This window comes from Scleropages formosus, chromosome 9 (genome assembly GCF_900964775.1).
Source record: "Scleropages formosus chromosome 9, fSclFor1.1, whole genome shotgun sequence".
Lineage (NCBI taxonomy): Eukaryota > Metazoa > Chordata > Actinopteri > Osteoglossiformes > Osteoglossidae > Scleropages > Scleropages formosus.
Window position 1 is genome coordinate 2004893 of NC_041814.1, and position 71505 is coordinate 2076397.

Genomic DNA, 71505 nt, shown 5'->3' on the forward strand with positions numbered 1-71505 from the left:
GGAGCTACTGCCTTTGGACCTAAAGGCTGCAGGTTCAAGCCTCACCTCTAGCTGTAGTACCCTTGAGCAAGGTACTTACTCTCAATTACTCTGGTAAAATTACCCAGCTGTATAAATGGATAAGAAATTATAACATCAACACTATAAATTGCTTTGGAGGAAAGTGTCAGCTATGTGAAATCCTCTATTCTTGTGCCGGTGGGGTCTCAGGGCTGCATTAAAGGGGAAAAAACAGACAGTTTTAATGCCTTAAATAGTATTTAGTAACAGTGGCTCCTAAAACACCGGCGCTGCTCAAACTGCTGGTTGGTTTTTTACCGTCATTTTTACACTGCGAGTTTTAATTCGGCCGATAGATACAGCGCTGGATATAGAAGTTATTCTGGTGCTTACGTCACATCTGTGCATTGTGCTCCGCCGCGTCGCCGACTATAGTTGTGTCCATTTGCAATATCTTTGGACATTACTACCATCGGTTATTCAGCCAATGAGAAAATGCAAAGCGTCTTACAATTATTCTGCTATTTAAACAGCGTGGTGTTTTCAGTGGTAAAAATCAGTTTAAGTGCTTCGGTCAAGGGGGTGAGAATGAGAGGGGGATTAAAACTGGCAAAGCACATGGCACAAGGCGAGAGCCCTAATCACTGCGCCCGCTGCCCTATTTCCCTGGAGCAATTAATGTGAAGTACCGTGGGGACCCAGAGCACTACATTGACTGGACTCAACCACTAAGCTATTAGTTCTCTTGCTAAGCTCACTAAGTCACTAAGCTTTGGGGAAAGAAATGTGGGTATGAAGCAGAAATAGGAGACAATGTTCAGCTACAACTGGAAATATCCCACTGCTCAGGTTCTGTCCATCGGGCACTTCTGTTGGCGGGCTTTATAACTCATCTGAATTGTTTAAGCGTGAGCATGGCTGGCATAACAAGGGTTAATTCTGTAGGGGACTTCCTCCGGAGGAAGCTAATGCTGGGATTCTCCTTATTTTACTCAAAAATGGCTTGTCTTCTTCCTTTGTCCAGTACATAATAGATACCCTGGTAAGTAAGTGGCCGCTAGTGTAGTGATTTGAGGTGCTGTCTTTAGATCCGAAGGTCGCTGGGTTGATTCCCATCTCCAGCTGCAGGAACCTTGAGCAAGGTACTTACCCTAAAATTGCTGATCTGTACAGATGGTCTAAAGACATGCTGTTCGGGTTCCCCCATAGTGTGTGAGTGACAGAGAGAGTGTGTTCCACTGATGTATGGATGAGTGACCCAGTGTAAGTAGTGTATCTAGCAGTGTAAGTCTTTGGGTGCTCTTGTTTCCTTCCACACTCCAAAGACATGCTGTTCTGTTTCCCCCATAGTGTGTGAGTGACAGAGAGAGTGTATGTGTTCCACTGATGTATGGATGAGTGACCCATTGTAAGTAGTGTATCTAGCAGTGTAAGTCTTCGGGTGCTCTGGTTTCCTCCCACAGTCCAAAGACATGCTGTTCAGGTTCCCCCCATAGTGTGTGAGTGACAGAGAGAGTGGGTTCCACATCTCAAGTCTTACATATCATCAGCTATCAAACTCTTGCGAGATTGTTTAGGACAATAATATTTGCGCATTTAGCAGACACTTTTCACCAAAGCAGCTTACAATTATTTATCCATTTATACGGCTGGGCAATTTTACCGGAGCGAGCTAAGGTAAATACCCTGCTCAAGGGTACTACAGCTGGAGGTTGAATTCAAAGCAGTAACCTTTTGCCCCGAAGGCAACAACCGTCGCCGCCAACCTATTTGCTGCCCCGATAAACCTGAAACTACTATTTGAAAAAAGCCAGTGAATGACGACGGAAACAAACGCGAGTGGAATTTTGAATCACTCGCATTAAAAAATTATGTGGTTTAACACTCCCGCCTCCCCCCCCCGCTCGAGATCCGGCAAGGCCCTTACGTGACAGGTTCGAGGATCCCCCATGTGAATCAAGTGCAGTCTGCGGAGTCAGTTTACAGTAATTTCAGCTGGCCTGTAAAAGGCCGTCGTGAGCCACCGATGAACTCATGTGAACTGACATCCCGCACTGTATCTCCTCTCTGTAATCCGGGAGACGTGAAATAACAACGGAGCGTTTTAAAACAACGCAGTCCTGAAGCAAATGCGACACATCTATTTATGTGTCCGGTACCTATGAAAGAGGGATCAAACTAAACACTATTAATTTAATTTTTAAGAAAAAGAACGCATGATTGTAGAACTGGTTCGTTCATGTGGACGAGTGGCTCTCAGAGGCGATGTGCCGATGATTTTCGGCCTTTTTCAATCACCGCTAGGCCGGTCCAATGCGGAGCGAACACACACACACGCCAAGGGCAAGTCAGAGTCACCAGTTCCCCCGACGCACCTGTCTTTGAACTGTGGGAGGAAACCAGAGCAGCCGGAGGGAACCTATAGAGATAAAAGGAGGACGAGCGAACTCAACGCAGAGCGAACCGGATTCCAAGCCAAGCGCGAAGAGCCCAGGTGCCGTGAGAGGGCCCTGTGGCTGCACCGCAGTGCCACCCTGTTTTTGGGAAAATCTCGCCATCTACTGGCTGCCAGTTCACAGTCACACACGCCGATCGCAAGGATCGTCACAATTAGCCCGTGTCTCCGACAATATGACACAGGTGTCGCGGACGACACATTTCGTTCTGCGGGTCTAGTCTCTCGCGCACCGCATTCTGTGCGCCTTTTCGGAAAGGAACGCCTACAGACGGGCAGCTCTTCGCTCCGCCACGGCTCTGCAGCATCAAGGGGGTCCAGAGAGAGTTTTTTTCGACATGTCTAAGGTGTCATTTCCTGCATGGGCGGAGTAAAAACCCTACTTCCCCAGCAGCGCTCATGGACTGACCACAAAGCCCATCATGACTGCCATAGATGTTTTTCTCCTGGCCTTCTTCCTACCTTCGCTTGGGGCATCCGGTAAGGACTGCTGTCGCCGCTGGTACCCGCCAATCAGTTTCTGCGCCGTTACTCTTTGGTTTACTCACATTGCGCGATTTCTGCGACCGTTTATTTCAGTCTGAGGTTGGAGATATATATGAATTAATACTTACGTGTACATGTATTCAGCAGATGCTTTTCTCCAAAGTGACGAACATCTCATAGAAAATACAATCTGTTCATTTCATTAGCAGGAAGAGACACTCAGATGCAGACGTGTGATTCTTCACTGCAGTTACTTCCTTTCTTTCCACCATATGAACCGATGTTCATCGCACGAGTAGCTGCATAAAATTCATCAACGATTCCTGATCACCTTGCTAGTCGTTTTTTTTAAAATATATATAAACATTTATGTTACATTACAAAAGTAGCTGCATAAAGGGTTATTCAGGTATGATCTTACAGTTATACAGCATGAACATTTACACCTTATGTGGACTGAAGAGATGATGGGCAGAGTGAGTCAGGAAGAGGTGAGTCTTCAGACTCTTTTTAAATGTGGATGGAGATTCAGCAGTTCTGAGTGAGAGGGGGAGGTCGTTCCACCACAGCGGAGCAAGAACCGAGAACCTCCGCGCTTTACCTTTCATGCGTGGGACCACCAGGTGGGCACATGTGGAAGAAGCAGCACAGGAGCACGGTGGCATAGCAAGCGGCGCTGCTGCCTCAGAGCATCTGGGTGGTGCAAGAGGACATGGGTTTGATCCCTGCTCAGTCTTTGTGGAGTTTGCGTGTTCTCCCTGTGTCTGAATGGGTTTCCTCAGGGTGCTCTGGTTTCCTCCCACACTCCAAAGACACGCTGTTCAGGTTCCCCCATAGTGTGTGAGTGACAGGGAGAGAGTGTGTGTGTTCCACTGATGTATGGATGAGTGGTCCAGTGTAAGTAGTGTATCTAGCAGTGTAAGTCACCATGGTGAATAAGGTGTGTGGGCTGATAACACTACATAGAGTTCATTGGAAGCTGCTTTGGAGAAAAACTTCTGCTAAATAAATAAATGTAAGAACGAAGCAGTCTAGTTGGGGTGTAGTGGAATATTTACACCCCTTAGAGCAAGGCACGCAACATTTCAGCTGCTGGAAATCTGCCAAAGTTCTTTTTCAGCATCAGGAGCTGTAGCACGAATTATAAAAGTAGACCGGCGCTGCCGTGAAGTCTGCTGGCGAATCCAGCCGTGGTTCATGTGATGGGTACAGGAATGCAGAAAAACGCACACACTGACCGCACTGAAATGTCACGTTCAAATGAAGCCGTGGCTTCGTACGGAAACGAATTCATCCCTAGCAGCGAGTCGACGTAGGCATGTTCTGCCGCGTGATGTGAATGCAAAAGGCTGAAAGCCCTGCGTCCTCCAGAGCGACTGGACTCGGGGATCGTCAATGGCAGGGCGGCGAGGCCACATTCCAGACCCTACATGGCCTCCGTGCAGCAAGACGACAACCACATCTGCGGGGGCTTCCTCGTGTCCGAGTCCTTCGTGATGACGGCGGCACACTGCTCCACGTGGTAGGAGTGTGTGTGTGTGTGTGTGTGTGTGTGCGTGTGTGCGTATGAGGACAGGGCAACAAATAGAGGGACCCAACGAGGATTCATTGGACTCCCTGCTGAATTAATATGTACAGCCCCATCGAAGGTGCGAGCTCAGGCTCGAACCGGAGCGTCTTGTGGGGGAGAACGAAACGAAGCGTTCATCGGGTTCCCGGTGTTTGCGCTTTTAATATCCGGAAAAAAAAGCAAAGTTAAAGTAACATTATGGGGAGATTTTGGCGACGCTTCGCCGGAGAGCGATCTGATTCACGGTGAAGTTAACGGCCGTTGATGAGTGAATAAATTCTGCTTTCTGTTCCGCAGGGGAAAGAATCTAACTGTCCTGCTCGGGACTCAAGACCTTCGGAAGAAGCAGGGATCTGTCAGGATTCGAGTGAAGTTTTACCACTTCTACCCTGGTTATGACGATGTATTGTTACGTAATGACATTTTGCTATTACAGGTATGAAAGGCAAATGCATGTTTCTCCTGTGCTGTATATATGAGTCATAATGGTTCAGAGCGGTACGGCTGTGATAACGGAGCAGAAACGTTGGTTCGGGAATCTAAAAGCTGCACTTTTGGTCCAGCTGGAGGAACCAGCTCGGGGCGGCACAATCCAGAAGATTGCTCTACCCAAGAAAGACAGGGATGTCAAGCCAAAGACCCTTTGCAGCGTTGCCGGATGGGGCAAAACCAAAGACCGTGGACCGGTGCAACAGCACCTCATGGAGGCTAACGTGACCGCCGTGGACCGGAAAGTGTGCAAAACGGCATGGGGGGCGCGTGTTACGGCAAACATGCTGTGCGCCGGGGGAAGCGTGGACCGGAAAGGATTTTGTAAGGTAAGCGCGCTAAAGAAACGAGCTCACCTTGGAGGCACGCGACATAAGGGCGCTGAAAGCGAGAAAAAAAAAAGACTTTTCTATTTTCGTCTCCGAAAAACCAGTTGCTCCAGCTGTGATTCCCTTTGCGGTTTAATTTTGGCCTTTGCTCATCACCCCTTTTTCTGCAGGGAGATTCGGGAGGTCCGCTGGTGTGTAAGAACGCAGCGGAAGGAATCGTGTCCTTCTTCGAGAAAGGAGAGTGCGGCTCACCGACGAAACCCAACGTCTACACTCAGGTGTCCAGATACTTGCCGTGGATCAAGAGCATCATGAAAAGTATCTGATCACGATGCCGGGATTCCAGCTCCGACCAAGTTTCTTTGCCCAATGTAACGATGATGAGCTTTCACAGTAAACAGCATTTCTGTAGATGTGGAGAACTTGTGTCGACTCATTCTTTTTCTGTTAAAGTGACTCAGACTCTGGTCTGCGGTCTGGAAACCAAACGTTATGGATGCTGGACAAGCGTCAATTTGGTCACGACAAGCTGCGCTTTGAAGTGGCACACGGCGTGATGCGGTGCTGAGATCTAGCAGAGGTACAAACTGCTGCAGGAAGATGATGCATCTCACACTGAACCAGAGCGATCTGATCTCGAAGAGGGTCGCGGCATGAATATAATCAGCCGTGTGGCGTAGCAAAGATTTCAGGCTCACGATGGCAACCAAGTGCTAGACGGCAATCTCAGTCTGCTTTAGCGGCACTGCTAATCTAGGGTGACGCTGAAATTATACCATATTAATGAGTTACCTGCCTTTTACCATCTGAGATACTCAAAAAGAAGGTAAGGTGCAAGGCTGGAGAGGGAGGGGACACACCCAGGACAGGACACCAGTCTGACACAAGGCACCCCAAGGGGGACTCGAACCCTAGACCCCATTGCCAGAAGGCCCTGGCCAAACCCACTGCGTCACCAAGCTCCCCTCACGTAGAAAACAAATCTTTGCAAAACATTTCAAAGAAAACAGAGCTTTGAAACAAAACACTTTTCAGGAGATGACCTGAACTCCCTTTGACACTTAGATGGGTGTCATGGTGGGTTAGTGAGTAACACTTCTGTCTCACAGGGCCTGGATGGTGCAAGAGGATGGGGGTTCAATCCCTGCTCAGTCTGGGTGGTATTTGCATGTTCTCCCTGTGTGGGTGTGCTCTGGTTTCCTCCCACACTCCAGAGACATGCTGTTCAGGTTCCCCCATAGTGTGTGAGTGACAAGAGACAGAGCGTGTTTCACTGATGTATGGATGAGTGACTCAGTGTAAGTAGTGTATCTAGCAGTGTAAATCACCGCGGTGAATAAGGTGTGTGGCCTGATAACAATACATAGAGTTCATTGGAAGTCGCTTTGGAGAGAAGTGTCCTCTAAATAAATGTAAATGCTCAAGTTGGGGATTTCATGCATGTTGATGATTTTATTGCAGGTCAAAGCATGATTTACACTTACCTGACACTTCTCTCCAAAGCAGCTTACAATTATTTATACAGCTGGGTAATTTTACTGGAGCAATTTGAGGATAAATACCTCCTCCATGGTAATACAGCTGGAGGTGAGACTCAAACCTTTGACTTTGCATTTAAAGGGAACAGCTCTAACCACTATGCCATCAGCTGTTCTGCCATTGCAGAAATAATCTCATTTGTCCACTAGTGGTTTATGAACAACCAAGTTACTGCACCGTAGCCAGAAAACAAGAGATTACACTGCACTCAGAGTTTACTTACGAGGCTACGCCTTAAGAATGTCTCGGCGATCATTTGTGATCTCTGTGCAAAAGTCGAGACACACACACCCACAAGTGCAGAGATGCCGCTGCACGCTGCGCTGCGCACCGAGTTCGCACCGTGACCACAGCCTATAGGACGGTGTCTCGGGGGACGCTCCTGCAACCTCCGTACGGGGTTTGCATCAACAAGCTGTGGCTTTACACTTTACCACGGAAAAGGTGTTGCACCCAACATTCGTATTTACCTTGAACTGATTCTGTGCACATCCACCTGCACAGAATCGGGGAAAAGTGGATGAGTAAGTCAAGCGAAGAAGCAACTCGGCGTCATCATTTCTTGGTCGTCACATGTTCGTCCGGGCGGCAAACACGCTTAACGCATCATCTGATGCTATTTGTAATTAGTCGCCCACTGGGACCCCCTCCCTCTGCCATCGGTGATATTTCCGCTAACTGTATTACTCAGGTCTACCCACAAGCAGTGACCGAAGGCTCCGAAGCCTCAAGCAGAACACTAACCTGCGGCATCCTGTGGTCTAACAGTTCTCGAAACTTTTCTGCTCCGTCACCGATGAGAAGCGTCACCTCCGTTTAAAAGAAAATCAGCAGCCGCCTTTTGTCCGTGAGAATAGTCCTTCTCCTCTCGCTGACCGCGAGGACCCCGAGACGAACCGCACGACAGCCACGCGTGAGTGATGGGTTACAAGGAATGAAGGAAGCGACGTAGGTGGGCACGCAACCGGACGAGCTCTATAAGAGCGCGCCCGCCCGGCAGCCCTCGCTCAGAACATCGGGCTCGTCCTCCCGACACCATGCCGAAGCTCCCCGTGATCCTCCTCTTAGCTCTTGTGCCTTTTCTGGCACATGCCGGTAAGCGCCTAAGAGCCGACGTCACGCAGACGCGAAAGATACACGACATTGCAGTAAGGCTGAGCATGTGTTCACCGGGGGCCTGGGATCAGGGTGGCGCAATCTATTTATATTGGTGGGAAGCAGGTGCTGATCATCTATACATATATGGATATGTGCATAAATATTTTTTTCTCATTTGTTTCCAGCTTCCTTCGGCGGAGAGATTGTCCACGGGAAAAAGGCGGCGAAGAATTTCCTGCGGTTCATGGCCTCTGTGCAGCGGGAAGGGAAACACGTATGCGGAGGGTTTCTCATATCCCCAAAATTTGTGCTCACCGCCGCGCACTGCGACAAGGGGTACGTACATTGCTGCTCCCGTCATCGCCGAGCGCTCAGCGCGCCTTACGCAATGTGCTGCGCTCGGGTGTGAAATATATGCTTTGCTCGACAGCTCATCTACTCATCTGCTGAGACTAAACCGCAGTACTGACAGTTTTTCTCACGGTTTGCGCAACATTTAAAGAGCATCTACTCAGAATAGCACAAAGAATGTACTATATGCTAGAATAAAAACCTTTAGAAATACATTTTTGTTCAATAACCGATTACTAACATGATACACTGTCTGGTTTCTACTCCGTTTGTGCAGAGGTAACATGACTGTAGTTCTTGGCACTCATAACTTAAAGATGGAGAGGAATATTCAAATATTTAGGGTGGTACGAAAATATAGACACCCGAAATATGAAGACGTGCTCTCTGGAAATGATATTATGCTTCTACAGGTATGTAACACATTTTTTTAATTTCTTAAAAATGCAGTTCAGCACTAAGTTACACACCTCCCTCACTGGGGCACCTGCACGTGGGATTGACTTCATCATAATTTTCTTTCTGTGTCCATCCGAAGCTTTCCAAGCCGGTTCCGTTAAGCAAGACGGTAAAGAAAGTGAATATTCCGGTGAAAGACAAAGCCGTTAAAGCAGACAGCGCGTGTGTTGTGGCCGGATGGGGCAAAAACGAAACGAGAGGGCGGAAAGTGGCAGACCTGCTCTTCGCAACGGTGAAGACCATCGGCTCGAAAGAATGTCAGAGGGCGTGGGACGCCGTCAAGGTGAAACTTCCGGCCGATACGATCTGTGCCGGAGGATACGAGTCAAACAAAGGGGCCTGCCAGGTTCGTGAACGAATCCGCCTCGTCGACATACAATCGCTTGGGTCCACGTTGTAGCAGACGGTACAAATGCTTTCCGCTATATTCCAGTTGTCAACCGCGGTCGTGTTTCGTGCGCTTTTGTAACAGGAGCTGCGCTACTCTGCAATAGCAGAATGACCCTTACGATGAGTCGCACGCGTCCCGTCCTCCCCGACGGCATCCTTTACGCTCTCCGCAAAAAGTAGCGTTTAGATGCGATTCCGAGTTGGAGTTAAAAACCTTGTAATGTGGTTCACATCAGTTTGGTGACTCTCTACCTTTCAGGGGGACTCGGGGGGCCCGCTGGTGTGCAGCGGTCTGGCGGTGGGTATTGTCTCATTCAACCTCCTCGGAAACTGCGACTACCCAAATGTGCCCAACGTTTACACCCAGATCTCCAAGTTCCTGCCCTGGATAAAGAAGACCACAAAGAGCACTTTTTAGCTGTACCATTTGTATTCATTCTTCCCCGTGACCCCATATGGGACAAGCGGTTCTGAAAATGTGTGTGTGTGTGTGTGTGTGTGTTTACATGCATACACCGAAAAGTTTTGGAGCGGTCGAATTTTTCATTTGCCAATTTTTTCCATTTGCTTTTCACTGAAAGTCTTGTGCAGAATGAAATTAAACGAATGCTTTTGATAAACGATTACGTTGAAGCTTTTTTGCGGCGTTTGGCTATTTGCTTTCATTCACACGTAATCTCACCAGACAATTTATTAGGTACACCTTCCAGCATACGCAGGCAGCTTGCCCCCCCCACAGCGAGTCAGCTAACTGTGGCACAGAATGTAAAATAACCACACAGAATCAAAGAGACCAGCTGCTATTAAACTAAAGGTTAGAATAGGAGGGACATATGGTCTCAGTGACTGTGCCATAAACTGTTGCTGTCAGCCACATGGATCCTGGAATTTTCCAGTACTATAATGTCAAGAGCAGGGGGGCGCGGTGGTGCGGTGGGTTGGACCGGGTCCTGCTCTCCGGTGGGTCTGGGGTTCGAGTCCCGCTTGGGGTGCCTTGCGGCGGACTGGCGTCCCGTCCTGGGTGTGTCCCCTCCCCCTCTGGCCTTATGCCCTGTGTTGCCGGGTTAGGCTCCGTGACCCCGTATGGGACAAGTGGTTCAGAAAGTGTGTGTGTGTAATGTCAAGAGTTTACAGGGTATGGTGAGGTGGATGACAATACTCCTTCCAAGCTGAAAGACAGGCTATGTGTTCAGGCTCAGTACAACAGTGGAAGGCAGAAGAGGATCTGGGAATATGCAACTCATGAAACCTTGATGTGGATGGGCTACAGCAGCAGAAGACCACATGGGGTTCCACTTTTGTCAGTTTAGAGTAAGATGGGATGAGATACAGCAAACAGTAAATATATGGATCAGTTCTACATGGCATCAATGGTACTGGAAAATTGTGGTGCAATAGTGTGGATGTTGCTTTCTTGCCAAACATTAGGCACCGTGACACCCATTGGCTGATGTCTGAACACCACACCTCCTGTAAATACCACGTAAATTTGATACATATGTAAAACTTCTTTTATTTAAACCAATGCTAGATACACTACCTGCAGCCAGTCGCTCAACTATACACCAGAGCAGCACACACACACACAAACACAAAGGTCAATTCAGAGTGACCAATTCCCTTAAAACGCATGTTTATGGACTGATCGAAGCCAAGTCCTCTCACACCATCTAGGCAGTATAAGACAACGGTGCTCCTCGCTACGCCACAGTGCTGATTATTAACACACAAAACCAAAATTTAAAAGTAGCTGCCCCGGCGAACCATAATTAATATGAATATGAATTGTCAACATGCACACAACAGGTTTCAAAATTAATAGTAATACGTGAGTCATCGTTAGACACAGCTTTAAGAGGCTTAACAATTGGCGCCTCGGTCGTTTAAAAATGACCAAACATATTGTCCATATTTTAATTATCATATTTCATACAGGTACATCAGAAAGAGAAATGTGCAGATAATTATGCAGAAAAATCATACGAACACATCAGAAATACTTCCTGTGTTTTTCATCCTTTTGATGTGGCCAACTTTTGTTGCCAACAAAAAGGAAAAGGAAACTCACGGTACGCCACATGAACGACGTTAAGAGCAGAATCAGAGAGCAGTTTGCTTGTTGCGTGTGGAATTTGAACGTCCTCCACATGATTGCAAAAAAAAAAAAAAATATGTTATACAGGTTACTGGTTTCATGATGGTTGAAACACCGTCGCACCGCTGCTGGACGTGCAGATAGCAGAACTTGTGCCTTAACAGTGCTGTGAACAGCCCAGGTTTCAAGGCGTTGTGTTTTTCTGTATATTTTACACAGAATTTGGAAACAGGGCTGGAATCAGAGAAACAGTGATTTTCCCTGTTGTGTGTTGCAGAAAACGACTTTGAACACAAAAAGATGTTTGTCTTTTACAGTTTTGCGATGCAGGCAACATCACGAAATAGGCTGTAAATACAACAAAATACCTTGCCTTAGATTCTACATCCAAATCAATCGACCGAGATACTGTCAAAAAAAAAAAATCAGCTCACGAGTTCATATGTTGCAGTAATCGTATGCACCCAGTCTTGTGGAGAGTCAATGTCACTTTCCATATTTTCTCACCACCAACAACTGCTTCGCCCTTGGAAGATGAGAAAATAACGGTGAGAGAGACGGCAAAACTTTTCAAGGGCGGGTCGTCTATTTTTGGGTTTGCATTTTGGCGAAATGACTTGCAAAAAAGAAGAAAAGATCAACGAACAAAAGAAGGCATAGAAAAGGAAACGAGGGAGTTCATTGCATTACAGATCGTCGGCGTGCAGGCGTCAAGTCACGGGGAATATTTGACAACCATGAGGGGAACGTGGCCGCAATCAGAGAGGACAAAAACATGACCCAAAACTGTTGGGGAGAAACTTTGCCTTCCAGAAACATCTCCACACAACGCATCACTTTCCCTGGGCAGCCGTGACATTACCATCACCCTTTGCACGTAAACACAGAGCCCTGATAAAAGGGGGTTGAAAAACCTGTTTATCACAACAAGCTCACACACAGGCAGATGTGTGAGATGTGGTTAAAAACCTCACATCCACTTGTTGCTCTTCAAGCAATAGCAGGAAGTGGAAAGTGCTGCAATGTCGTCCTTTCAAGATACAAAGCCCACCGCACCATCGGAAAGCAGCCTCGACATTTATTACGTGTCATTCCGAGAATCTAAATGCCTCTGACCACTTTATACACGATTAAAACATGTGACACAACAAAACACACGAGAAACTGTGACTATAATTACACTTACTAACATGATGAACAAACGGAGACCATAACTATACTTACAACTAGCCAGTGAGGTCCCATATTTACATATCAAGAGAATGCAGGATCACCATAATATGCTCGGTAATATACTTGTATTCATAAAAATTAAACATGCAAAGTATATATAAGCATAGAATGCTCATTATTAAAAAAAAAAAGTCTTAATTGGTTTAAAACTTGTCTGATGTTCATGTAAAAATTGACGTAGTCCTTTAAATCACAGCATGTTCACTCTGAATGGTTTCGTAGTATTTGTAATCATAAGGTCACAAAAAAGACTCATTGATCACCCATCACTCACAAGGACTCACCAGTGCAGTACAAAACATGTCCAAAATGGACCTGCAATTAGGCAAAGTAAAAACTTGAAGACGCTGATCAAGAGTGTCAGAAGTAATTCATATTCAGGGCCCCTCTTCAGACTTGATCCCCAACCCTAAAAAGTTTGTGTTAAATTTAACATATAAATTTAAATTAAAACTAATAAAAACATTTTAAATTAACCTATTTATTTTATTTGGATTAAAACAACATTTTTTGGTGGTAATTTTGTGTATTAATACATCCGTGTTCATTTGTAGACGTGGTCCCGGAGAGCTGGGTTTGTTGCCAGCATTGACAAGTCCCACTGTCACATGTGGACGGAGCTCTTTCGGAACAACAGCTCATCCCCGGAGTCCATCGCTGAGGACAAAGCCGAAGAATCACCCTGTCACACAGCTGTGTGCACTGCTCCAAACGGTCACTAGCTGGTAATGAACTGGTGAGCAGTGAATGTGGCTGAACCCATAAAGAGAGGTACATACCGGCTAAGGATCCCAGGAATGGACACGACACTTAAAACAAACCAAAAGAAACGACTAGGAAAACTGGAAAACGGTGTTTATAACTAGTAGGACGTGTCCTGGTTAGCACTCTTCTCCTTTACTCCCCTTTGAGCAGGGTACTTACAATTGCTACAGTAAAACACTGTGCTGCATGGGTAAACAATTGCATGCTGCTTTGTACACAAAACTAACAAGTTAAATTGTCTTGGACAAAGGTGACACCAAAACAATGAATAATTTTTTAAGTTTTAACCATTTTCAAACTGTTAGATTGTACTAAACACAGAGTAATGCCGTTACGAGACATTTATTGTGATTCGGCCCAAGAATCTATAAGTAGGAATCAATACTCGATAATTTATGGGACAATGTTAAGATCGCATTTGAGTCTTTTTTAACGACCTAATATTAGGATAATTTTAAGACAAACTTTCATCTGAACGCACACCTTAAAACTTGCAACATAGGTGTCGTCAAAAAGAGCTGGTTATTTGCTCTGCTTGTCACCAGTGGCACCTAGACGTAACCCTAACCCTAATTTCTACAACGAAAAATCAGCGGGCCTGTTGTGTGCTCAATCAAGACAGACACCTGCCTTTAGACCCAAAGGTTGCAGGTTCAAATCCCCCCTACAGCTGCAGCACCCTTGAGCAAGATACTTACCATGAGTTGTTCCTGGAAATTTACCCAGCTACATAAAAGGGTAAATTATGAGTCTGTACAAAAGTTTCTGTATATTACTTCAGTCAATCTAATGTACATCCTGTTGATGTGATGCACTTTCTCTGTTGTTCTCTGAGATGTACGTCGCTTTGGAGAAAAGTGTTATATGAACACATGCAAATTATTGATGGAGTTCTGTATTTCCCCTTTTGCTTTTATTATTTATATTATTCATCATTTATTTCTTGTATAATCTGTATGGGACTGTTGTATTTGTCATATGTGCGACATGACAAATGGAAATGCGAGCAAAACCCAAACGCACATCTGAAGTAGAAGCATGCACACGTGTTGTGTAAACGAAAGATAGTGCCGGAAAAAATACGGTACATCGCCCAAATTCAGGGCGATGCCGCAATTTTGCAAAACGAAATTCAAAAGAAACACCACCTAATGGGCAGAACAAACACGCATCAGAATTGGAAGTGTTGTGTAATTAAAGATTGTTAGAATTTACATTTGTCTTTCATACAAGCATAGCACATTTCATGCCTTTGCAAGTTTTCACAGCTTTTTTTTTTTTTAAAGCACTGAATTTAAAAAAGACATGAAATGATGGTCCCTGTAATGTAGCACCTATTTCCCCATCACTTATGAGAAGGAACCTGTGTTACACAAGTACGAACATTTCTTTAACAGGGTTAATTTTGGCTTCCTAGATTGATCTCTGTAAGAGTCATCAATATTTACATTTATTTATTTAGGAGACACTTTTCTCTAAAGCGACTTCCAATGAACTCTATGTAGTGTTATCAGCCCAGCGGTGACTTACACTGCTAGATACACTACTTACACTGGGTCACTCATCCATACATCAGTGGAACACACTCTCTCTGTCACTCACACACTATGGGGGAAACAGAACAGCATGTCTTTGGAGTGTGGGCGGAAACCAGAGCACCCAAAGACATACACTGCTAGATGCACTATTTACACTGGGTCACTCATCCATATATCAGTGGAACACACTCTCTCCATTACTCACACACTATGGGTGAATCTGAACAGCATGTCTTTGGACTGTGGGAAGAAACCAGAGCAGCCAGAGGAAACCCACACAGACACAGGACGAACATGCAAACTCCACACAGGCTGAGGAAGGATCGAACCCACCTCCTCTCGCACCACCCAGGTGCTGTGAGACAGCAGCGCTACTCGCTGTGCCACCCCTAATATCATCTGAGTTTAACATTTTTCAGGATAAAGTGTAAAATATAAAGCGAAATGTGCTTTTACTGGAAAAAGCAAGTGCGCAAGGTACTACACTATCTCAGCCTTTCGCTAAACAATAGCACCGAGGTGTAGTCAGCTGAAGACGGTGATTCCAGGCTGATAAAAGAAAGCAGTCGTAGCAATAACATGCAGGTCTTCTGTTCACTTCAACCCACCTTTCGCCATCAAGCTGAACGCAGAGATGTAAACCCTGCACAGGCGAAAGCTTCAAGCCACAAGTCACCACAGACTTTGCAGGGAGATAAAGTGAAAACTTCCACTTGCAGAACCAGAGAGGCAACACTGTGGAGGGCTGCGTGAGTGCTGTGAGCAACAGGAGGCAAAGCGGAACTGTGGAAGAGTGTTCTGGGAAAAGAGAAACAAAGCTTTTTGTCAGTTATTTACAATGCCACTTGCCCGGTCTACTATGGTATTACTCGTTCAATATCTCTTCTACATACCACATTTGAGTGCTTCGTTTTTTCCGTCTTTTTTCCCTTTCATGGTTTGTCTTCCCCTTGTATCCTGCTGTTTTGGGGCGGCACAGCCAGCAGGGGTAGCGCTGGTGCCTCACAGCTCCACACAGTCTGCATGGACTTTGTGTGTTCCCTTTGTGTTTACATGGGTTTGCTGTGGGTGCTCTGGTTTCCATCACAGTCAAAAGACACACTTCAGGTGGATCGGTCAGTATGAACCGCCGTCGCTGTACTCTCCAAGGAGAGGCTCCAGTCCCCTAAAACCCTACATTGTACAAGCAGTTCCTGATAGTGAATGGATTCTGCTGGTCTGGATTGCTGTAAAAAGTGCTGTTATTTATTGTACAATTATTCACGGGAACATATGAACATAAGAACCCTTACTTGGTTTACTGTAAAGGGCTTGCCAAAGTTGTTTTTAAAAATTCTACATAGACTATTATTAGCACCTCACTTTTCCATTAGTGCTCATTATTATAATAAATGATACTTTTAAGCTATGACAAAATGTCAGAAAACATCTGAATATTCTTTTGAGTGGCCCTACAGCTAGGAGACAGCTCATATCATGCCATAGGTGGGGGCTGCAGGCTGTAACCTTATGAATGTTTCTTACCAGGGTTTGCATTTTTTTTTCTGAAATGCTAATTCCAAAAATCTGCTAATAAATTTACGGGACATATGCTATTTCAAGTTCAGAATATGCAAATAAGCATACTGAAATTTCTTCCATATTTATAGAAATATATTCATTTTCCAATGTTCTCGTATCAGAAATAAAGTGATCATTTGTTTCCTTTACAACAAAATGGTCAAGAAAACAGCTGAAAAACAAGTGGGCTCTGAAATTACCCACAACTGTGAACATCTTCAAGACAGTCAACGGAGATTAGAAACAATTTTATTTGCAGGAAAAATGGATTTTGCACCTCTTTTTTCAGACTTGGGCTCTGAAAATTCCCCCATTTTCATTATGAATAAATGGACCTTCACACAAGGGCAAATACAAAATATAGCTGTATCACCATGGGACCATTCTTTAGTTTGACCATCTAGAAAGAACGCTCTCACCCTTTACAAAATAATAAAATAAAAACTGGTACACTGATATATACAAGTTTGCATTGACAACAATCACTTGCTCAAGTTTTTCAGGTACTGGATTCCCTGGTTGGTGTATTCGCACACTTTGGTGGGGGCCACGGAAAGTGCAGAAACAGACTTCTGTACTCCTAGAGAAGATATAGTGAAAAATAGCAGTGAGGAAAGAAGTTCAGTAGAAAGAAGTTTCAAGTCTTAATGGTGTTCAGCCGATAAAAAAATAAAATAGCAGCATGTTTGTAAAATGCTCTGAAGACAATTTCTGACATTCTCACCTGTGTTCCATGTTTCTTTGGGAGAGAGATCGATTTTAGGAGGAGCCGGAACCTGAAAAATACAGAGGGGCGGGGGGACATTTTACACAACCCCTGCACATGTACTGTCATGCCACCTTGCTTAACACTGACCCCGTATAGCTGTTTTGTTACAGTGCGTATGTGGGGTAAATCGGGGAGTGGCCACCTTTATCACATTATTGCTAACATTCATTTAGCCATTCAATGTGCTTTCAACAAAACACATATCGGATGCTGTGTACACAGTTTGGCAAAGTGTATTTTTCTGTACTTTCCACTCATTGTGTCTAGAAAAAAAAAAGCCTTAGATGCCCTAACGTCACTTGCAGATGTGAAGGAAACGTGTTAAGGGTGTTGAAAGTTAGTGAGCATCAAGTTGATGTAGGTGTGTTTTTAAACTTTGACAACATCCACAATCAGAACAATTATGAAAAATGCAGACAAGAGATAAGAGCTTCAGCAACTAAGGCCTTGACATGGGCAGCAAATTGCTGTTCCACTGTATTTTTTTTATTTTTACCTGTGTAATGAAATATAATTTTAAAACAGCGCTCCACAATCTGGGAACCCAATGCTGACAACATAAAATGCTTAACCCTTCGCCACACCACCTTAATTTCAGCACTCAGCTTTTGTACAGGATATCTTATGGTTACTGTGACCATGAGACAGACAGTGCTTATTGATATGGGACAGCCAGTAGTGTAGTGGTTAGAGCTACTGCCTCTGGATCCAAAGGTTGGATCCCCACCTCCAGCTGTAGTACTGAGAACTGCACTGTGCTCCTCTACTTCTCGCTGCTTGGTGATCCCACTCACACAGGGTCCATATGTTCTTGATTTTGGTCCTTCTCTCCCTCAGAACTGCTCAATCCCTTTCTGCATTCAAGGAGGGCCTCAAATTCTCTCTTTTGGTTCCACTTCTCTCCTGATCTCCTAACAGCCACATACATCTGCATCATACCATCTGTCACGATAACCTTTACATTCCTTATCAGACCCTAAGGCAGCTACTTATGCAACGTAGCGAGAGCCAACAGAAACAATGGTATGAGATGAACCAACTGCACTGGGATGACAGCGTGTCTGCATCTAAGGCTCTTTGCTGTGGGATGCACTGTTGTACACCGACAATCGTACACTTATTTGAAAAAGAATATCTGTCGAACGAATGAATATAAATGGCATGCAGCGAGGGGAGCAACCCTGCTTATACAGTACACTTCCCAGGATTCACTCTGCATTACCATGACCCTCAGTGGGCAAGCAGTTGTTGGATAGTTGGATGGGTAATGATAAAAAAAAAAAAAAAAAAAAAGCAGTCTCTGCATTACCTCTACACCAAAATATTTCATCCACTCTTGCAGCGCGGGGGGGATGGCTGCCTTAGCCTTGCCGAGGACCTCTGCACCTTTCTCGCCGCTTCCCAGTAAGCCTGTGTCGTAGGCCACGTAGAGCGCCCCGCCCGCCACCGACACCTTGGTGACCAACCTGTAACACACCTGCAGCATTCAGCATCAACACAAGCACCGTTTCCCAACCACTATTCCACATCACAATGTAGACACACATCATTCATACATTCACTGCTTTGGAACATCTTCATCTATCGAATGAATGAATATGAATCAATGTCATGCAGCTGTGAGGGGAGCAACCCTGCTTATACTTATGGTACACTTCCCAGAATTCACTCTGCATTACCAGCTCTGGCTGACATTTTTTCCACCCACGTGTGCGGTAAAAGCCCACGTTCGTGTAAATGCACCTGCTGCCCATGAGGTGCGAGTTCCACGCGACGGTGACGTCACACATGCGATCCGTCTCATCATCCTTACTAGGTTCGGTAGGTGTTGCTATGCAATTTAGTGACTAAAATTAAACAGAGTGTCAAAACACAACTTAAGCGTTTACACTAAAATATTCGAGTTCCAACTAGATCAGCCGTTCCCATACACGTAAACTACTAGTGCTGCTTAAGGCTAAAACATTATTATATTCTGAGTAGCAGAACTCGAAGTGACACAACTGACAACACAACAACAACAGACTCAGACTGTCCACTCACAGCACAAACAAGAGAAAAGAAAACTTACTTTATGACGGGGAACAGTTTTGCAGCCATAGTACGGACACACTAAAATAACTTTATAAATATTATACCAATAGTTCGCCAAGGGCGACCGAAAGGGTATTTGGAAAGCGCAGCTGGGCAGCAGGAAGCATTAGCAAGGACACACCAATGGCCGTGTTGTCGACCACTGCTCTCAATAAAGCTTTTTCAAACATGACCGTTGACCCCAACAGGCAAAAGTATTTTAAGGATCGTTACGGCACATTCGACATTTGGAGTGCGGCATACTAGCTATTGATATTTAATTGACATTAACTATAGCTTAAAACCCTGGGCCTTTGTAGGCACTAAATAAAATATTATATATTTTTTTTGCGTTCACTTCATGTTTTATTTTATACATATATTTCCAATTACAAAAAAAACTAAAATACCCGTTTAAGAATTTTACGATGCCAATACTCCACTGACAAAATAAAGGGCATCTTCTATAACTCTCCTTTTTCCATAATTCTAATAATATTGACTCAGTCATCAAAATATAGCACGAGATCAGTCGGTTGCCACAGTAGAAAATTACATAACTGTGCTTGAGTAAAAAGAAACTCTTGTGAAAATCATCAATAAATGTTCCACATACGAGGTCATTAAGTTTTAAAGTTTTAAAATGAGAATTGTACAGGTTGCAATTTAAACCAGAGTAAATAAGCACAGCAATGCGGTAGCATCATTGATGTGGTGAAATCAATTGAATTGCCGTTCCTCTGTGAATGACAAAGCTCTGTTTTAGCAAGAAATTAATTGATTTTTTTTTTTTGCTTATCCGTGCTTCATGTTAAATAATTGTTTTTGTTATGTCCAACACATTTTATGGAGCAAATTGTGTATTTCTAAATATGAGCGTTCAAAAATGCTATGACGTCAGAAATTTGCGCCGCTTTAGTTACGGAAGTATCGCAGTTAGAAATACTACAAATTAAAAGTCCTCGCACATGAGACAAGGCATTATTGTGTACTTCAGTTGAACACTGAGGGAGTTGCTTCCAACTTTCGTTATAACTATTACTCCATATCGTACAAATCTAAGTTTAACAATGATGACATGGCAGCCACCTCGAAAGTTACTGAAGACGAAAAACTATTGTGTGACTCTGGAATTACTGTAGAAGAAATTATTGATGCCATTAACTGCCTTAAAAATAAAAGTCCTCACAGAATGATGGAATCAGTGTGTTGAAAAGGTCCTTCCTGAGTTAATTGCACCCTTTTTGTTTGAAGTTCATTCAGAGAGCATTGCTCCAACTGCACATCCCACTCATACGCACAAAGTGCAATCTGTTCAATCAATAAAAACTTGCTTTTTATTGATCACTGGAGACCAGTTAGTTTACTTAAGAATGACTTTACTTAGGGGGCGCGGTGGCGCAGTGGGTTGGACCAGGGTCCTGCTCTCTAGTGGGTCTGGGGTTTGAGTCCTGCTTGGGGTGCCTTGCGATGGACTGGTGTCCCGTCCTGGGTGTGTTCCCTCCCCCTCTGGCCTTACACCCTGTGTTGCCGGGTAGGCTCCGGTTCCCCGTGACCCTGTGTGGGACAAGCGGTTCCGAAAATGTGTGTGTGTGTGTGTGTGTGTGTGTGACTTTACTTAAGAATGAGAGGGTGATGTAAGGTCTCAGAGAGGAAAACTTTGACTGATGTGTGTACTTATGCACCAAACAGCAGTTCAGAGTATTCGACCTTCTTGGAGACGGTGGGTGGGTTTCCGGAAAGGGCCCCACCTCCTAATTCCATAGTCCTGCTGGGGGACTTCAATGCTCACGTTGGCAGTGACTGGGAAATCTGGCGAGGGGTGATTGGGAAGAACGGCTTGCCTGATCTGACCCCGAATGGTGAAATGTTATTGGACTTCTGTGCTAGCCATGGTTTGTCCATAACAAATACCATGTTCAAAGACAAGGATGCTTGTAAGTGTACTTGGTACCAGAGCTCCTTGGGCCAAAGGTCAATGATTGACCTGTAATCATTTCATCTGACTTGAGGCCACATGTTCTGGACACTCAGGTGAAGAGAGCTGTTGAGCTGTCAACCAGTCACCATATGGTGGTGAGTTGGATCAGATGGCGGGGAAAACTTCTGGACAGACCTAGTAGACCTAAGCATTTAGTGAGGGTGTGCTGGGAACGACTATTGGAGGACCCTGTCCGGAATGATTTTAACTCACACCTCAAAGAGCGGTCCTCCCATGTCCTGGAGGAGGTAAGGGACATTGAGTCTGAATGGACCCTGTTCAAAACCTCCACACCTCCAGGCACAGATGTGGCCAAAAGCTTGTTGGTGCCAGTCAGGGCGGCAACCCAAGATCCCGCTGGTCGACACCGGTGGTGAGGGAAGCCGTGAAGCTGAAGAAGGAGGCCTTTAGTGCCTGGATGGCTCTGGGGTCTCCTGACTCAACAGACAGGTACCGGCAGGCAAAAAAGTCGGCAGCGGCTGTGGCTGCAGAAGCAAAATCCAGAGCATGGGAGGAGTTTGGAGAGGCTATGGAAAATGAAAATCGGTCGGCTTCAAAAGAGGTTCTGGAGAACCATCCGGCATCTCAGGAGGGGTCGGAAGAGCTTCGCTCAAGCTGTGTTCAGCAAGAGTGGAGAAACTCTGACCTCTAATGAGGACATTGTCGGGAGGTGGAAGGAGCACTTTGAGGAACTCTTAAACCCGAGAGATATGCCTCCCTTACAGGAGTCAGAGCCAGTTGGCTTCCATGCCATCAGAGTCCATGTCCCTGGTGGAAGTCACTGAGGTAGTTGGTAAGCTCCAAGGTGGCAAAGCATCGAGGTGGATGAGATTTGTCCGGAACTGCTTAAGGCCCTGGGTGTTGTAGGGCTGTCATGGCTGACAACCTCGGGGACAGTGCCTTTGGACTGGCAAACTGGGGTGGTGGTCCCTCTCTTTGAAAAAGGGGACCGGAGAGTATGTGCCAACTATCGAGGTATCGCAGTTCTCAGCCTCCCTGGGAAAGTCTATGCCAGGGTGCTGGAGAGGAGGCTTCGGCCGATAGTTGAACCTCGGGTTGAAGAGGAACAATGCGGATTCCGTCCTGGCCGTGGAACAGTGGACCAGCTTTTTTACTCTTTCACAGATAATTGAGGGGGCATGAGAGTTCGCTAATCCAGTCTACATGTGTTTTGTGGACTTGAAGAAGGTCTATGACCGTGTTCCCCGAGAAATTCTGTGGGAGGTTCTTAGGGAGTATGGGGTACCGGGGCTGCTACTGCGGGCCATTCGGTTTCTGTACACATGGAGCAAGAGCTGTGCCTGCATACTCGGCATTAAGTCAGGCCTGTTCAGTGTGGGTGTTGGACTCCGCCAAGGTTGTGCCATGTCTCCACTCCTGTTTGTGGTTTTCATGGACAGGATATCAAGGCGCAGTCGAGGTCAGGAGGGCATTCTGTGTGGGAGTCGGAAGGTGATGTCTCTGCTTTTTGTGGATGATGTTGTTCTCTTGGCACTGTCACATGGTTGCCTCCAGCACGCACTGGAACGGTTTGCAGCTGAGCGTGAAGGGGTTAGGATGAGGATGGTAACAGCTCTGTGAAGTTAAGTCATGGCACCACCCAAAAGTTCTCTCTCAAAAGAGGTGATAGGCAGGGTTGCCCAGTTTCTGCGTACCTATTCCTCCTTGTTGCTCAAGTCTTTTGTCACTTTATTAAGTAGTTTGAAAGTATTTCTATTGCTGGACGCAGTATTATTATAAGTCTTGTGGTACATGATATGACTTTATTCTTGAAAGGTGTTTCGCAGATGCAGCCAGCTGTTGAGTTAATTGAGGTTTTCTAAAGTTTCCGGGCTGTATCTTAACCTCAAAAAAGTGAATTGCTTGCCTCACAGAATTGTCCTGCAACATCTATTAGTGGCATCTCTGTTAAAGAGCAAACAAGTTATTTAGGAATCTGAATAAGGATCCACTGGACAGAATCGTTCTAAACTTCAACCCCATGATTGATAAGGCAAAAAACAGATTCAATCTTTGGTTGCAAAAACACCTGTCTTTAAAAAGGTCTGTCCTTCTGTCCAAAGCAGAAGGTATTTTCAGGCCCACTTATGTTGCCTCTTCAATGCATTTAGACAGCAAAACTGTGTAAAAGTTGACCAGATGCTCTTCAGTTTTTTGTGGAAAAACCAACACTATATCAAAAAGTCTTGATTATTAACTCATATAAGAATGATGGGCTTGATTTCTTGACTCTTTCTTGACTCTTAAAATTAACTGGTTGAAAATTGCCTCCATCTGGAATTTCATCCTAAATTTGTTTTTGATCAAATTGGTGGGCTCATTCCTTTTGATGTGTAACTAAAATATAGAAAAGTTACCTGATAAACTGTCAGCGTTTCACAGACAGGCTGTTGGCATGGAAGCTAATTTACAATTAAATTTTTCTCCACATCGGTACTATATTACTGGGTAGGGACCTGCATTTAAAATGGTGTGTCCTTCATACCAGTACTGGGTAGGGCCTCGCTTTGCTCTCAAAACAGCCTCAATTCTTCATTGTATGGGTTCCACAAGATGTTGGAAACATTCCTTTGATATTCTGGTCCATGCTGACAATTTCTGCAGATTTGTCAGCTGCACATTCATACTGAGACTGTCCTATTGTTCCACATCCCAAACGTGTTCTATTGGATTCAGATCCAGTGACTGGGAATGTCACTGAAGAACACTCATGTTCATGAAACCAGCTTGAGACAACTTTTGTGTTGTGACATGGTGCATTATCATGCTGGAAGTAGCCGTTAGAAGATGGGTAAATTGTGGCCATAAAGGGATGCACATGGTAAGCAACAATACTCAGATAGGCAGTGGCACTGAAGCGATGATTGATTGGTATTAACAGGCCCAAAGAGCACCAAGAAAATATTCCCCACAGCATTACACCACCACCACCAGCCTGGACTGTTGACACAAGGCAGGTTGGGTCCATGGATTCTTGTTGCTGATGCCAACCATTGTGAACCTACCATCTGTCTCAGCAGAAATCGAAATTCATCCGACCACAACGTTTTTCCTGTCTTGAACTGCCCAGTTTTGGTGAGCCTGTACCCAGTGTAGTCTCAGCTTTCTGTTCTTGGCTGACAGCAGTGGAACCCGATGTGGTCCTCTGCTGTTGTGGCCCATCCGCCTCAAGGATCGACGTGTTGTGAATTCTGACGTGCTTTTCTGCTTACCGCAGTTTTAAAGAGTGATTCTCTCAGTTACCGTAGCGTTTCGGGCGGCTCAAACCAGTCTGGCCATTCTCCTTTAACCTCTCTAACAAGGCATTTCTGTCCACAGAACAGCAGCTTACTGGATATTTTGTTTTACACACCATTCTGAGTAATATCTAGAGAGTGGTGTGTGTGAGGGGGGCACGGCGGAGGAGCGGGTTTGGGCGGGTCCTGCTTTCCGGTTGGCCTGGGGTTCAAGTCCCGCTTGGAGTGCCTTGCGGCAGACTGGTGTCCTGTCCTGGGTGTGTCCCTCCAGACTTACGCCCAGTGTTGTCGGGTTAGGCTCCGGCTCCCCGCAACCCCACGTGGGACTAGCGGTTTCAGATTCTGTGTGTGTATGCGCTGCGTGTGAAAGTCTCAGGAGATCAGCAGTTACAGAAATACTCAAACCAGCCTATCTGGTACCAACAACTATGCTACGGTCTAACTCAGTGAGATCACATTTTTTTCCTCATTCCGGTCTTTCATGTGAACATTAACTGAAGCTCCTGCTCTCTACAGTCTATTTGCATGATTTTATTCATTTGCGCTGCTGCCACATGATTTGCTGATAATTTCACGAATAAGTAGGTGTACAACTTAAGTGTAGAAAAAAGGAGCAAGTGCCTGGAGTGGAGTCGGGATAGAATGTGGAATGAAAAATAAAACTAATTCAATTCAAATTTGAAGGAAAGAGAAAGGAGCGCTGACGAGCAGGGTGGACTCTGGCGCGTGAAGCCATTGACCTCCGCGGGGGTTCAGAGCTCAGCGCGCTCACGCGACGGCGACATACGGGGACTGTCGGGGCCGCGGGGCCTGCCCGGGCGCTGGGTGGCAGGGTAAGAAGCGTCCGCCGTCGCCTCACTGTTCACTGCGCAGTCACGTTGAAACCCCGCCGAAAACCCACTAACGCCCTGTGTGTGTGTGTGTGCTGTTTGCGGACAGGAGCCATGACGCACCTCCTCGGGAAGGTGCTCGCGGTCGGGGCCGCGCTCGCAGCGCTCGCCGCCTTCGTCACGTGGAGGGAGAACTTTGAGAGCGGTGAGTGCGGCACGTGCCACGCGCCGTTACCTGTCACGGGCCGCTCGCGCGGTCACGACTAAGTTCTGGGTCCCGAGGATCGTAAATAATAGCGGGAGCTGCGCGCTTCGGCTCAGAAAGTAAAGTGTCGTCCCCTCGATCGAGGAGGTGTAACGCGCCTGAACTCGTCCCGTGAGAATCAATCATCAATGCCTTGCTGTGCAAGTAGGGTAAATCACTGTACACCCTTCTACCCCCGCGCCCCTGGTCAAAAGTCCTTAACTTGGCAAATAAGGGAAAAAAAAAAAATAAAACAAATGTTACAAACAGCAGTTATGATTCGCATAACTTTGATCCCAGCGCCTCATGTTTCAGATATTTGAATAATTAATTCGTTGACTTCAGTGATTGGCTTCTCTAAACCCTCAGTGTTTATGTGTTAAAACAGTCTGTAAGAGTAAAATGAATTGAATATTTACCTCTTTATACAGCTAGGCATTTTTACCAGAGTACTGGTGGGGGGGTAAATGCCTGCATTGAGGGTACTGCAACTAGGATTTGAACCTGCAACCGTTGGGTCTAAAGGCAGCAGCTCTAACCACTTTGCAACAGTTGTCCCCAGATAGCCTTTGCACAAGGTTTGTGTGTCTGGCTTTGGCCCCTTTCAGCATGATTGTGTAAAGGTGTTTTTATGTAAGAAATTCATGAGAATTAGACAGACAGACAGACAGACAGACAGACAGATATACTTTATTGATCCCACAAGGGAAATTATTATGTTACAGCAGCAGAATACAGGTCTTAAAATACTTGCAATGTAAAAAATATAAAACAAGTGGAAAAATACAAGATAAAAATATGTACAATTATATATACAATATATATCCAATTATATAGAATTGTCACTTTGTACTTTACATCCAAAAGACACACTCCTTTCAGGACATGTGAACCCCCCCCATCTCATGTAAGAAACACACACTAAGTTTGTTGTAGTGATGGAGCAAGGCATTATAAAATTATTCAGTTTAAAGAGAAGAAGTATGTAATATCCTGATAATGCACTCGTGGAAATGTACGTTAGTTGTGGTGTGGTAACACTTTACAGCCAAGACCAGAACAGCTGTACACAGAGATTTACACTTGCATGAATCACTTGACTGCTCATTTATGGATTCCTTCCTCCGTTCTTAGTGCTTAACCTCCTTGTCCCCATGCCACAGGGTCACCGCGGGAGATCAGTTGGCTTTCATGAGAACAGTTAAAGGTGAAAACTTTAGCTGATCGATGCCTGACTTCATTGCTATAGTTTCAGCCTCAAAGGAATGCACGGTGATAGTGCCGTAAGAATATAATTAGATTAAAAAGTGAAAATTCTGAGCGCAGCTTCGATAAATTGTGCACAACTGTGACATTCATATAATGGCGCTGAATTATGAATGCCACAATTGCGGTACTGTACTATGGTGCCGTTGACGAAATCAAATCGTTACAATTTGAATTAGTCAACCACAGTTTCTAGTATATTGCTTTTTTGCTCAGTACCTTATTGACCGGAAAGAAATGGACTTAATCAGAGGTTTTATGCCGGTTACAAAATCGGACGCCCCTTAGTCAGTCAACTGGATCCGTTGAAAAGCATCTCGCACAAATCTCCCATTCGTGCAATCCAAGCGGAGATGACCGGAGGTTATAAGACGCAAATTCTGTGACGTGTCCAGTCTTTTGTTGCCTTTTCTCTAAGAATTTTCCCCTGCATTTCAGAGCTATCATGTCCTGCTTTTTCTGCCGCGAAGAAATTAGAGGCTTTATCTGCACAATATTTGGAAGTCGCAGGGTAAGGGATGGCGGAGCGGAGGTGGAATCGCACAAACGGCCTGCTGAGGACGAGGAGAGTAACAAGGATTCAGCCTGAAGCTGAAAGCTGAAGGAGGAGAAGGTGTGATGCGTTAAATAAGATGCGTTTTCTAGGTTCTTTGAAAGGCGCCAGGGTCCTGGTGACCGGGGCCAGTACGGGCATTGGTGAGCAGATGGCTTATCGCTACGCCCGCTTTGGTGCCCAGATTGTCATCACGGCAAGACGAGAACACATTCTGCATCGGGCAAGTATTCAGTCAATGTTTTCTCTTCCAATAACAGTCATGCATATGTCTTAAGAGGTCAGCAAAGTCATAAGTGCTTCTCTTTTTTCACACAGATGCCATAATATCATCTGTGGTTTTAACCAAGAAATATGTCCAGCCAGTTTGGCCATATTTTTTTACATGGTTACAGCAATTGTTATTCCTCAGTTTCTTTGTGGAATAAAAATGTTTAGATATCCAAATGCACCCCGACCCTCTGGAGTGTGCGAAAGTCTTGGAGTCAGAGATGTATTGGAAGGACAGTTGCATCCGCATCTGTGTTGCTGTCATTTGCACTTCGCAGGTAGCAGAGAAGTGTGTGAGCCTGGGAGCGCAGAAGGTGCTGTACATTGCTGCTGACTTGGCCCAGCCCTCTGATCCCGACAGGGTGCTGAAGTTTGCTTTGGATTAGCTAGGCAGGTGAAATGGTGATATGCAGAGTACCGCAGAACCCGTGCCTGCCCCTCTTCCCTCCTCCCACACAGACCCTGGATAATCTGAGTGACGTTGCGGTTAATAACGTTCAGATGTAATCCAGATCGGGCCCCTGCTGTAGCGCTCATCGCAAATGTTCGGCAAGATAATTTTAAAATTATGTGCTGAGCCCGAGTGTATAAAGATGGGTTCGGTTTAGGGTTAAAGGGTCAAAGGTGATCGACAGAAATGGGATCCCCCCCCGAGCTAAATTTCAAGTGTCGTAGCAAAGGGTCTGAACACTTGCGTCAATGCGGTGTTTCAGTTTTTTGTTTTTACTAAAGTAGCAAAAATTTCGAAATCCTCTTTTTGCTTTGCCGTTATTGGGTGTTGAGTGTAGATTGAGGGGGGAGGTGAGTTTAATCGATTTTTAGCATAAGGCTGCGGTATAAAAAATGGAAGAAGTGAAAGGGTCCGCGTACCTTCCGAATGAACAGTATGCAGTGGCATCTGAACTTCTTGCTCCAGTGGCTTAATCCATACCGCGGTCGCTTTCTCACCGTTTTCCTTACGTACGCCAACTTCGGTAGGAAACGGCAAGCGCTCGAGGGGTCGCTCTTACCTTCATTTGTGTTTGCAGGAGGCCTAGACTACCTCGTACTAAATCACATTGGAGCCAGCCCGTTTGCCACGTGGGATGGCGATGTGGAGCACACCCGATGGTTAATGCAGGTCCGATACCCTTGTACCGTGTTAAAGATTACGTTTTAACAAAACTTATGCATTCACATCTTATCCCGTTGTCGTGCCGTATAATTAATGGCTTCACACTTCATTCCAGTGTAGTATAACCATGCCTTTCCTCCTTCTGCCTCTCTCCCTTTGGTGTTGTAGAGCTATGCAATAAAATGTGTATTTAACAACCGGGTCATTCTTCTGCAGAACTCAAAGGAGCCGTAGTTCCTGTGCCTCCTAGAATATCAGCACTTCATGCACTACGTTTTTCGATAAATTTAACAAAGCGTGTAGTTTTGTTGACTCGGATAGCGGGCAGCACTCACATGGGTGCGTACAGCCGTAACGCTCGGATTCTTTCTCCGAAGTTGCATTTTCAGCAGATGTGTTAAGAACGGTTATTAGATTGGACGGCCCTGTGTTGGAATCTCCGCTTGTACCCCTGAGTTAGGTACTTGCACTGCATTGCTGCGGTAAAGACTGTTGCGCTGTATGCGCGGGTGGATACTTCTACGAAGTTTAGCATCGTAAGTTGTCTCGGGCAAAGTTGTAAGATAAATGGTGGCACAGCGAGTAGTGCTGCTGTATCACAGCACCTCGGTTATGCGAGAGGATGTGGGTTCGATCCCTGCTTAGTTTGTGTGTTTTGTCTGGGTGCTCTGGTTTCCTCCCACAGTCCAAAGACATGCTGTTCAGGTTCCACCATAGTGTGTGAGTGAGAGAGAGAGTGTCTGTGTTCCACAGATGTATGGATGAGTGACCCATTGTAAGTAGTGCATCTAGCAGTGTAAGTCACCGTGGTGAATAAGGTGTGTGGGCTGGTAACACTACATAGTATCCATTATAAGTTGCTTTGGGGAAAAGCATGTGCTTGATAAATAAATGTAAATGGTTGAATTGCCTTCCCTTTCTTGGAAGGTGAACTTTCTGAGTTACCTGCAGATGACATCGAGAGCTCTGCCTTCCTTGGAGGAGAGTAGGGGCTCCATTGTCGTGGTGTCCTCCTTGTTAGGTGAGTTCACGTAAGGGCCCTTACTGTTTTCGTATGGCAGGTGGAACAGGTAGGAAAAGCGGAACGTGACAAGGATCAGGTCATCTTTTGGTCATGTCTCTACAGCCACCTGGTGGAAAATTTTCCGCTTTAGTAGAGAAGGTAATACATTGCTTTATATTGTCATTACGGCAGTTGGCAGCTATCTGTCTGTCCCAAAAGTTTCTTTTCCTAGACCTCCTGGAGAATATTAACTTTTTTAATAAGTTGAGTTCTTAAAAAGGTTTTTTATGGACCTGTAAATTTTCCAGAAAATACATAATTCTAATAAAATCACTGATTGTACTGTATAATGAAACCAAGATCTCAGTTTTTCATTTTGAGACAGAAGTTTTCTTCCTTTTTGTTCAGCTTGTGACTGTAAGTGTAGGATCTGGTGTATCTTTTGGGACATTTCTGTACGTGTCTACTTAAGGCAAGGGGGGGATGCGTCCTGCGAAACACTTTGTTTGTTTGTGTACTGACGAGCGAGCGTGCGCGCCTTGGTTCTCCAGGGAAGATGTCCTCACCTTTCGTGGGGCCCTATGCAGCCACCAAGTTTGCGCTGAGCGGCTTCTTCGGGTCTCTGCGACATGAGATGACCATGCGAGGAAGCAATGTGACCATCACCATGTGTTTCCTGGGCCTCATCGACACCCAGTCTGCCATGGAGAAAGTCAAGTGAGCCGCACCTGACCTTTCACATTATCATGAAAGAACATACCAGAATATCCTTTGCGCGCCCTTCCGTGTCAGAGTGGTGAAACACACACACACACACACACACACACACACACACACACACACACACACATTCTCAGAACCGCTTGTCCCATACGGGGTCACGGGGAACCGGAGCCTACCCGGTAACACAGGGCGTAAGGCCGGAGGGGGAGGGGACACACCCAGGACGGGACGCCAGTCCGCCGCAAGGCACCCCAAGCGGGACTCGAACCCCAGACCCACCAGAGAGCAGGACCTGGTCCAACCCACTGCGCCCCAGTGGTGAAACATTAAATTACAATTTAGGAAACCCTGACATGCAATAAAATATGCTCTCAGGGTTTCCATTCATTTGGCTGACACTTTTTGCCAAAGAGACTTGGAATGTTAAGCTTGTAATAACTGTAACCTTACAATTATTTACTTATTCATATGGCAAGGTAATTTACCTTGCTCATGGGTGCTGCCACCAGAGGTGGGATTGAGCCTGTGACCTTTGGGTCCACAGGCTGTAGCTCTAATCACTGCACCACAATCACACCCCCCCCCCCCCCATGTGTGGCTTATCAAGAAAATGCAGGAAAAGTGGACTTCAGTTTTTCGTATTTTCACCATCAGACTAGTTATTTCTGTAATAAGTTTCTTAAAAGGTTCTTAACGAAGCTTCTTTATACACAATTAAACTGATTTAAATTAAATGCCAGGCTCCAGGTTCTTCCAGGTTCTTTTTTGCTGCCTTCAGTTCCCTTTGAAATAACAGATGAGTATTCTGAGGCTTAAGCGAAGCCCTGGAGAAACAAGAGGCTTATTTTTTTGTGGTTACAGGACCCCCCCCCCACTCCCTTTGCGACTCAAGCTCGCTGTAAAATCTGCTATGTGAATCTCGTGACTTGAAGTTCATTACACTGATAAGAGGATCAGACATTCTGTGAGCGGCGCAAGTCTCATTTGAAGTGTATCTGTGTGCGTGTGCAGTAGCTGACCTCACTTTGTCATAATCAGAATATGTATACATAATAAGCTGCCCTGCAATGGACCAGCATCCCGTTCAGGGTGTATGCCCCCCTTCCCCAGCTTTGCCCCAGCTGATTCTGGGATAGGCTCCAGATCGCTGTGACACTGCTTCGGACAAATGGTATTGAAATTGGATGGATGGATGGATGGATGGATGGATGGATGGATAAGAAGCACTTGCTCACTGAAAATTATATTTAATTTCACTGGCCGAGTTCTACTTGTCTACTTTTTCATTCCGTTGATATGGTGTGTAACACGTTGTCTTTTTTGCAGAGGTTACACCAATACGAAGGCCCACCCTGCAAGCGAAGCCGCTCTGCACATAATTAAAGCTGGAGCAACTCGACAGTGGGACACCTTTTACCCCTGGCATCTCTACTACATGATTTTAACAGGGAACCTGCATCCTTTTATATGGGACTTTATAATCAGGAGTGTTTACAGTAATTAGCTTTTGTTTACTGAGTAAAGGAAGATGCAAAGTGTAACTGGCTGTGTGCTAAATGTAGAACTGTCATTATTTGTAAAGGAAAAGCAAATTCCAGAGACACTTCTGTAGTTTGATATATGAATGTATGCAGCTGTCTCAGATCAGTTATGTTAGTATGTGGGGGGGGGGGGGGTGGTGATTTAAGTTCTCTTCACAGCTGAAAGAAGCTGATCCCATCGGTTTACAACCTGTAGCCTGGATAAACAGTAAGATGTCAGTCGACCGTGTTTGTGTTTTCACTTTTTTTTTCTTTTTTCACACAGTACTGAACTTGAACAAGGGGGTGCGGTGGTGCAGCGGGTTGGACCGGGTCCTGCTCTCCGGTGGGTCTGGGGTTCGAGTCCCGCTTGGGGTGCCTTGCGACGGACTGGCGTCCCATCCTGGGTGTGTCCCCTCCCCCTCCGGCCTTACGCCCTGTGTTGCCGGGTTAGGCTCCGGTTCCCCGCGACCCCGTACGGGACAAGCAGTTCAGATAACGTGTGTGAACTTGAACACCTAATGTTTTACCTTCTGTAATGTGCTCTCATACTATATTGGTATAGTAACTGCCACAGGAGTGATTTCAAGAATCGGAACAATTTTGTCCATCTTCTCCGTCAGTGTTTTAGGGGCCTCTGTTTTAAACATTTATAGAGCGCTTAAACATGATGATGCACTGTTTTAAACATTTGAACTGTGACAGAAGGGCTGCACTCTAGTGTGGACTGATGATGAAATTTGGTGCAGCTGTTGTACTACCCCCCCTCCCCGCATTAGTGACCATTCACATTCATTTCGGGGAAAGAGTTCAACTCAGACAAATAAATAGGGGGGGTGGGGAAGTGAAATTTTAGCTAAAATCAAAACTCCAGGGCTGTGGAGTCGGTACACAAAACACACGAAACCTCCGACTCCAGTGACCCAATAAGTGCTTTCGATTCCACAGCACTACCCAAAAGTCGCACGTTATTTTGGCGATTGACTTCTCCGGCACCTGTAGGCCTAAACCTATATTATACCTCTAATTTTTGGGGGTTGACATACAGGCTGGTGTATGGGGAACGTTGAGTCGGAACGTATTTATCATCCCCGGTAATCCAATAGTTGCTTCTGACTCCACAGCCCTGGAAAATTGACTAAAGTATGTGTTTATTTTTAGGGGGTGCGGTGGCGCAGTGGGTTGGACCACAGTCCTGCTCTCCAGCGGGTCTGGGGTTCGAATCCCGCTTGGGGTGCCTTGCGGCGGACTGGCGTCCCGTCCTGGGTGTGTCCCCTCCCCCTCCGGCCTAACGCCCTGTGTTGCCGGGTAGGCTCCGGTTCCCCGTGACCCTGTATGGGACAAGCGGTTCTGAAAATGTGTGTGTGTGTGTGTGTGTGTGTGTGTGTGTGTGTGTGTGTGTGTGTGTGTGTGTGTGTGTGTGTGTGTGTGTGTGTTTATTTTTGAATGTGCATGAAAAAATGTAACATTTAAAGTCTGTAACTATGCTTCCTTACTCCACCTGGGTGGTTTTGGCCAAAGTCTGAATCGGGCGCGACACACACGCTGACTACATATGAGCTGCGTCGTATCGATTAGGACGACAGCACGGTAAACCACAGGTAGCCTCTGTTCTACCTAGTTTACAGTCCAGTCTGTCTACAAGAGCGTAGCGTGAACTCTCACTCATGCAGGGACTTCATTATTATGCCCCCTGACTTTACTCCTTGACAGGAACACAGAGCTGTTCGAAAAGCAGCTAATGTACGTTAACGCAAGAGCGTAAGTAACATGGTGGTTGGTTCCGGCTGTCCGAACCCCAATAAGACGTAGGCACGGAGTTTCATTATTCTGATTTATTATAAAACCCAAGGACAACTGCTGGGTCCAAATTCGGATAAGCGACGTATTGGGGTCTGGCTGTAGTTTTTTTTTTTTTTTTATGCCAAACAACTGTTTCATTTTGATTTCTTGCTATATTTGCACAATACAGCTAAATGTTGCATAAGTGGCTTTTTATATTTTGTCACTCCCTCCACCCCGGCAACGAGGAACGCCTGCGGCCGATCAGGGTCCGGGCACATAAAAGGACAGCCCGGAGCGCAGGAAAACGCAGAACCTCGTTCAGCCTTACTCTTCGCTCGCGCTCCTCGGGTCGTTCTGCTCACCGCTTCCCTGACCTCCCTTTCCTTGTTCCTGTTCCTCGACCCTCCTTCTCCTAAATCCCCTCACCCTCTTCGTCTGCCTCGACCCGTCACCTGATCTACGACTCACGTTTTTTGGATTTGAGGTCTGTTCCTCGGTAACCTTCTCTAGTTTCCTGACTACGACTCTCAGATCATCCCCTCATCCTGTGCGCCGCACTTGGGTCTGACGACCAACTTCCCAGATGGAATCATGACACGTTTATTTATGTAGCACACTTTTCTCTACAGCAGCTTCCGATGAACTCTATGTAGTGTTATCAGCCCACACACCCTGTTCACCAAGGTGACTTACACTTCTAGATACACTACTGGGTCACTCATCCATACATCAGAGGAATACACTCTCTCTGTGTGAACCTAAACAGCATGTCTTTGGAGTGTGGGAGGAAACCAGAGCACCCGAAGACTAACACTACTAGATACACTACTTACAGTGGGTCACTCATCCATACATCAGTGGAACACACACACTCTCTGTCACTCACACACTATGGGTGAACCTGAACAGCATGTCTTTGGAGTGTGGGAGGAAACCAGAGCACCCAGGGAAAACACACAAACTCCACACAGACCGAGCAGGGATCAAACCCATGTTCTCACGCACCACCCAGGTGCTGCGAGACACCAGTGCTCTTCACTGTGCCACCGTGCTGCCCGTTTTTATTTAGTGAAGTGTGAATGTGTGTTACGACATTGACCAGGCACACATCTGAGATCCCACAATTCTTTAGTAGATACTCAACAGATGAGTCCTACATAACTTGTGATGAGCTCCTTTTAAAATGCTCTTCATTCTTCATGACATCTCAGACATTGATAAGCTGCTCTCGGCAAATCGATACAATTTTTTTTCTCGGTGCAATGACTTCATATTGATTATTTTTCACAGCAAAAGAAAACTTTTTCGATACTCGCATGTGAAAGGGTGGTTAAAATACATAAAATCTAATAACCCAAACTTCTTCGGAGGTTCACCTTTTTTGAGACAGAGTATATGCTACCTGCATATGTGTGTAATATGTTCACAAAAACCGCTTCTTAGTGAATTTGATAATACGAATAGAGAAAGGCGATGAGGGTGGGTGTGTGGCAGTTCTTTTTGATGGACTGACCGTACCAGGCATACCTCCTATATGTAATGACATTACATCATCTGAAACCACTTGTCCCATACAGGGTTGCGGGAAGCCGGAGCCTAACCCGGCAACGCAGGGCATAAGGCTGGGGGGGAGGGAACACACCCAGGACGGGACGCCAGTCCATCACAAGGCAACCCAAGCGGGACTCGAACCCCGCACCCACTGGAGAGCAGGACCCGGCCAAACACGCTGCTCCACCGCACCCCCCAATATTTACAAATATTGTTAAAATATGTTTTTTAGTATTTGTACTTCCTATTCAACTATATTTTCCATTTGTCAGCAAAAAAATTCCTGTGCCGTTCTGGAACAGTATGACAGTGGTGTCTGTTCGATAATAGTTTGAACGAGTGCAGCTGAAGCTTTTATGATTGAACTTCATTTAAGACAGGCGTGCTGCGATTATTATGCGGAAGAGGAGTCCGACATAACGCCGTGGAATAACATTTTCAGATCGGGGCAGCTCACTGTAAGCCGGATAAATAACTGAAACGAACTCTTTCATGGTTCACCGGGGTTACTGCTCTTGTTCTTGCAATAGAGCTGCTCCAAGTGTCCAGGGGAATCCACAAAGTTGTGTCAGTGGTGTAAAAAGCATCCAGGGTCCAAGTCCCCCAGGTCACCATGACCACTGTAGTCCTTTGGTGTTTTGTCCAGCAGGTGGCGAGACTGTCAAAGCAACGGCTGCATTCCACTGGACCGTACCGGACTGCGGTAAACACGGTGTGAAGACAAGGGGGCAAAAAGCTAAATGTATCTATAATAAATATGATGCTCTTCATATATCTATATATGTGTAATGTAATTATTTATCACATTTCTTTTGATAATCCATTTTTATTTTTATTAACCCTGGACATTCCACTTCCATGTATGGAATTCCAGAGATATTAAAATGATCTATCTCATTATGTATTCTTTCAGTGGTGAGATCTGCTTTACTGGCATGTCTCTGGCATAGCAATGGCACGGAGCAGCCCATAAACAGCAAGCCATTCAAGCGAAAGCTCGAAACCGGCATAAACTGGTGAATTTTTGTGCGTACGTTACCGCAAAATGCCCTGCCTTATAAGCAATAGGCTTAACAGTTCAGATGCAATAAAACATTTTTATATGTATTCTAGACTAGCTCATCTTTGTCAAGTTAAATAACTAACTGATATTCTAACTTTAAAATTATTCACGATAACTCTCTACATGGGATCAGCATGGTTTTGGTCAACATTAGTCATTATGTGGATATTATCATTGTTACTTGGCAATTATTTAATATTCTCAGTTGAACAGATTGACAGCATGGGAGTGCCTATTGATATGTGAAAGTCGTTTTTTTTTCTTTTTTTTCCTGAATATCAAACACCACCAACTAAAACCATTTCAATTTTAAGATCGATCCTGTCTATCCGCTTATTTGTAAATCAATCATTTAAACAATTAACAGACAATGTTCAGACACGACTCCGACTTGCACAAAAGGTCATTATATTGTTATTGTCACTTTTTCATATATACAGTATATGTATATGTATATACAGTACAGTACAGTATATATATATATATATATATATATATATAAAATGCACAATCATCAAGAATGTGACCTGAGTGCATGCTAAGCTGAGTTGCAGACAGAGAAAGGTGGAAAAAAAACAGTTTGGGAGGAATTTTTGGAGTCGGAGCAGGAGCCTTGCAGGGGGAGAGAAGGCGGTGGTGGCGGCGGCGGCGGCTGCTGGGTTTTCCCTCCCTGCTCGTGGTGGGGCCTCTTGCGGCGGGGAGCAGGCCGGGCCCGGGATGGCGGCCAGCAACACCTGCAACAGATTAGCGTTCCTAATGCCTGCTAATAAATCCCCTCACCCTCTCCCAACATCATCATGCAGCGCAGCACACGGGCAATGGGAGCCCAACAGCTACTCTCGCTGCCATCTGTACCAGAGACCCTGATCTGCACCAAAGTGTCACACAGCGACAGTGCAGCTCAGCATCAGGCTCCTCGCAGCCATAGATGTGTCTCGGGGCTGTTTGGCCCAACCTCCCACAGCACCACCCGATGTCAATAATCAGCCACTTAAACCAGGTGGTGAGGTGCATGGCCAAAGCTGTACCTAGAGATCAGGGGCTCATCTCAAGATCAGACAGAATGCTAGGCTTTCCAAGACCCCAGATTTGCATGTATTCATTTAGGAGACACTTTTCTCCAAAGCAATTTCCAAAGACCTCTATGTAGTGTTATCAGCCCACACACCTTATTCACCGCGGTGACTTACACTGCTAGATACATTACTTACAATGGGTCACTCATCAGCGGAACACTCACACACACACACACACACACACACACACACACACTACAGTGAAGCTGAACAGCATGTCTTTTGAGTGTGGGAGGAAACCAGAGCACCCAGAAGAAACATGCAAACTCCACACAGACTGAGCAGGGATCGAACCCACATCCTCTCACACCACCGAGGGGCCGTGGCACCCCAGGGCTCTGAAAGGTGTCCTTAGGATCAAACTGAAACCATGGCCCTTCTCAAAACTTCAACATTTGACACACAGTGGCATAAATATAATGTATATACTGTATACTGTACACACACGCGATCAGTTCTTGCAAAGTAACGGTTGCTGACACTTTTTCCTAGATTGATTTACAATGTTAAACTACTTTAACGGGCAGAGGGAAGAGCGATCAACTCCCAATTTTTGAAGAAATGCAAAAATTGGTGCCACCTAGTTAATGGCAATGAACCACATATCGACACCGGAGTAAAATGGAGAAACGATCAACGTCCATGCATTTAGCAGGCCGTGTAAACGCACCCCAAGATGAAAGAATGATCAGAGTCCATAGGGTAAGAACGCGCCGATCATTATATCGGTGTTTTCACGGTCGTGAGTTCATGGACCATGATCGTTCTTCCCTCTATGTCTTCTATTGCAGTGATTCACCCGTTGACATTTACATGTAAATTTATTAGTTTAGCCATCACTTTTCTCCAAATTGACCATCAAAGTTACGTTACGTACAATTATTTGCCCATTTATACAGCAGGGTAATTTTTACTCTATCGGTGCAGGCCAATTCAGGGCAAGTACCGTGCACAAGGGACTCAAACTTGCCTCTGAGCACTAACGCCACCTGCAGCCCCTATTCATGCTCTCGGTTCGAACGGCACATTTGCGGTTGCGCTCGATGCTTTATTTCACACACTTTATTTCAGTGCGTGCTCATCGAGAGTTTAAAAAAATAAGGACTCAGCGCAAGTGTATTGAGAGAAGCGTGGGTGGCTCATCGGGCCATGCGGCTGCGAGTCGCCCCAGGCGGCCCCCCTCGTCCCCACCCCCGCTCACACCCCCACACAGCCCCCGGCGTCCATTCACCCCGGAACAATGACCGACACCTGTGTCCTTTCAGCGCCGCCACTATTGTTGTTTACATCATTTGCTCCGAGAAAGAGAGGCCAGAGGTTCTGTGAAACAGGCCAGCCCCCGCACTCCACCGTGCCCACCCTCCCGAAGACAGAGCCGTGTCCTTTCGCGTCCCCGCAGTCTAATTAAAAGGGAGCTCGGCCACACGCAGACGAAGGCCTCGCTTTTCAACTCCTCTCGCTGCCCCGTCCGCACTCCCTCTCGCAATCCGTCTCTCGCCCTCCGGGTGCCGGAGAGCCGTCGCAGCCCGAACCCGCGATAGGAACGGCCTTCGTAAAGGCGCCCTAAATGGTCTTAATGAGTCGAACCGAAAGGGTTCGGGCGCATGAATCAAACGAAATACAACGGCCGAGAAAATGTGCGTGCGGGAAGGGGCTCGGAGTTGAGGGGGCGGGCTGGCGTTCCGAAACCGTCAACAACCGCACTCGGTGTCGTTGCCAAGATGTGCGCTGGTTACTTGTTTACTCATTCCCTAATATTACAGATAGAATACAAATGCCCGCCGGCTGGTCCCACGCAGGAAGGCTAAAGCACGGAGGTTCTCGGTTCCGGCTCCGTTGTGGTGGAACGACCTCCCCCTGTCACTCAAAACTGCTGAATCCCTGTCCGCATTTGAAAAGGGTCATAAAACTCACCTTTTCCAGACTCACTTCATCTCGTAAGTTCATGTAAGGTGTAAATGTTCACGCACCATTACTTCAAGATCATAACTGCTGAAAAGCAGATGAACCGTCATGCAGCTACTCATATGATGTAACATAAATGTTCATATGCATCTCAGAAAAAAATTCCTAGGAAGGCGATCAGGAATCTTGGATGTTCAGATAAAGTTTCATGCAGCTACTCGTGGAGTGACTCTTTTATTTTTCATAAACCGCAAAGCTTTTCCTCCTTGTGTTACCTTGCAAAATGAGGTACGCAGCACATGAAGGAAGGAAATGCGCAGAAATAAGTATCAAGTAAACAATTTATGCGGGAAACAAGCGTCGGGATGTATCGGTGCTGTCTGGTATAAAGCGTACGGCTATATTTGTCCCCGGTTACGAAAATAGCGAATGAGTAGTTTTCCTCTTGGGGTTGGTCAGCCGCGTGTGGGACGTGCTGAAAGAAACCTTCCCATTTTTAAATAAAAGTAGCTCCGCCGATGTTGGGAAGAGAACCTATGAGGTGGACTCACCGTACATGAATATTTGTTGAATGACCCAGCAACCCAACCCCTGTGGATTGTGGATTTTCGGAGTTCAGCACCATAAATCACACTCTGACAGAGTAATTTGTGCCACAGTCTTAATGTTTACATCAACACGGCGAGTCTCGAAAACGCTCGACAAGTTTTATTACGCTAACGGCTGTGACCCCATCAAAGCTCTTGTTACGAACAGGTCATATGTCGCTATTAATGTGCTTCATACTGTAGGTTTATATCAATAGAAATACCACAAATAATAAAGCTTAATGAAACAGACTGACACAGATACAAGAACAGATTTAGGTGTTTCTCCATCATGATGGATAGGCCTGTATTTTCAACTAATCATAATAATAATAATAATAATAATAATAATTCAACATATTTGCAAATATTTTTTTGCAAGGGTTTTAAATAACTTTGTGTTCTTTGTGTCGTCCAGATATCAAAGAAAGGCATTTTAGACGGTACGAAATTACAACACCGTTTGCAAGTTTGGAATATTAGCACGAAACAAGTTTCGAATTCGCCGCGAAAGTCGATCGCGCGGCTTTGCGTTCGGATCGCGTATTTTCACACTTTCGGCCGAATTTCAAAAGCTCCGCTAAGGCCCGAGGTCGAGCGTTTTCGAACGGTCCGAATCTCCCGTCCGAATGACGCGTGAACAAATTTTCGAAGACGCGACGCCCGGCGCCGGCTCTCCGGAAGGGGGCAGGTGGCTGTTTTTGTTTTCGAGGGAGAGAGGGAGAAAGCCCAATTAACAAAGGATAAGAAGTGAACCGTAAACACTGAACAAGGGCCAAAAACTTAGAAGGGTTGGAGCGGGCACTTTTCGGCCTGCCCCTCCACTCCCACCCCCGCCCGGGCCTCTCTCTGCTCCCCACCCCTCAACCTCCCCGTCCCTCTTTCCCTCTTTCTCTCTCTCTCCCTGCCCTCACAAAGGGAAGGCTCCGCGCTTACAAAGTGCCAATTAACACTGAATGTTTGCCCCTCGCACGTCCCTCCGCAAGCTGCTGACAGCTATGGTGTTTGGGTTAATACCAAAGGCCTGCGAAGAATTATAATTCGCCTCCGTCCCCCTGTCCCTCCCTTCCCCGGCCCTTTATTTTGTTTCCGATGGGGTGGTTTTACAGTTCAATGCACGTTCAAAGGGTGATATAAAATGACTTTCCAAAGAATTTCATTTGTGGAGAGGAGAAGGGCTGATTTGGACCGGGGTAAGGGTAGTAACATGGCGGGGCGGGGGAGGGGCGCCGCACAACAAAGGAGAACAAAAAGTTCAGACGGAGCAGGGACTCTTCCTCTGTGGACCGCCAGAAAAATTCCTGGCTCCACCAGCATGTCCTCCCGCGTGCTGGCGCGCCGTTCCGGACCCTCCGGTTCGGGAAGGCTCGCCGCGGGGGGGGATGGGTTTAATTCAAATCGCGACGATTCATCCGAAGGTTGCTCTCTCCTCCGCGGTGGCAAACGTTGAAGGGAAAATGCGTCTCGGCTACTTTTGATCGTGGCTTTCGCGCCGAGCCGAGCGCTCGCCCGACAAAGAGGCGCGCGCGGGATGGGAGAGGTTCCGCGACGCCGTTCGCTTCCCGTTAAACGCGAACGAGCCGGAACGACGCATCTCGGTGAGGAGTCGCACACGTACGCGCGCTACGTTCCCACTGGAAGTGGAGGTCATTGTCAAGAAGATAGGGGCCTGGGTCATTTATCAAAGGCAAGGGTGAGGTGTGCTTGTTTTCCTCCCCTCCCTGCGGTAATAAATCAGTACCGCGAATAGAAGGCCGGCCACTAAAGAGGGTAAGCTGGGTTAAACCCAGAGAGAAACAGAGACTTCCAGACTCTTTTAACCAGTTCACAACCACCCAGGCTTCGCCGGTGTTGAATAATCCACGATCCCACGCGCAATCGGTGAGCGGTACCCTTCCTTTGTGAGAACACGTTCCTTTGGTCCCGGTACAGGTGGTCCCCGACTTACGATGGTTCGTCTTACAGTTCCATTTTTTTTCACTTTTCAATGGTGAGCTGGCGATAGACATTCAGCAGAAACCGTCCTTTGAATTTACAATTTCGATTTTTCCCCGGGCAACCGATACACGGAGCAACACTCTCTCATGATGCTGGGCGGCGGCAGCGATCCGCATCACCCAGTCTATCACGCGGAGGTGTGTATTAGGTGTGGGGAAGATATGGGTCAGTTATATTCTTTGAAGCCAGAAAGGGGATTGTTATGGGAAAGACTTTGTCTTGACAATGTAATTTTTGTAATGGTTGCTTAGCGATTTTGTTGACCAACTGTAGGAAAATGGTGTTGGGTTTGATTGTGGATTTTTAATATATTGTTTTGGTTGAATGTATTAGCGCAGCAGGTAGCGCGTCAGTCTCATAATCTGAAGGTTGTGAGTTCAAGCCTCACACGGGGCATGGCTGCGTCCGTCATGGATTTGGCCTCCAGCTTTCGGGGGTGCTACAGCTGTCTTTAAGGGGGTGCGGTGGCGCAGTGGGTTGGACCACAGTCCTCCTCTCCGGTGGGTCTGGGGTTCGAGTCCCGCTTGGGGTGCCTTGTGATGGACTGGCGTCTCGTCCTGGGTGTGTCCCCTCCCCCTCTGGCCTTATGCCCTGTGTTACTGGGTAGGCTCCGGTTCCCCGTGACCCTGTATGGGACAAGCGGTTCAGAAAATGTGTGTGTATTATCGATAACTTTATTAAATAAAGTTCAGGAAAAAAAAATGCATTTTCGACTTACGATATTTTCGATTTGCGATGGGTCGCGATCGGAACGTGACGCCATCGTAAATCGGGGGGTCGTCGCTAATGCTGAAGACCTGGACGTGGATGTCAGCTGAAATTATGTCTGCAACGTGTTAGAAGTTATTTGGTTTGAAAAGAATAGGTGACTTGGATTCTTCTGCATGTCATTAGTTATCGCCCTATTGTCAGTTGACCAGTGTTTGGTTCCTTAATCTCGTCGTAAACTAGGAGCTAAGGGGAACATGGACTTGAAAGAATCACACTGGGAAAGGTCCAGATCAAGCGAGTAGCATATTCGCGTAGCACGTGACATGTTGCCATCATATCCGCATATTACATATTACACCCAAGCATATTTGTACTTATCTTCAAAAGTGCATATGGACAATGTGACAAATTGCAGACGCATTCTGCACATCGCACCTCTCGTAACATCATCCGAGAACCTCGGCTCCCCTCGTCTTCTCATTTATCTTCATTTACCACGTTCTTTGAACCTTCGCAAATCTGAATTGAATGTTTTTTTGTATCCCCGGTGAATTATTGTTGCCGAAATTAATTACAGGATTTAACAATCCTTCTTACTCGCAGACGTTTTTTTTTTTTTTTTTTTCTTTCTAAACTGTCATTTTGCATTTTGGATCTCATTAACTGTTCGTTTAACAGAATCCATTGTCCTCCGCGCTTGTGCGCTGCCAACGGAACTGCGTTAACACGCACCGTTCATGATAGGGACTATTTAGCACTAGTTTAGAAAAAGCCCTGGAGTTACTCTTTTATTGAAGTGTGTTTGATATTCCCGAAGAAGTAAACAATAAGTAAAGAACAGTGTCTTGTTGAACTGTCAGTCAAACATGGGCCAACAATCCAATTTCTGTAGCCCAACACCAGGTAATACTATCTATGACCGTTAAATCACCTATGAATATTGCAGAAAGCCAAGAACAGTTATTTAATTATTCAGAGCTCATTGTCTGACTCAGTTTAAATAACTAATGACGGTGACATGACGCTTTGGAAAACCGTTCTTCAGGTGACTCTCCTTCAGGTCCTCCGGCTGTTCCAGCTGCGGCCACGTGCACATGCGCAACACCTGGCTGGGAACGTTAAGGCAGGTAAGGTCAGCGCCTGGCCGGGAGCAAAGACCCCCGCTGGAGCTCTCGCTCAGCGCATGTGGACTGTGAGAAAGTGTGGAACTTCGTGCATCTTGCACGAGATCGATGCCACTGGTTTTTATTTGCACCCCCCCTCCCCACTCAGTCCCTCATTGGACCGTACGGGTTATTTTGACCCCTCTCTGCTTCTGCGATTTCCCAAGGCTCTCTGGAGAGCTCGGAGGGCTGATGCGGGCCATGTGTGCAAAGCCTCGGTGCTACGATTAGAGCTGCAGAGGCCCGTGGGACACCCACGTCTGGGGTATTGGAACGGTGGCTCCTGAGCATGCAGAACGTGAGGCAGTAACTCAGGGGTTTTGGACACTGCAGACGTAGGGTGAAAAGGAGGTCAGACAGTCAAGGCTGTCCCGAGTGCTGGTGGAGCCTGGGGTTGGGCACCCTCTCCCTATCCCCACCCCCACCACCGCCATCAGCTCCCTCATCTCCAGAATAATCCCCACAAATCTTATGCATGACATTGAAGTTTCAACCGCTTCACTGCGCGACCCTTTAACGCAATCCATCCCTCCCCCCGTTCCACCTTCTTCCTTACCTTTCGTGTAACCAGTCATAATTCAAGTTGTCACGATGAGACGGTATTTGTGGTATTTGGTCGTATCGTGGTCTTGGGTAATTTATTGTTTTTCTTTTTCTTCACCTTGTCAACACTCAGGTTTTTCGTCTGGAGTCTTGATATTTGCTGATAAAGAGAGCGGCTCAGGTGCAAACAGTGCTGAGTTTGCGGCACTCGTGTCGCTGCAATGTAAGGCTCACTTCATCAGACTAAAGAGGCTCCTACTTGAATAAATATGTGTCTGGCTAAAGATTGAATTTGCAGCTTCAGAAAGCAAGATGGCTTTTTTTTTTTTTCTCCCCAAAGATTTATAGGTGAACTGTCTCAATAAATTTTCGAGCACAAACGAGAACTCACTAAATGCCATATTTCTAGGCTCAGCTTTTTGTCATTTATATCCAGCCATGCTGCTTATTTCCTCGATTTTTTTATGTGAATAGGGTTCGGCAAACGCTGGCAAAATTTCTATTGTAAACATATTTTTATAAAGCCTTATATAAAGCAATCACTGCTTTGTCTAGAAAGTACTAAACTATGCAAATACAAATTAGATATGATGTTAGTATGCAGGCATGAATACTTTATTGTATCTATTAGGTTTCCATTATTTTTTAACAGGAGTATAAACAGAACTATAATGCATTAATAGTTGGCTAAATGATATACTGTAAACACTACAGCATCACAAATGTTTGGGATTTCTTCCAAAATCAGAGTACATTTGGTTTTAAATCAGAGCTGCAGAGGCCCATGGGACGCCCATATTTCATTTCGCCCGTTTTATGTTTAAAAATATGTTTCCTAAATGTTTCCCTGTTGTATCGAATACAATAAAGACTGATCAGGCTTTAAATAGTTAAAATTTTAAAAGGTCCTCTTTGTTTCATTTTACCAGGAAAAACCATTCAGGTAATCCAAAACCTGGTTAATAACTGTCATGTCTTCAAAATTTTTGCTTAAAGTAACGATTACATTTTGTCCTGCGGCTTCCAGCTACGTTGATCTTTTAATATCTTATAATCAAAGTTCACAACACATGTTATCCTCACTGTATTTCTGCTCTGAGCTTCGCAAACTCAGCAGATACCTGAAGTTTTGTGCAAGAGGATCAAAGGTAATACCGTGGCCCCAAAGCGTGTTAAATATTTTCAAATTTTGTATGACGTCAAATTTTTAATATCGGAAGTAAATGCAATGTTTTTCTCGAAGCGATGAAATATAAACACTTTTATAATTTTATTCTTCCTCAGGCAAGCTATCTGCCAGCTTCAGATAACTGCACGAATTATTCGTAGTCTTAAAATCCACGTGGAAATGCTAGTTTCCGATAAATCACAGCATCCTCATAACTTTCTGGTATGAAGATCCCGCCGGACACTGAGACGTGATAATTTCCCGCAAATTTATATGTAAAAAGGGGTGGTTTGATAATTGGTGAGGTTGGGAAAATTGGTTGTTATTCCGCACTATCATAAGAGGGAACCTTGGCACCTCACAGTGAGAGGTGCAGTTGTAATGGAAATGGTTCGCCTTCATATTGAACACCTGGCAGTCATTACCTCCGGAGACGTTTCAAAGGAAGGGCATAAAGAGGGAAACCAGAAGTCTGTATGATTTCCAAATTTGATATCTTAGATATACTGTGTTTTCCTTGGAATGTAAGGAAAACACAGTATATCTAAGATACCAAATTGCAGTACAGTGCAATTAAAAGTGTAAAGCCAGTCTTAGTGCATAACTGTAACCCTGGAAAGGGAGAGTGGCATGGAGAACATTCATTTGTATTTTTAAAATATGAATATGAATGTTAATTTTAACACGCTGTGTGTCAACATCTGTCGAAGGAAATGGGGAGAATGGAAATTTTCTGGAATGAATTAAATATAACAATGGAAATAAACATGTAAGCAGTCAGACAAGAGAAGGTGTGGGTTTCAGTCAGCATATATACTTTGAGGGGGTCTGCGAGTCAGTGCAGCAGATCATCTGCCTTCACCGACGTCTTTATTTCATCGTGTGAGATACCCTCCGTTTCTCCCAGGAAGTACAGGGACTCCTCACCTTTCATCTTGGAGTTGAAGGACATCCAGTACCGTGTTGGGATTTTTCCTTAGAAGGTAGAGAGGCAATATTTGAGATTACAAGACCTTAGATGAACGCTAAAGAAAAAGGAAGACGCAGTGAGACACACGATACTTCAGATTTGTTCCAAGATTGAGGGCCATCGTTTCTCTGGCAGCTTCCCAGAAGAGCGTGGAAAGACTTGCACACAACATCTCCCAACCACTCAGACGTGTTACCTGGCAAGTACCCGGTCAAGCCTTTCGTGAGATGGCATAGAGTCCCGAGGCGTGGATGGTCAGCTTTAAAAATTCTTTCATTCCTCAACTGATTAGGCTGCTCAGCCAACACAGCAGTTTTCTCAGGCAAGTGCTGTCTAGTCTGCAGTAACGGTCGTGGCAGGTCACAATAAAAGTGGAATAGTTGTGCAATATTTTTGGCGCGGTGTTGTCGGATTTTCCGAAATTTGTTTTGAATCACAGCAGCTCTATCGTTCTGGACAACGACATGTTGCAAAGCAGGGCAATGTGCAAGCACGTTAGAGAAAAGAAAAAAGATCAATTAATTTATTTAGCAACTGACACTGTTGACCTCCTGACAACTATTCACTCATTTACACAGCTGGGTAACTTTACTGGACAACTTAGGGTAAGAACCTCGGTCAAGGGTACTACGTCTGGGGGTGGGACTTGGACCTACATTCTCTAGGTCCACGGGCAGCAGCGCTAACCACTGCCTCTACTGGATGTCCCTGCCTGTAAGTCACTTTGGAGAAAAAAGCCTCGGATAGTTCATTTGGCAAACAGAAGCTTTTAACAACATTTAACGTCCGTACTGGATGGCGTGAAAAGACAAGACCCAAGTATCACATGGGTATGGGGAGGGGACACACTCAACATACAACCCCGTACAGTCCCTTCGTCTAGTTCACGAGAAAAATTCCACGTAAAAAAAGCAGCCACAGGGCAACTCCAAAACTGGATAGAGACTGTCTCGATGAAGAAGTCTAGTTCCAAAATGTGCACAGTTTATGCAAGTAAGACCAACAATACCTACAGGCAGTTCCCGGGTTACAAATGTCCGACTTACATACAACCCGTAGTTACAAACCAACCCCCATAAAGCCCTGACTTCGTTCTTTTTAATCATACCACGTTGCTATTGAGTGTCTCGTGTGTTACTGTATTTGACTTTAATTTTTTTTTGGTTTTACCCTCGTAACCATGGCACCACAGCGTAAACGCGATGCAAATGATGGTGATGCATCAAAGACAAGGAAAATGATGATGATTGAAACTAAAGTGGAAATAATAAAGCGATCGGAAAAAGGTGAAACGCCAACGAATGTTGGAAAAGCGTTAGCCTACAGTCGGTTAATGAGTTCAATAATTTTAAGGGACAAAGCAAAAATAATGGCGCATGTAAAAGGTGTTGTCCCGATTTCTTTCCCTCTCTCTCTCTCTGTTATAAATGCTGTAGTAACATTTATTATTATTATTATTATTATTATTATGTTGAAGATATTTTAGTGTATCCAGAAGTGTTTCTTTAATGTTTTTTATGCATAGAAAGGTACGAAATATACTATATACTAAGAGAAAACATTTCACTGACGTTAGACATGAACTGTACCAAACTGTTCCGACTTATGTACAAATCCGACTTAAAGACAGACTTAGGAACGAAACTCGTTCGTAATTCGGGGACTGCCTGTACTTTGTCCTTCTCCACCTCCAGCACTAGCTCTGGCTATTCTCTCCGTGTCCCGTTGGTCAGTTTCCTTTGCACTGTTCTAAGCTGTCTCAATCCATCCTCTGTGTCTCTGGGTATTGCACCCAAAACCGACCCCCTGTGCTGTGTGTGGCGAGCCCACAAGGTGGCCCCACGTAGCGTTGTCGGGCAGTGACGGGTCCAAGTAGGGGACCCCTGGCCAACAGGTGCTTGCCGGTGAGCACAGCATCCAGGTCTAACACCACCTACACCAATTTGCCAAGGGTGACAACAGTAGAAGCACAAGGCTCCGAACTACTAACCTGCTAGGATGCGTGGGGCACCGCAGCTCCTCCATGGTGACATGGTTACAGCCCATAAATATTTGTCATTTAACAAGTGACGTCTGCCATCGCATGTTGTTGTCAGTGCTTTTAAGCCTTGTACCAGGTCCAGCGCTACCTATTCAAATTTTTGTTCCACCAGATTAACTGACTGAGTGATGATAAAACAGCTAGGAATTCAAATGACATGATACCAAAAGTGTTTCTTATGGAGGTGTGGTGTAATCTAGGATGGTTTAAGTTTGCAATGGTGGTGCGTTTGAAGGTGTTTTATGGAGGTGCAGTTTACTTGGGGTAGATGAGTGTGTGGAGTTGTTGTATTTGTTGAGGGTGAAGGGCATCCAATGTGTGTGTAGAGGGTGGTGGGTCTGGGACACCAGACTGCACCGCTGAGCCTTCCGGAGGTGTCGTGGGCCTAATTCAACGAAACACCGACGAAGGGAGGTGGTACCATTTGGCTGCAGTGGTTGGGGAAGGAAGTTAAGCTTCTTGGTCTCAAGTCATGGAAATGTATGTTGGCAATGATAGGTGTTGATCTCTGTGGCATCATGGTGAGGTTGGTTGGACTGGATCCTTGTGTACAGTTGTTGGAATATATGCACAGGATGTAACATCTTGTCCTCTGTAGTACTATGTAAAGTAATGAATTTTGAGTTTTATTGAGCCATTCCCACAGGGGGTGTGGTGGCACAGTGGGTTGGACCGGCTCCTGCTCTCTGGTGGGTCCGGGGTTCGAGTCCTGCTTGGGGTGCCTTGTGATGGACTGGCATCCAGTCCTGGGTGTCCCCTCCACCTCGAGCCTTGCGCCCTGTGTTGCCGGGTTAGGCTTCGGCTCCCCACAACCCGGTATGGGACAAGCGGTTTCAGATGGTGTGTGTGTGAGAAACACTTACGTTTACATTCAAACTTTCAGTAAATGTTAGAGTTTTGTTAGTTAAAATGCATTAAAATCCATTTTGATGGCCAAAATGCACTTGTAACATTCAATGTAAGAATAAGAATCTTTCAGTTTAATTGTACAAAATAATGAGTGTCTTTTCACCTCATACTGGCTCATCACCTCATAGCTTTAAAACATGTTTAGCACGAAAAAGCAATATATTGAGCTGTTCATGTGATTCTTTTTTTAAATCATATGATTTGTGGTATTCAGAAGAATAATACATGAAAAAGCACTAAAGAGATGAACAGTTCTGTTGAACTGACCAGCAGGAAATACAACGTGCTGATGCATCCATCGATTGCCTCCATATCAACAAGCAAACTCTGGAAATCAGCTGTGATGTCCTTGCTGCAAAACTTAATTTTCAACTCTGAATGCATATGTAAAATTATTCATATGAAAAGTTTTCAGCAGTGCCTTGTCCAGTGGGGAAAAAACGGTGAGCAGTTCATTTTCTTATGGTCGTGGTCCGAAGCCCAGGTTATAACGCGATCCAACGGCACTTGTAAACATGACATTTCCTTTGTTTTAAAAAAAAAAAAAAAAACTTTTTCTCACTCACTATATATCTTCATAATCTGTTTTTCATCTTCTCGCACACAGCGAGAATTTATATAACTTCCAAGTCACCCGTGGACGCTTTTGAGAATGTAACATTTATGGTGTAGTGGAGAACGTATGAAATATTTGCCCAGGTTGTATTGACTTTTGTCGCCTACTGACGGTGCGCGTTCACACCTCGAAATCTCACACGCGACGACGCGACCTTGTCGAATAGCTAGCTGCTTACCGAGCCGTGCGGCGCCTCGCAAGCCCAGCATTCTTTAATTTTATTACGATTTGAAAGAGAGGAAACCGGGCGACAATTTTCCAATCCATTTCTTTGTCAGCGCCATCGTCACCTTGCGAAAATGAAGAAACGCTCTAACCGCAGGCTATAGCCGAACCAATTAGGCCCTATTTACGAAAAGAACCCTGCTGATGACGGTCGATTCCGGTGCCCATTATGGAGAAGGAACTCATGAGTACTACAGTTGACGCCTTTCTTTTACTCGTAATTTGCCCTCTAAGGAAGCTTTGTTACGTTGGCTGAGCGGTTTTGCATGGAAGACCTTCTTTTGTCTCGCCCGGCGGCGAAGCGGCAACGCAGAAAGCGCACAATGGCCCGGCGCCCCCCGGCAAAGCATCCCCCGTCGCCGCTCCGTCCTGCTCGCCGTGACCCATCTCGCACCGCCGTGTGTGAAGAAGGTCAGGAGTTCAGGCCTGGCTCGGTGCCTCCCTCCGTTGCGAAGAGGCTTGCGGTTTTATAATTATCAGGCTCTGGCGTTCCCCGCAGGTTCAAGCACAGTGCAGCGAGGGCCCTGGAAACCAGGGATGCGCTTGGCTAAGCACTCAGTGTTGAAGCATCCCTAATTGTTAGTTCTTGGTTCTCGTGTTTTTTTTTTTTTTGCACAATAATTTGAATATTCACAAGCCTCGCAGCTCGTTTCGTCGACTTGGTGTTCGTCGTCCTGCCGTTCGCTCGGTCGCCCTGGTGTGAAGTTAACCGTTTCCTCGCAGCCGCCCTGCTCATCTGCTCCGGTCAGGGAACAAAAGAGGAGGTGCAACCGCAGGGAGCGTAGGACAAAAGCCCCTAGGACAATGCCCCCTTTGGATGAATAATTAGTGAAATTTTTATTCTCCTGATTATTTGTAGTTTTTGAACACTCCTCCGAATGGTAAGATACTGCATTTATTCTATAATGAGACCCGAATAAGGAAGGCATTATAAGTATTGTACTGCAGTATACGTTAATACTCGCGTTATAAAATTTACAGCTCGCTGTTTTACGGCATGAAATGATTTGAACGAAGCATAATTCATATCACATCTTTGAAAACTGAAAAAAAAGCAATTTTAAATACATCATTGAGCGTTAGGGTTTACTTAAATTTTATTCTCTACCACCTGATGCTGTGTCCTACACCATTCAGAAATGAACCAACGCAAAGAAAGATTGCAATATTTTCTCGGATTACTTCACTATTAAATTACTTAATAATTTACATTTCCTTCCAATTCTAATTAAGTGCAAAAAACTGGAAAAAAAAAATGGGTGGGGGGGGGGTTGTCATTTTTTTTTCTTAATTATGAAGGTTTTGTCCTACTTTGTGTTTCACGAGACGGGGTTTTGCCCTAGGGGGGTTTTGTCTGGACCCCGAACCGCGGCAGCCGCCGAAGGTCGTCGTTTGGTGTCCGCTTTTGACTCCAGACTTTTCCCCACAAGGAAGTCGCATGCGAGAACGCCCCGGCCACAAGCGAATACATTAAACCTGTTCTTGCGAGTCAGCTGTAGCCTCGGGAAACATTCTGAACTTTTTAAGGCCGAGGGCCGAGAGCGCGCAGCATGCTGGGAGGAGAGCGCCAGCATCGGCGTCTCACCAGATGTGAAAGCTGGAGTCCAGCCAGAGCCGGCTCCATTATTCCGCAAGCTCATCTCGGCAGCGACGCGAAGGGGGAACGAGAGAAAGCGGGGAGGGGGATGGGCTGGAGGAGCACAGAGAATGGATTCGCAATTATTCGCCCCGCTTATGTCTCTATTCCAGAAAACCTTCATAAGCTGTTCACCATATGATTTCCTCCATCCCCTGCAGGCTCATTAATGCAAGCGAAAGTGGCGAGCGGCACCGCCGCTCTCGTTTCTTAGGAGAACGGCTTCATGTGGTGGCAAACGCGAAACGAATGTGGAGTTTGGAGCACTTAGACTGTTCGCTTTCATTACCCTTAGCCCTTAACTAAACGCACGCATTTGGCGTTTTGCTCCCCAGATAAGGGACGCAGCACGGACGACTGCTTTTGATGAACCGAAAACTGGAACCCTTTGCTTCGCAGTTGAAGTTGGCAACTTCCAAGAGTCATCAGAAATCAGATGTTGCCTTTTGACAAGCGTTTGTTTGAATATCGAACTGCACGATAGCAGGCTACAGATGGCCAACAGATTGCATCCCTGGCGAAGCCGTCGATGTAGGCTTGACTTACGGGAAATTGGCCTCGACCCAATGGCTCCGCTGGGGTGACTTATCGCCATGGTTATATAATCGCTGTAAAAATTCTAGCTTTACGTGCATTTGAATTGTTTTTCCATCAGTGTTGAAGTTCGATCAGGCTACCGCCTGCAGTACCCTCGGGGTTTTTTAATATTGCTCGGAAGCTCCTGCTATCTTTGATTGTTTTTTTTCGCAGAACGTAGAAAGTCCATATATAAAGCTTTCAAAATTCGGCTCACGTAGACTTGCTACAGGAATTGTGACATACACCTTTTCTTGTTTCATTTAATATTTCAAACCACACGTAAAAGGCACGGCCATGATTATTCGGATTATTCAGATAACGGAAGGACGTCTTTTATGTGCTGCTTTGTAACTATACGGAGAAAGCGAACGCAGAACATGACAAGCATCTCCGCATGTACGGCTGTACTAAATGTGTCTTGTACGTGAAAGGGGTTTTTTTATTTCATTTTTTCAGTTATGTCATCGTATAGGTATAGAGATGGCACTCTAGGAAGACGGGGAAATTGTACTAATGATATCGAATATATTTACATCAAATTTTTCCACCTCAAATCGTCTTGAAAAGAACGTACTCTGAGATTCCCCCATTGGGGGCTGGAAAAAAACAATGTCAGCAAAGATCCAAGCAAAGCATAGCAAAGGTCATCAGAATCAAGGATAAACATAATGCTGGGAACTGAGTCAGGTTTCAAAAAATCTTTGTTTTTTTGTCAGCTATAACTGACATCTTGTATCAGAGAGCAAACATCTGCACCGCATTTGCATCCGTCGTCCCGTCGACTGCGATTATTATGCAGCCTGCCTTTTCAAGATCATTCTGGACGGTCTCCTCGACCGCATCACTAACCAAAGTGATCAAATCGTCTTGAATTTCACCAGATGTGCCAATGAATGCCGAAAGCTCCCTCTAGGTTTCATCGTAAACCGCTTTCGGATTCTGTAACATCTAAAAGAGTTCTAAATAACTAAAATCATATTATGTGCATTGACGATTCTCCGAAGCGACGAACATCTCATAGAAAACACAATGTGTTCATTACATTAGCAGGAAGAGACACTTAGATGCAGACGTGTGATTCTTAAGTGCAGTTAGTTTCTTTCCACCATATGAATCAGTGTTCGTCACACGAGTAGCTGCATAGAAATATCAGAATAGCCAAGATTCCTGATCACCTTCCTAGTAATTTGTTTGATACATATAAACATTTGCGTTACATTAAATTTGTGTTAAAATGTGCATTATGTTATATTATAATGTAATTAATCTCTTCCCCCTGTGCTCCTTGAGGATATCTCGTTTTTCAAAACACGGATCGAGTCGGTTAGGCACCACATGCCCACATACCCATTTTTTTACCGTGTTCATTTACCTTATGTTGGAACTGCGTTGTCAAATGTCCATCGGATCATTGGATTTTTATCGCGGCGCACGGGCAAAAACTTCCAGAGTCAGTATTAAGACATTTCCGTTTTGAGGGATTTCTTCCGAGGAGGAGCCTTGTCCTGTAAATGTAAATTCTATTCAGGTCTCCCATTGTTACAAGTTGAATGGATGCAGAGTGTAAGTACAGTACTAACACACAATAGGACAGCAGGAGTCCTCAAAGGGTGAGTTGGAGCACAGTTAAAGGTATTGAATGGCCTGGATTTAGGTAAATGTGAGAGCTTTCCAAGCTTATTTTCTAAACCTCTTTTTATGTAAATGTGATCTGAAATATTCCAGTTTCTGCCTAACGCTCATTCGTATCGAAGTGGTTCGTTTCAAAAAATATTTTTGAAACCGTATAAATAATTTCTTACCTTTCGGAGCACCTGTCGAAAGTTCGAGTTCACCCGGGCGATACCTTGTGTGATGCACTCTGGACAAAAGGGACCCACGAGTACCCTGTATCTGTGGGAAGAGCTGGGAAGACACGTCGGCTCATTTCCCGATCAAACTTCTTCACCGAATGCTTTGGAAAAAAAAAAAAAAAGAGGTTCTGGAATTTTGGAAGCGCATTGAAACGTACTGTTTGAACCGCTTGCCCCACACATGGTCGCAGGGAGCCGGAGCCTAACCCGGCAACACAGGGCAAGGGGACACACCCAGGATGGGACACCAGTCCATCACAAGGCACCCCAAGCGGGACTCGAACCCCAACCCCCCCGGAGAGCAGGACCTGGTCCAACCCACTGCGCCACCGCACCCCCCGCTCCGAAACGTACTGTACCTGGTCCAAATTTTGCTGTCTGTTGTGACTGTAACCCCAGGAGAGCGTAACTGAGCTGGGCCTGATGCACAGCAACAGGTCTGATATGTTTCTGGACACAAGACAGCAGGCTGAAAGCATCTCATTTATTGCTCGTGTTTGCAGGAGCAGCATGAAGGGCCTCTATTACATTTCTTGTCCTAATTTGGTCGTCTCTCATTGCGTCTCACTCTCCATCACGCTGGACTGTGAAGGAGAACCAAACATTTCCCTACAGGACTTTTTCAGGGAGCGTACTTGAACGCTCCCCTACCCATTGAGGCGCTGGAGAATAGCTCGGATATTTGGAATATCTCACGGATGACACATCTTCGTATGAAACGCAGTCTTGGCTATAGTCCTGTCTAAGTTCTTGGGATGACTACCGCTATTAGGCAGAGGAATTAAGCCGAAAATAGCGCACGTGGTCTTTGGACAGAATGCCCTTCGCTCAGCACTTATGCGACTGGTGACAGTTTTCATTGTTAAAATTACTAGTGTAAAGAAAGTATTTCAGCAGACGATGAGCTATATTGTTTTTATTAATGCTAAACGGGAAAAATGCCCCAAATAGTATTCAGCTACGTTTGCAAAAACAGACCAAACTGTGAATCAGAGCGAAGGACCCAAATGAGTTCAATTGTCTTACCTGGTACTCTGTGCTCCAAGGCAGTGATTTACAGTAAGTAGTGTAACTGTGGCACGGCTGTTCCTTGTGGGCTCACTGGTGGCAGGTTCAAATCCCTCCTCCGGCTGTAGTACCCTTGAGCCAAGGTCTCATCGTCTAAACCGCTTGCCCCATACGGGGTCGCAGGGAGCCGGAGCCTAACCTGGCAACACAGGGCGCGTGGCTGGAGGGGACACACCCAGGACGGGATACTAGTCTGTCACAAGGCACCCCAAGCGGGACTCGAACCCCAAACCCCCCGGAGAGCAGGACATGGTCCAACCCGCTATGCCACCGCACCCCCTTGAGCCAAAGTGCTTACCTTAAATTAATCCAGTCAAATTAACAAATGTACACACACACACTGGCTGAAACTGCTTGGTCGCGGCAAACCGGAGCTTAACCCGGCAACACAGTCCGCACGGCTGGAGGGGGAGGGGATGCACCCCGGACAGGACGCCAGTCCATCACAAGGCACCCCAAGCAGGACTCGAACCCCAGATCCGCCAGAGAGCGGGACCCGGCCAAGCCCGTTGCGCTACCTGCTGTGAATGGGTAAATAATTGTAAGTCACTTTCGAGTCACTAAATGAATAAAAGTAAATGATTAGAATCCTGCATTTCAATACAGGAAACCATGCAACGCAAAGCACTTCCTCTGGAACACACACCCCGGGGCCGGAAAATTATCAGCGCCACAATTCCCCACTGCTGCTGAGGCCACCGTTTTTGGGAATTAAGACCTCCTGAGACCTGTCATTACTTCACGGGATTCTCGGATTCAAATAGGAAATTTTACGTAATCTAAATATAAATCTAAATACGCATAAAAGTAAGTCCACGATTTAGACCCACGTCTTTGCATTGACACAATCAACAACAAAATAACTAAATATGATTACGTTAAATCATGTTTACGTTTACCGGAAAGTGAAAGATAAGCTGTAAACCGATATTGTTCAATTGTATTTACAGTTCGAAAGTTTGGAGACGCTTTTCTCGAAAGCGACGTACGACTCAGAGCGAATACTTACCGTTGGTTTTTCTTAGCGGCTTTGCCGCTTGCCCACTTTGCTCACTATCGGTCGCTAGAATGTTAAAAAACAGAAATATTTGTTTTATCTTAGATGGGTTACATGAGAGCTTTGTTATACTCTCCTAGAAACCGACCCTGACTCGTGACTTTTGTAGTCCTTGCCCTTTCTTTGAGGCTAATCCAAACAGGTGGTTCGGGGAAAATCGCCCGAATTCCACTTGGCCATCTGTGTTATTGCACAGTATCTTGTTTATGCAAGTCGAGCAAATAATGTGAAAACAATCCAGCATAAAGGCGAAGGATGAATGTTCGAACGACAGACAGAGAAATAATCCGTTAAATCAGTTATAAATCAAATAGCGCACTCACCTTGCCCTTTTCGAGGTCCACGTTTTAAAAAAGATTTCTTTTTAAGTAAAAGACAGTGATTTATAAGGCCATCTCGGTTAGATAAAAACTGAGATGAAAGACGTTGCTTTTCTGAGCGGTCTGTCGCGACCGTGTTGTACGAGGTTCCGTGTTTGAACTGTTTTTATTAACGTTAGCCCTCCTGCAAATCTGGGATGGATTTCTCACCTTTTATCAAGCGGTGGCTTTTGTGCCCCTCAATCTGGAAACTACGCGAGCGTGTTAAAATAAGCAGAAGAAAGACATAATAAAAATATTTGCGAGAACGTAGGGGTGATGCTGCGACGGCCTGGCTGACGGGCCGCGAGTCGGTGAGTCAGGAGAGGTGCGGACCGCCAGCGGGCCCGTGTGCCACGGAGGGCCGGGCCGAGCGGGCAGACAGAGCGAGGTGCGGGGGAGGGACAGGGCCAAAGTCAACAGCGCCGGGCCGCTACCTAATCTCCTGGGCTTCGGACAGCGAGAGCTACACTTTCCACCGGCGGGGGGAGAGCGGGCAGCAGGCCGGGGGAACCCTGCCTCTCCACCCTCACCGTCTGGAAAATGCGGGCTGATGGAGGGAGCGGGGTGGGGTCGGCCCAACACAGACGCGGTATTATTGCCGCATGTGCTCGTCTGCACACGGGACCGGTCTCGCGTCGCCCGCAGCGCGGTTCTCGGGGTGCTACAGGTGTCTGCAGTCGTGATCTACCCTTCGGAAGCTTGCGATCAGAGCAATAGCACGAGGAAATGGAGGAAAATTCCCTCGAGCGCGGGATTCAGCGGGTAGAGAGAAGGCCGGACCGAAGGCACACGCAGCGTTGAGATCCACCCCGCTCCATCCAGATGTAGGCTTCCAGACCCGCTGCCAAGTCTCCCTGGCAGCCAGTGCTTCTGGTCCCCAGGGACTGTATGCATAATAGCACAACTGTTCTGTTCTGCAGGGAGCCTCTTGTTTTCGCGTGCGGCGAGAGAGGCAGGAGTCCGTTTCGATGCTCTCCGCAGGGATGGAAGGGATTGGAACTGCAGTCGGACATGCGCTCGAGGGCTCTGGCTTCCATCATGAGCCTTTCCCACTCTCCGTACTGCCACAATGGCCTCCTGAGTGATATTCACAATAGCTTTTTTTTTCACCCGACCCCCCCCCATAAGCCTAACCCTCCACCCCAGCTGAGGTGAGACAGGAGGTTATTTTCTTAACCCTGTAACAAGACAAATAGAACTCCCGGGGAACGGATCTGGGCCAAATTTGTTTTTTAATTCAAAGAAGATTGCCTTGGAGGGTAGTTTGACTTGGAATGCCTGACCCCGTCCTTTCAGAAGATCAAGGGGGGACCTTGAAGTAGTTAAGCATAACTGTTAGGATTACGAACGTTTTGCAGAGAGTTTTACGATATAATCCAAAAGACTTGCTGGAAAGATTATTCACTGATTAACATTTGTGTGAAGTGATTATAATTTATAACTGGTAATGCCAAATACAAATTGCTTTCAACGAGATGCCAGTGATTTTTTTTTTTTCTTCTTCTGTGTCGATGAAGCAATCAGATGATAGGAAGTAAATGGAAAAAGCATTCGTTCATTCATTGTCATTCTGAAATACCGTAAATGCCAGATTTTGAGATGAACTAAAACAAGGGCTCACACCTTCTGCTCCCTCTCAGGTAGCTGGCCATAGGTGCGGTAACCTTGGTAACCAGATTGTTTGAGAAAACCTCCTGAGGAAAGCAAGTCCAGGGTTGGTAGAGGAGTGCTGAGTTAAATCCTTGAGATGCCCAGGGCTGTCGCGGACCCCGCTCCACCTGTTCCACCAGGTAAACCCCGGCCACAAGACACCTGGCTGGAAGACTGCATTCACACAAGTGGCTTTGTGGATCAATTCAGATCGTGGCATCTCAAACACAGTCATGATGGTTAAGTGGCTTTTGTGCCTTCATGGCTTGGAAAAATTTGTTTTCCTCTCCTCAGCTGTTAGCTGGATTACATAATCAGCTCTGGAACCCGTTACCACCGTGTCGCTCTCTTTTCTATGCTGTTCGGCGCTCATAAACATTGTTTGAATTGAATTAAATAAGACGTATACTGTCACGTCCATGCCCACAACACAAGCGACAACACCTGACTCCGCACCAGCTCATGAGTAATCGCTCACCCTATAAAGACCCTCTTCAGCTCCCGTACCGTTGCGGAATCTCGTTTGGGACAACCGCCCTTCCTCGTGTTACTACACTCTTGCTCTTTCCACGATCTCCGGTTTTTTTGACTCCTTCCTTCGTTCTCCGACCACGTCCACGGATCCTCGTTCCCGTCCCGTTCGCCGATCGACCGACCCTTCGCCTCTCCCTGGTTTTGAGACCTTGCCTCTTCCCTCAACTTCAGACGAACAACGCTGCACTTGGATTCAGCCGTCCCGACTCCCTGTGTTCCGCATGACAGATATCAGTTTGACTCTTTGATTATTTCTTGCATATGACTTTAAAATAAACACAGTTAAGCTAACCAAAAAGCCTATTTGTAATTTTTTAGAAATCCCCAGGATCCTGAAATATCAACATTTATGCATTTAACAGATGCTTTTCTCCAAAGCAACTTCCAATGAACTCTGTGTAGTGTTATGAGCCCACACACCTTATTCACCAATGTGACTTACACTGCTAGATACACTACTTACACTGGGTCACTCATCCATACATCCGTGGAACACACACACTCTGTCACTGACTCACATACTGTGGATGAACCTGAACAGCATGTCTTTGGACTGTGGGAGGAAACCAGAGCACCCCGAGAAAACATGCAAAATGCGCAGCGACTGAGCGGGAGATCAAATCCATGTCCTCACACACCACCGAGATGCTGCGAGACAGCAGCACTACTTGCTGTGCTACCATGCCGCCCAGGTTCTGGTTGAATATCTCAAAAGCAAAGCTAGGTTAAGGAATCACCATGGTGAGTTTCGAAGCACAGATCAGTGCGACAGGCTGTTAGCAAAGGGAAGAAGGCCTATGAAACAAATAGGTGCTCGGGGAAGCACGAGGAATCCTGGCTGTCAGAACGTCTGTCGACTTTTAGACGTCAGTGCCTTGACAGCAGCTCGAGTCCACGAAGCGAAGGGAACGACAAAACAAGTCGAAATTCAAGATGTGTTCTCACATGCTGCTCTCCTTACGTCCAGGTGACATCAGGCAGGTTTAAATGGCTTTCAGCATTGATAGTTCTTCACAATTTGCAAAGCTCACGGCTTCTAAGGTTTTTATAAGTCAATATTACAGTTAAACGTACACAGCAATAATGAATCACGCTCATAAAGCCCTGGGTACTCAATCATGAGACGTGGTGACGCAGAGGGTAAAGCCAGCAGCTCACAGCACCTGAACTGATTGTAGGGTGTTGGGTCCAGCTCTGGGCGTGCGGAGTCTGCGTGTTACTCGTTGTGTTTACGCCCCCTCAGACACGTACGGAAGACGGTACGAGCAAAACCGCTTCCTTCCCTCCCTTGCCTCGGAGCCCAACGTGAGTAATTTTTAAAAACCCCCTGGATCCTGCGATATCAACAGGTCCCGGTCGAACATGTCGAGAGCAAGGTCGGGTTAAGGAATCACCACGGCGAGTCTTGTCTCCGTGAGTCCGACGTGTCTTGATGGCACTTCCCTGCGCTCACGGACTGAATGAGCTCGCGACAAAATGACCGTTTCCACTGAAAATATATCCGAAGACGGACGTGGACTTCAATTCATCATCATCCTTTGGATCTAATATCTATTTGTTCAATAATTACCCTTAAATTTGTTAAAATGAATTTTCACGCTGCATATCAGAACTATGCTTTTAATGAATCAAAAAATGAAGAACAAGCAATGTATTTCTTCAACGTTCATGTTGATTAGAATAATTTTTTACTTCCTGCTCTTTTGTTCAATGCCCGCTTGAGCGTATTTTACTTTTGAAGAAGCTTTTTCTTCTCTAAGTCAGTGGCATGCCAGGGCCAGGCCATTGTTTGTTTTTTCCTGTATTTTACTTTGCTTTCTTTTCCTCAAGCTGCAAGTCTTTACTGGGAACATTGCTTTGACAGGTGAAGATCAGCTAGAGCCATCGCTATTGGCAACGGTGTGGCACTGCAGGGAAAGGGCACTTTGGGGTCAGCGGCAGCTCAGTTACCCTATACCCATGCAATAACATGCCTGACCCCCCCCCCCCCCCCCCCCCCCCCGAGGTTAAAGGTTCCACGCAGCATACTTTTACGAAATTTCCACAAAGACCATTCCGGTAAATCAAGGTACGGCTCAGCCTACCTAATTCTATTTATAGGACCATCTAACACACTGATCAAAATAAATACTCCAGTTCATATGCTTACTGTGTATAGATTTCCCCCCCAAAAAAAAAAAAAAAGAGCTCATTTTAACTGGAGTATTTTCTGGAAATTTTCATTTGCTTCCATAAATTTATAAATGTCCGCAGAGTATTATTATTATTTTTTTTTTTTTTTTCTGGAAATAACTTCATTCAGGTCACCAGAGTTATTCCCTTCTTGATCTGCCAGTGATTAAAGAAGATAAAAAGCAATGCGAGTTATTAAGCAATTTGCATTTATCCTCATAATAATGTCAATTCTACCTGTCAGGGATGAATAATTTCTGCGGAGACAGTAAAGTACACATAACAAGGTCCTATTGAGTGATAAATACTAGGCTTTTTAACTCTAATTAGTACATAATGCGTAACACATGGGTTGCAATACACCTCTGAACTAAATTTCCCTGTTCAGCCTCAGCTTTTGACTCTTTTTGAGTCTTTCAGCGGTTATTCGTGCACAATGAGATGAAATGAGATTCTGCTGCTTCTTTTTGCTGTAAACGGCTGCTTGTGTTTGTTAGATTTTCATGCGTTTTTACAGACTCCGGAAGAGCATTCGGACGTGATCTGGGGGGGAAGCGATGCGCCGAAACCCATCTCTTTCATTGCAAGTTGTGCCGTTGCCAAGCAAAAATCAATAAATCTTTCTCTGAAACCATCGTTCTCCGTTGGTTTTGTGAAGCCAAGACCCCAACAACACACACACAGAGCACAGCACAGCATCAAACAGACAGATGTTTGAATACACACACGTGTGTTTGTGTATTCAAAAATGTGTCTCTAGCTCTCGCTGTGCTGTGTGTGTTGTGCCTCTGCGCGGTAATCTATGAATCTATGCCCCCTTCTGGATTTCATAAAAAAGTGTGTGTGGCCACATGGCTCTCTGCGACAGCAGTTTTCAGCTGTGTGTCCCATCTTTACAGAGCTGAGATAGGAAGGGAGATTGGGCCAAACATCATCTAGCCATGCCTCCTACTCAGCCCGTCCCCCCCATACACACACACACACACACACACACACACACACACTTCAAGCGTTCAAGAATCCCCCCCTTGACAGACAGGCACAGATAATTGGTCACAGATTTTTTTTCTGGCGGACACAAAGAGAGCCCCTATTCAGCCCTGGCGCAGCTGTCCTATTCACATTCCCTCATGGCTGCTGCGTCCTGCTGCCCCAGCCTTGCGGCAAGGTTACCCCCGCAGGCTCTCTCGCTGACCTGGCCTTTCCCAAACACCCCCTCCCCCCCTCCCCATCAGCGCGACAATAGAGCCACCCAGACACATCCCTCTTCAGCCCCTGACCCGGAACCCCTTCCCCCAGCACAGCCCACCCCCGGGGTCCCACTGACATCAAGAGGAGCCTTGAAGGCATTGTTGGTGCCCTTTCATATCCACAGTATTGCCAATTAGGAGGCCGCTTGCCTTTGGCTCTTACACCTGTAGCGTGCTGTTAGGGGGAGGTTGCAGCTCAGACGCAAACAGCGTTGGGTAAAAAACTGCCGACAAGGAGTTTAAGAAAGTTTTAAAATACACATTTGACCTCATGTTATATTTCTGTGTTTTGCTAATGCTTTCCTCTTAAGTGACATATAATGTTACGCCGTTTACAATGATTTACCCATTCATACAGCAGGGTCATTTCAGCTGCAAGAATGAGGGCCTTTCAGCTCTAACCACGATATCGTCTGCTGTGCTCACTTTATTGTTCATGAAAAGGGATGTGTTTCGTTCATTTCTGAATAAAAATGAATGCGCCAAACGAAATACCCTTTAGGGCGAAAATGCGAAAGCGTCGAAAGAGGAATGCGACAAGACCGAGTTCACACGTGAGCGATAATTAAATCCCCGTTCGTTTGTAACAAACTGCGTCTAATCGTTCGGCTGACGTTCTTCTTCAAAGCGACTTACGGTGTCAGTCTGCTTATATTTACCCATTTGTACAGCTGGGTGAAGTTACTGGAGTAATTTAGGGTAAGTACCTTTGCTCAAGGGTACTGCAGCTTTCTAGAGGCAAGATTCGAACCCGGGACCTTTTGGTGCCATGCTATCGGCTGTCCCCATTTTATAGCTGGGTAGATTTCCTGCGTCAGTCCAAGGCGAATACTATAAGAAGGGCATTGAAACAAGAGGTGGGATTCAAACCCAAGTCTTTCAAGCGGAAGCGGCACCTCCAACCGCCTCTAACCGCGCCACCCACAGCGACTACTTTTAAAAGCGAAAGTACGTTAAGTGCTTAACGTACCCTCACGACTTGTGAAAGTCCATATTTCCAGTGAGCTCATTCTCGTCGCGCGTAAAATCCGGCGGCTGCGGACGCGGCTTTTTCGGCGGCCGCGATATCCGCGTGCCGCATCCAGATGGGAGCAGAAGCAAAGCCTCCGCTCGGCCCATCTGCGGAAACAGGAAGCTGAGGTAAGCGGGCCAGCCGGGTTCGCGGAGCTTCCTGTATTTTCTCGCCGTTCCACCTTGTTTAATGGATCGCACGTGTGCTGATGTGTGTGTTCTGCTAAGAGCGAGATGACTCAGAGGCGGAGCGCAAAGAAAGCGCAGCCGAAAGGTAAACACGGCTAAAGCGGCCGGCTTCGGCGTCGCCGAGAGAACGAGGCGGCTGGAAACGGAACCCGGGCGAAACGAAGAGAAGATCTGGAGAATAATTACAATTCCAGTCACAAGTAGCGCGGCAGCATGCGTTGAACCTAGACCCCCGTAAATGCCTCGCTCGGCTTCCCCTGGAGACTCGTGGGAAGCCATAGGTCAACCGCCCCTTTCCTGGTGCACCATATGTTAAAGGAATTCTGCAGTGCATTCTGGGAGAAAGGGCTCCAACCCCCACCGCTTACTTTCGAAATGGTTTACGCACACAGTGCATTCTTCCCTCGCTCTCGCTTTCTTTCGACGGCGCGCTTGAAACAGATCTATAAAGAGCACAGATTTCATTGTTTTATTCTGGGAAGGTTTACGTGTAGGTGCAATAAGCAGAAATGTTTCGAGCTCAGTTAGATAGCTGAAAAACATCAAGCAGCAGTTATATTACATTTACGTTTATTTACTTATCAGACACTTTTCTCTAAAGCGACTTCCAATGAACTCTATGTAGTGTTACGAGCCCACACACCTTATTCACCGTGGTGACTGACACTGCTAGATACGCTACTTACACTGGGTCACTCATCCATACATCAGTAGAACACACTCTCTCTGTCACTCACACACTATGGGGGAACCTGAACAGCATGCCTTTGGACTGTGGGAGGAAACCAGAGCACCTGAAGACTTACACTGCTAGATACACTACTTACGATGGGTCACTCATCCATACGCCAGTGGAGCACACACACTCTCTCTCTGTCACTCACACACTATGGGGGAACCTGAACAGCATGTCCTTGGAGTGTGGGAGGAAACCAGAGCACCCGAAGACTTATACTGCTAGATACACTACTTACGATGGGTCACTCATCCATACGCCAGTGGAGCACACACACTCTCTCTCTGTCACTCACACACTATGGGGGAACCTGAACAGCATGTCTTTGGACTGTGGGAGGAAACCAGAGCATCCAGAGGAAACCTGCAAACTCCACACAGACTGAGCGGGGATCAAACCCACGTTCTCGCAGCATATTAGTTGAGGGTCCCTTTCAGTCAAGTAAACCTTTACACGGCAGTGTCAAAAAAACACAAATGCCATTCTTTGCGGAAAAGTCTTTCATTTATTTTTTATTTCATATCTCCTCTGACCTTCAATCTGTTAAAACTTTTAAAAGCTATGTGGTGAAGTTGCTCTGACATTTTTATAGGTTGCTGATTACCTGCTTTGTACGTAGGGGTGACTGATGTGGCGACTGCACTGTTTTCTCACAATGCAGAAGTTCCCCAGTTTGAATCCCCCTCCTACTGTAATACCCTTGAGCAAAGTACTTACTGTGAATTGCCCCAGTAAGAATACCCTGCTGTGTAAATGGGTAAATAATTATAAAGCTGATTATCTAACACTGTAAGTCACATAGGACAGAGGTGTAAACTAAATAATGGTAGTAAAATATATTGACTTCAATTGTATTAGACAGTATAAAAATGGGAAAGGAAACAAAGGGCAAACAATTCGGTCTTTTCAGGGAAGATGCTTTACAACTTTGCATTTATATAAACTTTAAGTAACCATTTGCAAATCACTCATGGAGGTGCTCTGAGGAGGGTATTAAAAATACCTGCTCTTACTGTTGCCTATTTGTGAACTTTAGTGCAGTTTTTTTTGTTTCAAAATGACATTGAAACCATTCATTTATTTTGCATTGCTTGGTAAAATTCTAACAATTCTTCCATAAAGCAGGGGGTGTGATGGTGTGGTGGGTTGGCCCAGGTCCTGCTCTACTGTGGGTCCGGGGTTCGCGTCCCGCTTGGGGTGCCTTGCAATGGAGTGGCGTCCCGTCCTGGGTGTGTCCCCACCCCCTCTAGCCTTTCGCCGTGTGTTGCTGGGTTAGGCTCCGGCTCCCCATGACCCCATTTATAAAGCTTGCAGGAGTACTGGAAAATTCTAAATAAAGAAAATTGGATAATGCACTAGCAAAGAACCTTTCCGTTGGACGTTATTTGTATCCTTTAGCTGAATTTAAAAAAAAAAATGCTTTTGCGAAGGCCATACAGCTTAAACGATCTGAAGCTCAACGTACGGCACGTATCGTACGGCACAGATTAATGCTCATTTCTTACATTTCTCCTTTCGGTCTTCAAATTGTCCCCCTGAATTCGCTCCTTTACCGCTGATGCTGTAGATGCATAAATCAAAAACCGCTGCTTAAATTTCTTCGAACCTAACCTTACCGTTTCGGACAGAACCGGAGACGATGTAACTATATGACTTTAAGCCATAAACTATGAACGCTCCGTAGGGTTTGGATCCTTCCTCTTTGACATGACTGTCAAACGCACTGTGTCCGAAAGACGTTTGAGGGACATCGCGGCTTGATGGATGCGCGCCTGCCCAAGACCCGGAGTTGGCGTGGTCTCCGAGGAAATGCAGCGTATTAATTAGGAATTTGTTTTGCATTAATGCAGTGCGGCTCGGAGGCAGACATAACAAGGGATCGGGGTGGTGGGGGGGGGTTAAGGTAAAGCTGAGCGTGGACCGAGCTGCAACCATTAGAATAAGCCAGTGTGGGGGTGGGACTTTTCTTGCCATTCCAATCCCCTACCCCCAACACCAAGAGGATGGTGTCAGCCAGCTGCTCCAAGGCTTCACGCACTCGCAATTTCAAAAACACTATGTCATCCTGCACAAATGTTGGGACGAACACACTCCTATTGATGTGTAAGTACACACAAGCGTCTGACATTCTTCCCGTCCAGCAAGCGCCTATAAAACACACACCGTTCCCAACGCTGGCGTGCAGATGCGCGGTGCGGAGCAAGGCGCAAACGGTTCGCCGCAAACGTCTCCGACACCCTCTCGGACGTTCGCGCGGGGCACGCTCCCTCGAACGCTCCCGTTCCCACACCCACGCGGATTCCTTCAAAGAAACCCCATCTCCTCGCTTTCATTCGGCTGCAACGCAATACAGAGCCTTGAAAGGCGGAGGGCAGCAGCCTTGACAAACAGGACTAAAGGCGACCAGGTGCAACATTCCGTCAACCTAAATACATCATGTGTTTGCGTCTCTGCTTTGTATGGCCGTGGGGTGGGACGAAAACCCGAGAGCGCTGCAAATTCCCACCGGGCCGCTAGGAAGGCATCGCACCAAACAAAGCGTGCAGGACTAACAGTTCCGAGCGACTATTGTTACGGCAAAAGCCGGTAATGCCAGCGATGTGCCAACGAAGTTTTTAATTTTAAGCAAAAATAGCAAAAAAAAAAAAAATCTTGGAAATTTGTCAGAATGTAATAATAAACGAGGAATGATTTGCTTCAGTGTTACAAGTTTTGGCAAATACACTCTATGGCATGTATTCTCTATTAAAACAAGTTTGCAACAAGTTTGCAACATGGACTGTTTATTAAAGCTGAATATTTAACGGTAGAAAGTTCATTTTCATTCACACAACCTTTAGCCCTTTTTCTCATTATGCCCATGGGAAGCACACTCAAAACTAGCCACTTCTACCCTGGGGCACACCATAGTAATGTTATCAACAAAGGTAAAAAGCTCATGGGGGGGGGGGGGGGGGGGGGGGGGGGATAAACTCCAGAATAAACCATAAGAATGGAAACTTTAATTTTTTTTTTTAAAACAACAATTTAATATGTTTGTGACACCAGACATCCATGTGCATTCCCAGCTTATAAATACTATGCTACCTTTCAGAAAATGTTTTTGAAGCATGTTTTGCATTGTTTGGTAAGATGATTATCCGTTCTTATAGTCTGATATGGTCAGTTTATAGCTGGATAGCAATACTTTGGTTGACGTGGTTAAATTAAAAGTTTTAGTCATGCTGCATGGAGCATTTGCAAAATTAAAGAAACTAGGAATGGTGGCGACAGTGGTCTAAATACTGTATTTTATATTTTTATGTTTTTTTTTTTATAAAGAGGGGGCACGATGGTGCAGCAGGTTCGGCCTGTGCCTGCCCTCTGGTGGGTCTGGGGTTCGAGTCCCGCTTCGGGTGCCTTGTGATGGACTGGCGTCCCAACCGTGGTGTGTCCCCTCCCCCTCCAGCCTTGTGCCCTGTGTTGCCGGGTTAGGCTCTGTTTCGCCGCGACCCTGCTCAGGACAAGTGGTGTGTGTGTGTGTGTGTGTGTGTTTTAAAGGCTCATGCTATAGGGCTCCAATTCACTGAAAGGGTGATATACCCGATACCGGCTAATTATAATAGCAGCTCTGAGTTTAGCGCAGCTTTAACCTGTAAAACTGTTCAGTTTGTATCGAACGAGCGCATTTAAAGGGCAGCGAGAGGCCGGTGGATACGGACGTCACTGAGCACCGAGGAAAGTGTGGGGGAGGGAAGATGCCGCACGACAACAAGGTGTCCGGTCAAGGGCTTCGAGTCATACTCATGTTACACCGATTGAACAGCACATAAAGGACAATTCAGCCAAAACAAGGACTGTATAGAACACGGGCTACGTTGCAAAACACAGCAGAAGTGTTGATTTTAAGTTCTTTGCATTTAACTTTTCAGTTACTATTAATGATCTGACAAAGCTAAATCATACCGAGTAACTAAATTATTTCACAAAAGCTAAATCATACTGAGTGAATAATCAATCAACAGACACACACACGAACATACATTGGCTGAAGCTGCTTGTCCCAAGCCGGGTGGGGGCGAACCAAAGCCTAACCCGGCAACACAGGGTGCAAGGCTGGAGGGGGAGGGGACACACCCAGGACGGGACGCCAGTCCATCTCAAGGCACCCCAAGCAAGGCTCTAACCCCAGACCCGCCACACAGCAAGCCCCGACCAAACCCGCTGCACCCCCACGCCCCACGATCAATAATTAATAATCAAAATCGTACCGAGTATCTAAATTATTTGACAAAGCTCAAGCCGTGAGATATTAATATAGCTAGAAATTTCCACTGGTCAACACTGTTAATTTGACCTGTACCCAAGTACAGGAAACGTGTTGCTTCCCAGAAATGTTGATGTGAACGTGTGTCCGATGCAGACAGACATGGCTGGAAAACAAGAAATCAGTCACAAGCGTAGCTAAACCAAGACGGTGCAGGAACCGCAGCGTCCTTTACTTGTCTCAGGTTCAGCGACTTGTCGTCACGTGCTTTCCGAGCCCGTGTGAACAGCATTACGCGCTTCCTGTTTCTTACTGCGACCTGCGGACGGTCAACACCATCGGACCCAGCCTGGCCCCACGAGCCGTGAGAGTTTGAGTTCGGCTCCCAGCCCGGCAGCCAGTCACCCGTCTGCACTCAAAGACATGGGGGAAAGGGTTCTTTTTTTTACGGCCCCAAATGATTTACATCAGTTTCTTTAGCAGACGCTTTTCTCCAAAGTGAGTTCCAATGAACTCCATGTACTATTATCAGCCCACATATAGACTGATAGATACACTACTTACAATGTGTCACTCATCCATACATCAGTGGAACACACTCACACCCTATGGCGAACCTGAACAGCATGTCTTGGGTCTGTGGGAGGAAACCAGAGCACCCAGGGGAACCCACAGAGACTAAGTAAGTATCAAACCCCTGTCCTTTCACACCACTGTGAGACAGCAGCACTACTCACTGCATCACCATGCCACCCAAAGATAGATATTTACCTTTATTCATTTTGTTGACACTTTTCTCCAAAGCAAGTTATAACATTAAGCTTTCAGTTATTTACCCCATTATACAGCTGGGTAATTTACAGGAGCAATTCAGGCTAAGTACTTAGCTCACACATACTACAGCCAATGGAGGGAATCAAACCCACAACCTTTGGGTCCACAGGCAGCAGCTTTAACCACTATGCCACCAGCTGTCCCATAATGATGGCATATTTGGTAAATGATAATATAAGGTGATAACCTTGAACTGCGCACATACAGCATGACCACATAATGCTAGAAAAGCGCCAAATAGCGGGCGGTAGTTTCTCATAAACCATGCAGAGCAGTTTAAATGCAAAGAATCTTTGTGTATTTGAAAAGAGGGGAAAAAAAAGGCAGCTAAAGAGAAATAAAATGTACAGACAGGGCAATTAATCGTTCTCATTCCTTCCCTTCATACCTAGTTTTGTTATTCCTACATACATAATATTTGGGACAATTTGGGAAGAAATGTAACTGAAAAAGGGATGTCCATTAGGAAATCAGATGGCTGCAATAGGCAGATGTGGTGGAGCAGTGGGTTGGACCAGATCTTGTCCTCTCGTGGGTCTGGGGTTCAAGCCCTACTTGGGTTGCCTTGCAATGGACTGGTGTTCTGTCCTGGGTGTGTCCCCTCCCCCTCCAGCTTTTCACCCTATGTTGCTGGGTTAGGCTCTGGTTCCTTGCATGTCAAAAGCAGTTTCAGACAGTGTGTGTTGATGAAGTAATTGAGAAACACAGCAAAGCTTGTTTAGTTCCATATGACATGGAGAACTTGAGTTGCGTTGAGATGTCTCTTCGGAGCAGTTGGAAACGGCCATTGTACGACACACACATTCCCGTGACTCAGAGCGTTTGCTATCTCTTTGTCAGTAGCCACCATCAAGAGTCCTAAGACCTGACAAATTGCAGAAAATTGCCTCCATACACCCAGCTCTGTTTTGACACCCTCTGCACATCTGGTTGTGATCGCGGGTCATGGAGCCCCACAGCGGAGCGTCCGGGCCTCAGACTTGGCCGGAATTCGTCCGCTCCGCTCTGCACGAGTTGGGGGCGATGCAGCGGGTCGAGTGATGCTCAGCAGATGTTCTCCTGGTGTGTCCCCCCACGCGGCCGAATGTGTTTCACAGGACCGACAGGTTTTTAACCGCAGCCCGAGGACATGAGAGCAGCGCTGCGGTGGTGCCGAGGGCTCCGAAGAGTTTGCAAGCTGGAGATTTCCAGACACGAGGACAAAAGGTGTGAGATATATTTCCTGTGTGCGATGCCTCGTTGGCCCGATTCCTTGGCAGGCTTCCGAAAAAAAAAAAAAACGCTGCTCTGGAATAATTCTCGATGTCAGGCTTCTCGGAGCTTCCGCGATGGCTTTCGCAATCTCTGCACATTCGATCGACAGAAATAGACACGGGGCGTATAAAAACATGCGCTAGTGTCTATGCATAGTAATAGACCGGGATCTGCATGGGAAAAAAAGTTTTCTCATTCAAAGAAGTGAGCTAGAAACAAGAGGCAGCGAAGGAGCAATCAGTCAGGGTGACCCGAAGAAACTTTGCAGTTAGGGAAATAGTTGTTATTACCCTCGGATGAGAAGAGAAATTGATTATCGTACATTTGTGCATGTTTTTGCATGATTGATTGGCTAGGCTGCGGCTTCAGCTCACAGAAAGCACTTTGTAATGCCTAGCCGGTGCCTCCTCAGCCAGGATGGAAAGGGGTCGAAGGTGAGCAGTTAGAGGCAGTCCCTTGTAGCTTGTGCCATTAGGGCAAAAGCTTTAAACCCAGAAGCAAACGGCCTAAGACCTCAAAGTCTGCAGCTCCTTCGGCTTCGGTTTCCTGCCCGAAAACAACCGTGCAGACTCGGGGCCCCTAATAGCCCCATTCCCAATAATCTATGATGTCACCGCCTCTTGTTTTTCTTCTGATTTTCCCCCTTATTTTTTCTACCTCTCGCTCTTTAAATATTGTCAGGTGCAAGATTCCCTTTAGCCCACCTTGTCAATTGCTGTCACATCTGCTTCAGTTTTGTTTTTTCCTTGTTTTTCCGCCCCGAACCCGAATTTCCACGCGTGCACCCGTCCCCCACTTCGAACCTACGCGCCTTTGTGACGATG

General features: G+C 46.0%; 3 protein-coding genes across 3 annotated transcripts; 2 read left to right on the forward strand and 1 right to left on the reverse strand.

The window, feature by feature from the left end:
* Window positions 1–2779: 2779 nt before the first annotated feature.
* On the forward strand, window positions 2780–9601 carry LOC108919851 (transmembrane protease serine 9). The gene is made up of 10 exons (XM_018728145.2): window positions 2780–2935; window positions 4313–4463; window positions 4809–4947; window positions 5075–5329; window positions 5500–5647; window positions 7880–7963; window positions 8152–8302; window positions 8595–8730; window positions 8856–9122; window positions 9426–9601. The coding sequence occupies exons 1-10, from the start codon at window positions 2878–2880 to the stop codon at window positions 9582–9584; spliced, it is 1548 nt and encodes a 515-aa protein (XP_018583661.2). The 5' UTR covers window positions 2780–2877; the 3' UTR covers window positions 9585–9601.
* Window positions 9602–16570: 6969 nt separating this feature from the next.
* Window positions 16571–19354, reverse strand: micos13 (mitochondrial contact site and cristae organizing system subunit 13). The gene is made up of 4 exons (XM_018728039.2): window positions 19198–19354; window positions 18436–18592; window positions 17082–17133; window positions 16571–16937 (listed from the first exon to the last, which is right to left on the reverse strand). The coding sequence occupies exons 1-4, from the start codon at window positions 19224–19226 to the stop codon at window positions 16840–16842; spliced, it is 336 nt and encodes a 111-aa protein (XP_018583555.1). The 5' UTR covers window positions 19227–19354; the 3' UTR covers window positions 16571–16839.
* On the forward strand, window positions 18896–32107 carry hsd11b1la (hydroxysteroid (11-beta) dehydrogenase 1-like a). Its single transcript, XM_029255032.1, has 7 exons — window positions 18896–18947; window positions 25101–25249; window positions 25356–25451; window positions 27402–27532; window positions 29621–29714; window positions 30248–30413; window positions 31746–32107. Exons 3-7 carry the CDS (start codon window positions 25361–25363, stop codon window positions 31921–31923), a joined length of 660 nt encoding a protein of 219 aa, XP_029110865.1. The 5' UTR covers window positions 18896–18947; window positions 25101–25249; window positions 25356–25360; the 3' UTR covers window positions 31924–32107.
* The last annotated feature ends 39398 nt before the right edge of the window (window positions 32108–71505 follow it).

Excerpts from the sequence above, each read along its gene's own strand:
- LOC108919851 (XM_018728145.2), top strand. The coding sequence starts at position 2,878 with ATGACTGCCATAGATGTTTTTCTCCTGGCCTTCTTCCTACCTTCGCTT. Across the intron at positions 8,303-8,594 it reads GCCGCGCACTGCGACAAGGG|AGGTAACATGACTGTAGTTC; the intron begins GTACGTACATTG and ends CCGTTTGTGCAG. Across the intron at positions 8,731-8,855 it reads ATGATATTATGCTTCTACAG|CTTTCCAAGCCGGTTCCGTT; the intron begins GTATGTAACACA and ends GTCCATCCGAAG.
- micos13 (XM_018728039.2), bottom strand. The coding sequence starts at position 19,226 with ATGGCTGCAAAACTGTTCCCCGTCATAAA. Across the intron at positions 17,134-18,435 it reads TGAAATATTTTGGTGTAGAG|GTTCCGGCTCCTCCTAAAAT; the intron begins GTAATGCAGAGA and ends TGTATTTTTCAG. Across the intron at positions 16,938-17,081 it reads CAAAGAAACATGGAACACAG|GAGTACAGAAGTCTGTTTCT; the intron begins GTGAGAATGTCA and ends TATCTTCTCTAG.
- hsd11b1la (XM_029255032.1), top strand. The coding sequence starts at position 25,361 with ATGACGCACCTCCTCGGGAAGGTGCTCGCGGTCGGGGCCGCGCTCGCA. Across the intron at positions 25,452-27,401 it reads GAGGGAGAACTTTGAGAGCG|GTTCTTTGAAAGGCGCCAGG; the intron begins GTGAGTGCGGCA and ends TGCGTTTTCTAG. Across the intron at positions 29,715-30,247 it reads CGTGGTGTCCTCCTTGTTAG|GGAAGATGTCCTCACCTTTC; the intron begins GTGAGTTCACGT and ends TTGGTTCTCCAG.